Below are 61,863 nucleotides of genomic sequence, written 5' to 3' on the forward strand. Positions count from 1 at the left end.
TGGTTTGTCATTGCCTTCCCCAGTCGTTTACACTTTATCCTGAGCAAGCTGGCTGCTCATTTTACCAAATTTGGAAGACTGAGTAAACCTGGAGCTAGCTACCCGAAGCCGACTCCCATCGCATGGTTTCTTGGCATATGGTCAGGGTATTATGTTCCTGCTATTGTGTTTTCATCTTAATGACAGATAATAGCATATTTTCCTTGCATGGGTGTGGGAAATCCATAGGAGCTCAGCTGCTAAGTTTACTGCAAGACAGCTTTGAGAATACCTTGGTCTCGAGGAGCTTGTAAAGCAGATTAAAACTGGGCTGGGAACTTTATTGCCACTTTATACCATGCCATCGCTGCTTTTTTTTAAAAAAACATAAGGGTCACCGTCTGACTTTTGCCACTGTAGGCTGGTGTGACCACAGCACCTGGAGTTCTGGTCTTTTCCTGCAAGTGTGGAAGGAGGGGAATGTCATAGGGTAGGGAAATAAAAACTTGCTCCCTTTCGGCCACTAGTGGGATGTGCTTCCTTTCAAAGAAAAATGAAAACTACAAAATGTAACATGGTTAAAATAACTAAGAAACTGTATGGAGGGCTGAGCCTTCACTGGCAAAAGAAGAAATAGGCATGGGTGTTTGCATACACACACAACAGTGTCAGAGATGGTCCTTTCAGGAACCAGTAAGAACATTCCAGCAGCAGAAATGACAGCATCAGACCTTTCTCTGAAAACCGCTGCTGTGGCAGAATGTGTGCCCTGGGTGTATGTTACCTATTGCTCTGTGTCATTCCTCTTGGTACAAGAGTGAGCTACTACAGGGCAATTCTGAGAGCTGTATTGGCAGGTGTTCTTAACCTGGAATCAGATAGTTCATACACGTGGATTAGGCATCAGGCACTGGTGAGGTCTAGGTTCCGGCAATGACCTTGCCTTTCAGCATTAGCCTAGGAAATACCTTCAGTTTAAGAAGCTGCAACAGGTGGCCTTTGCAAGATTTTCCTTTCCAAACCTGTGGTTTTCGACAACACCCACAAAGAATAGCACTGGGTCTTTTGCCTAAGATAGTTTATTCACCCACTCTCTCCAGCTGCAGCAGCACAATTTCTAATATTCTGAAATAAGGCTTGATTAGTCTGTTCTCTTGATGAGCATAATTCTCAGCCTTCTGCAGTCATCACATAATTTGACTAGATTACATTGTGTTCAAAGCCTGTGCTTGTATTATGTTTTACATCCTGATCTTATTCAGCATTTGGGGTACCTAAAGCCACATTTCAGTATAAAAGTTTGAGTTGTAAATTGAATCCGGAGTCTGCATTTGGTATACTGTAATGGATGCTTAGCCTCCTGCTTTCCCCAGCAAATAATAGTAATTTTTAGACCATCTTTCCTAAACAATATGCCCACCCTTGACCTTTTAGCTGCAGGCAGGAGTGCTGATGAGTGTGCCAGTGCTCTGTATCAGAGTACTAGTTAATGCTAAACTAACACTTTGAAGTGATAGCGTGCAACTGTGCTGTCTTTTGGGCTGGCTGTATTCTGCTAAAAATAAAAGTCAACATTCTGTACCAAGGAAACTTGCATTTTGCACTTGAACGAGTTACGTCAATCCTGAAGCTAATTAATTTGCATAATATCATTGTACTATTTTGGGTGAATACAGTATTCAGTCTATTTTGGCAAAGGTGGACTTGGCAGGGGAAGGCGAGATGGGAGGGCGATGCTAAACTCAGCTGCCTGGCCAACATTTGTCTTTTCTCTCCCTTTCCAAGGGTTCTTAAGAACCTCCATCGCCTTTTAATTGGTATGGTCTTGGAGGTGCCAGCTTGGCTTGGATGCAGAGAGCAAATTCTTTGTTTCCCCACGACCATGCACGGTTAAAGGTATTCCAGCGCCTTTAAATAACATTCCCTTTGGAAAAGAGGGCGGAGGGTGCTTTTTCCTGTGTTTTTTCCATCCTGCCTGGGAAGAGACGTGTGGTCTCGCTGCGTTTTCTCCAAATGACGTTTCCTAAGCAATAAGATCAAGAAGAGCAAAGCGCTGACTGAGTCAGAGGAGGGCGTACTGGCGGTAGGGGGCGCCCGCCTCTCGTCTGCTGGACTCCAGGTTGAAAGCATTGCTCTGCAGTAGTAGGTTGACTGGGAAATCGCCCCTGAAGGAGGGGGAGGGGGGGACGGACGGACGGACGTATTTGATCTTGCTTGAGATAGAATAATGGGATGCACCACATTATTCTACACGGATATGGGAAATACCTCGGGTTTTTCGAAAGCGGTGCCAGAGTAATGAACCCGAAGCTGTTCTTGCAACACCCAAGCTTTCTCCAGGACCGTACTCTGGCCACACTGCTGTTTTAAAGGAAGATTTAGTCGCAAGATCATTTGTAACGGCCCCTCAGCCGACTTCTGTTTGCTCCACACACACTGGGAAGGCAGAGAGTAACACGATTGAAAATGTGGTTAGACTGGAGCATCTAATTCTTTTTTTTTCACTGCACTATTAGCGTGCACACGCCAAATCCACAGGTCTAGAACGGAATCTCCTAGCTGAGCCATTTGCCCTGAGATAGGATATCCTGTGCTTCATTCTCGCCCCCAAAGCTGCCCTGACCGTGACCGATCTTGGAAATTTCCAAGGCACGTCGCTTCCATTGTTGCAATGCTGCTTTCCTTCCGGAAAATTCCTCCTCGTCTGTGGTTGGAAACCAGTCAGGGTGTCTCGTTTCGCGTTATCGGGCTGGAGTGGAACGGGTTCCCCCCTCCCCCTCCAAGCCCGCCATCTCCGTAACCAACAGGACCTCCTGAGCGGGGAGCAACAGCAGCACTTTGGGATATCAGGTGAACTGAGGCTGGGGAGAGGACAGAAAGTTTGGAAAGGTCGTTTCGACACACCTCTCCCTTCCAGCGCTGAGCAACTCAGCTCGGGAACCTTCTGGGGGTGGCAGCAGCAGGCTGTCTGCTTCAGTTCTGGAACTTCTTGCCCTGACTTCCGATTTGAACGCTGCGGTTGAAAAAGATGGAGAAGGGAGATTTACGAGCGGTTTTGGCACTGCTGCCATTTGGCTGGGTAAAAAGCAGCGCCGTTCCCATGATACTTTACAGATGAGGAAGCGTGTTCATTCCGGGGGAGGGGGCAGGACGATGTTTTCCCTGACAAATGGTTCAAATTAAAACTCTCCCTGCAGCCCAAGAAGTCCATCAGCCATGTCTTTTTCTCATTAGCGACAGCCTGGAAGGTCCCGCTTTGGATGGTAAGATGCTATTTTAAAACTATTGAGGCAAGAATCTCAAAAGGGCAGTGTGGAGGAAACTGACCACGGGGAAAGGTCACCGGCTCCCCTCAGGTTTGCAGAGTGCCAGCCATTTAAGGGGAAATGGTACACTGAACTGCAGCCACTTGTCAGGAAGACCCCAAACCCCTTCTCCATTATAAAGCACCTACAGAAGGGGAAATGTGTGGAGTAAACACATTTCCTACCACCTTCTTGTTCTCCTAAGATCTGTCCTTCAGCAACTTGTAGTTCTTCCAGTCCCATGACCTGATGTTTACCTCAAATGTGAAGCTTAAAAAGAAAAAAATAAAGCAAAAAGTCTCCAGGGTTATCAGAAGCAGGAAAGGGAAATTTTTGCTCCCTGAAAGAATGGCTTCCCTTTGTCTCCATGATCTGGTAAGCCTGGTCTTGCTTATTCAAAGTGTGAAATGCTGAAACACGCAACATGACATTGTTCAACCATAGTGAATGGAGACCATGGTCTGACACCAAATTTCAAAGTTCTGAGTCACCTTGCCCAAGGTTAAGCATAGATCAGTTCTTAAGTTAGGGAAGCTTTGGAGCACCTTCCTCAGGGGAAGAGCCCATCTCTGCCTGAGGTGGCATTGGAGAGAAAGAGTTGTGGCTGAGTGGTAGAGTATGCACTTTAGATTCAGAGGCCTTCAGATTCAGTCAGACTCTCAACATGCACCTGACCAAGTGGAAAGCAATCCACAAAAGATATGCTGGAATAAAGTGTCTTAATGTCTAAAGGCAAGTCAAAATAACAAAGGCTACCTCAAGGCTCCCATACGCGTATGAGTAACTCCCACGGAGAAAGGTAAATGAATGTAACGTGTGTTAGTGCATGTGGCAAAAGATCAAAGAAGGCTAAAGTCCTTCACAAATTGCTATTTGCCACTGTTAATGTTTAAAGGTGCCAGAGAGAGGCTTTTGTTTATTTTTGACGCAGCAGACTTAACATTTGGAATTATTTCCAAATACTAAAGCTCAGAGTCAGCAGTGCCTGGAAAGCTGCTGCCGGTCAGGTGAGACAGATCAGTTGGGAGATGTTAAGCCCACTTCATTCCTTTGGATTGTGCCCACTGATGGATTTCCTGTCATTTGTTCATTCTGCCAGCAGCTGCTCTCCTTTTACCACCTGAGACCTGAACTGGGAGCCTCTTGAGGACAGCAGCCCCATTATCTGACTGTGTGAAATTAGCGTTCCTGAAGGCTCCTTGCTTGACATAAGCAGCCACAGCTCTTCTCTGTGCTTCTCGCTTTAAATGGGCCAATCCTGAGGCTACTGACTGTGTCCCAGCGACATTTTCTGCACTCTCTTGCAGGAGACTGCTGAGTGCAGTTTGTTATCTTGGGAACAGTTGCTATAGAAACAGGCGGAGGTGGGAAGATTTTTCCCCCAGCAGGAAAGGGGGCATTTTAGGCTAAAATCCCTTGGATAATATCTATTGTGAAACTTCAGCAGTCTTTATCTTGGAGACTTGATACCTCAGTCCAGCCTTGGACATTTGCTGTCCTAGAGATGCAGAATGTATTCACAGCAGCAGTGCAAAGGGGGATCTGCCCTTAGGGGTTGAGGCATATAGCATCTTTGGGACTCCACCCAACTCATTGCTGTTCTCCAGAAACTCCTAAGAGAACAGTCATCTCATACCTGCCACAGTTTCAATGCACAGCTCTTGATTGAACGCACGGGGAAAGTTGTTTTGTAAATCCAAACTCCTCCTCCTCCTCCAGTATTGTCAAGCCTAATTGACAACAGCCTTTCCAAGGTCTCCATAACTGATCTTTTAGACCTAAGATCACTTTGGCTGGAGCTTTCAGGAACTAAGCCATGGACCTTGTGCATTCAAACCATATGTGCCACTGAGTTATACTATCCCTGGTTCATCATGCCACTATCTGGTTTTTACATTTTTAGCTAAGTCTTCCTTTAAGGAGCTTAGGGTAGTGTACATTGTTTCCTCCCTTGCAAAGCATCACAACAACCCTGTGAGGTAGGTTAGGCTGAGTGTGACTTCATCATCCTAATGAGAGAGTGTTGATTTGGCTCCAAGCTTCCCCAGTTCTAATCTGCCGCTCTAATCACTACAGTGTATTGGCCATTCTTCTTCTTCTTCTTCTTCTTCTTCTTCTTCTTCTTCTTCTTCTTCTTCTTCTTCTTCTTCTCCTCCTCCTCCTCCTCCTCCTCCTCCTCCTCCTCCTCCTCCTCCTCATTATTATTATTATTATTATTATTATTATTATTATTATTATTATTATTATTATTATTATTATTATTATTATTTATTAGGCTTGATAGACTGCCCAACCCCCGAAGGGCTCTGGACTTACTCTGCCAACAGCTATTCCTTCATCCCTTGTGCAACCATTCACTCAGAATGCCCCACACAGAAATACTTTTTCTGTATAAAAATGTTCACTATAGAAAATAAAAGTGAACTGGAGTTACCTGCTCATCAGTCCTGCACAGAGCTAAATTTTATAGCAAAATACCTGACAACAGTAAATGTACAAAGTCAAGACAGACAAAGGGGCTGAATGAAGCTGAAAAGGAAGGCTGGCACGAATTGCATGAAAAAGTTCATGTGCAACATATGTTGATATCTTTGTATCATTTCTTAGCCTCCTTTCTCCCAACAGTGGACTCCAGGTGAGTTACAGAGTTAATCTAAAACAATAACATGCACACCTTGTACAACAACAGAGTCCAAATCCAGGAACCCAGCACACAAACACCAATCAATCAAAGGGCCTATTCCTTAAATGAAAGGCTGTCTGAACAAATTGGCTTTACATAGCCTTTGAAAAATTAACAAAGCAGAGGACTTCCTGGAAAATACAGGAAAGCTTATAGTGCCTTTGTTATATTGACAAACTAACGCTGGGGTATGTATCTGAGAAGCCAAAGTTAACCAACTGTGAAATGTTACTTTAAGTAGCATCCTGCTGTGTGATTTTTTGGCATTGTGTAATATGTAATTTTAAGGATTGTGCTTTTGTTTCAGTTCCGTTCAGATTTCTGCTTGGTTCTAGATTTCTGTAATCCAGATCCAATTGCATTGTTAATTGAATGCCCCATCCTGTTGATTGGATTTGGCTGGTACTGTGGAATGCACCTTGAATCTCAGAGACAAAGGTGGACTATAAATAAGACAAACACATATACAGTGCAGTCCTGAGCAAAATTACACCCTTGTAAATCCATTGAAGTGACAGGGTTAATAAGGGTGCAACTCTACATAGGACAGCACTGTAAATTACTCTAACATAACCATCTCAATGGGAAATTGCCCTACAAATCTAAAGTTCTCACACTGCATTGGAGTGTAAATTCTGAGGACAAATATTGAAGTCAAAAACCAAACCTTAAAAATGAAATGTGGAGAGATTTCAGAACATTTCAAAGAATTATTTCCGTCTTACTCTGAGCCCTGTTCACAGACTTCTTTGTCTTGAACTGTCTTCTGCAGGGAAGATGCTTCCCCTACAGACATTTCAAGACTATGCCTGCCCTGGCTGTATTTCAACTTTGCCTTTTCTCCCCTCATATCTATTTAGCAACCTGATGTTCTGCTTTCCTGGGATGAGCCGTAGGAGGCTCTTCTGCAGGGGTGAGCGATGCTCTCAGCTGTTGCTAGGAAACAGCTCCTCACCCAGCACAGCACGTGGCTGATGGCTGCAGGTTTTGGGGGGGATATTCCCTCCTTTCTCTCAGTTCCAATCTTGGCCTGTGCTGCTGAGATTCCAACTGCAAACACAGTATTTTAACATTGTTTTTAATTGGAGAAGGTTGCAATCACAGGTTCCCTGTTCTGAGGTGCCCAGGTTCATCCCTTTTCTTTAAAAACAAATCGTAGACACTCTGCCCGTTGGAATCCACCCATCCCGTTTACACTCTTGTGTCATTGGCTGAAATGCAGGTAGCACTGCCAGCTTCTGATAGCTATAGAACTCATCTGGCAAGGAACTACGAGGCAGAGGACAGTAGAGGCCAACAGTTTTGGCAGATGTGCCCTATGAGAGCTATAAGAGAACTATACGAATGTGCTACTCTAATGCACATTACAGTGCCAGCATAGGTTCCCATGTTGTGGTTTGATTTTGCCTTTGCTGAGCTGGGGATTAGGCAGTTGTGTAGAGCAGAACTGGCTGACAGGATCAGAGAGCCCAGTTTGATACCATAAAAGGCCTACAGGGCTTCCATGTTCTGGTATGCCATTAGCCCTACCATCCATGCCCCATATATGGCTGGCCTGCCAAAGGACACAGAACACGAATGCTACTGGGCTCTTGGGAGGCAAATGCCCCTTTTCGTGCAGCAGGAGGTAGAGGTTATTTGTCAGGAGCAAATGGTAAAGAGCTGGAGAGAGAAGTCGTCCACCACAGGAACAGATGCCCTCTTTACAGAGTGTGTTAGTAAAACCAGGAGAACACAATGGAAGGACTGAGCACTGAGGCATTATTTTTGCAAAAGAATAGGCATCCACCAGTGGCCTGTTTCAGTCAGTATGCAGCGTTCCATGTGTGATGCTGAGTAAGCCCCAGTTTCTTCCCACACAAAGGAAGTGCTATTCTGGGTCACATTCCTCAGGGGGCAGTGGCCACAGCACAACTTAGCTGACTCATGACAAGTAACCCTTTGCGCCAACACTTGGAGCATCTTGAAATTCCCAGATAATTCACTCATGGGAAAGAGCATTCAATCTTTCATGGAAAATGTGACAGAAAGGTAACTACTCCCTATTACTGCAGCCAACCACCCATGGCCCATTTCACACTGCATACTTCCTTCCCACAAGGCAGCTGCCACTCAGTGTTTCCCTCTTGATCGCATTCTTCATCCAACTTCTGGATTTCTTGGCTCTGAGGCAGATATCCCATCCCAAATCTCCCTGGTTCGGTTCCACAGGTCAACCAACCTCTCATTTTTAGTATGATGCTTTGGCTTTTCCCACCCTGGGGGGGAGGGGGGAGAGGGACCTATCAGTAAAAGTATCTGCATGTGATCCCATCAGTAGTAGCAAATGAGAAACAATATGGGCCTGTGATGTGACAGCAGAATGAGCTAATGGCATTGGGAACAGGCTTATCAAAAGCAAGTTGGAACTGCTTGTCCCTGTGCTGCTGAAACCTGTTGCTGGTTCAACTGCAGCCCAGAAGGCTTCCAGACGGAGCAGCCTGATGCCACAGCAAAGGAAGTCTCAGGACTGAGCTGGCCCTGAGGTGCCCACCCATGCCCGATGCTTTGCTTTTTCTTTCTGGCCTTCGTGCTGGAACTCAGAGCTCCCATTTCAAAGGAGACCACTGATGTGTGGTTGCTTCTGACTTATGACAACTCATAGATGTGTACGAAAGATTATTGATTATGAGAAGGTAACTTACAATTTTGTAATCAGTCATCAATCATACACATTGAGGGTCTCCTTGGAAACAGGAACTCTGAATTCATGTCACCGCCTACTAAGCCAGTAGTGAATACTGTCCTGTAACTGAACTGTGTTCAGTTCTGGTCGCCACATCTCAAAAAGGATATTGAAGAGATAGAAAAAGTGCAGAAAAGGGCAACGAGGATGATTGAGGGACTGGAGCACCTTCCTTGTGAGGAGAGGCTGCAGCGTTTGGGACTCTTTAGTTTGGAGAGGAGACGGCTGAGGGGGGATATGATTGAAGTCTATAAAATTATGCATGGGATAGAAAATGTTGACAGAGAGAAATTTTTCTCTCTTTCTCACAATACTAGAACCAGGGGCCATACATTGAAAATGCTGGGGGGAAGAATTAGGACTAATAAAAGGAAACACTTCTTCACGCAACGTGTGATTGGTGTTTGGAATATGCTGCCACAGGAGGTGGTGATGGCCACTAACCTGGATAGCTTTAAAAGGGGCTTGGACAGATTTATGGAGGAGAAGTCGATTTATGGCTACCAATCTTGATCCTCTTTGATCTGAGATTGCAAATGCCTTAACAGTCCAGGTGCTCGGGAGCAACAGCCGCAGAAGGCCATTGCTTTCACATCCTGCATGTGAGCTCCCAAAGGCACCTGGTGGGCCACTGCGAGTAGCAGAGAGCTGGACTAGATGGACTCTGGTCTGATCCAGCTGGCTTGTTCTTATGTTCTTATGAGAACTTTATCATACTCAGAAATCTGGGAAAGCAGGAGAGTGCAGTAGAGCCAAGTACTCTCACACAAGTACCTTCCTTTTGATCCCCTCACGATTGGTGCCCCCCTCCCCCCGTACTTATTTGCAGGAAAGGCGCCCTTCACATACCTTCTGTGCTTTTCTGCATTATTGACAGTCAACATTACAAAGCATTCAGTTCTGTTTACTGAAGACAGAACTAGGGTGGGGAAGAAGGCTTTAGATCAGGAAGCTGGTGGCTTCCCTTGCAGGACCTGGCAGTCAGCTCTTCCTGTAGCCTCCTTTCCCTTCCTTGTCAGAAGGATCTGCAGCAACTGCTCCTCATATTTTGTTTTTGCCTCCCTCCTCCTTTTTTTTTTTTTTGGAGGGGAGCAAGCCTTCAGATGCAAACAGGAGGCTTCCATACCAGCCTACACACTTTTGCAACAATTACCCATCCAGCCGGTGAGTGTCTGGGAGACTGGGATTCAGGAGGAATGATTGAGACATTCAGGAGAAGGGGGGGGGGATCATTTTGTGAATATATTGATTGCTTAGATGGGCTTATTGAAATGTTCGTTCTATTTACTGTATTTAGATATGCTGATTTTTATTTGGGGTTTTTGTTAACTGCTTGAGCAGTTTTGGAAAGGTGAAATAGAAATATTCAGATAAACAAATACAGATGGAAATTTTGGCTGCAAGAGCCTCTCACGGAATTTTTAGCAGAATGATGGCTCTGAACTTGTTCTAAGTGCTAAATGCATCTTTGGTGGTAATAACAAATCAGGGGTATATAAATCTTAATCAGGGAACTTTATTTTACAACATGGATTTTGTCAATTTAATAGTCCATAAGCATTTTCCATTTTCATATATATTTCACATGCAAGACTTGCAGTGGTGCCATCCTAAACAGAATTCCCCCTTTGAATTCCATTGGCTTAGAAGGGTGCCACTCGGCTTGTGATTCCACTGAAACTTGAACCAAACCTGAACCCCAAAACTGGTTCAGAGAGAGTTCCCCTTGCTAATGACGCACAACCTAAATTAGATTGGTAACCTGAGCAGAGGCTGAACAAAACAGAAAAAGGGGCAGCTGGTATAGCATAAGTGGTTCAATAGTCAGGTATATCATCTCCTATTTTCTTACTCTCTTGGGAGGATGGGGCCCTTTCCAGATCTTTTTTTCACTTCCTGTCTGCTCTGCCCCTGCCTCCTCCTTCAAAGGCTAAAATGACCTTGGAAAGAGTCCTGCTCCCCCTCCCATCTTTTTATTGCCAGGAACTAAGGCTTGAATGCTGGCAATACTGTTTAGTTGCCTACCAACAGCCCAAAAGAGCATTAATTTATTAAGGCTACAGGTGCTGCTTCTATTATTTGGGGCTTTTAAATCCCCAAATTTATTATTTAAGATTTTGGGGGTACTTCTGGTAGGGGGGGGTTCCTTTATATAAAGATCTTTGTTACCTCTTCATGAATTCAATCTCCATATTTAACTATCAATAGATTGGGTCATGTTAAGGATTAGATTTTGACAAGCAGGGACATGCAATGAACTTGTGGGTGTGGCCATCTTGTTCTGCATGCCTTTGCTTCCTCTCCTCTTCCCCACCCCTTCTCTCAGTTCCTTTTCCCTTCCCCACCTTCTCTTACTCTCACTTCTCTTTTTCCCTATTTCTCCCTTCCCCCTTCTATCACTCTCTTTGTGTCTCCACCACTCCATCATTTACTTGGAACTGGCATCACCACGTCCTCCTCCCTCATGTGGCTGCAGCAAGGGGGGTATGGCATGGCGGGAGGCAGGGGCACAGTGATGTAGGTATAGATTTTTATACGGGAGGGGTTTGGGGTGGGGCCATGCCCCCACCAGCCCCTGGGAGCATGACCATGCCTCTCTAAGCCCCGCCCCCAGCCTCAGTGCTTATAAAAGCATCTCTTCGAGGCCAGGAACAACAGACTCCCTGCCCCCCATCCCCCGCCCACCCCCCTCCCCACCGGCAGCCGGAAGTCCCTTCTGCCCTCCCCTCTGGGCAGAGGTGAAGCTAGGAAAAATGGAGCCCTGTGCAAAATCTGAGTTTTGCGGGGGAGCCACCATGGCCGGCCACTGTGCTGCTGGAATCCATCCCCAAACAGCATCACTTTCAATGCTGTTTCAACTAGGGAACCCAGATTCTCCTTTTAAATCCACCTTAAAGGGAGACTCTGGGGTCTTCAGTTAAAACAACATTGAAAGTGATGCTGTTTTGGGGACCTCAGATTCTCCCTTTAAATCCATGCTGAAGGGGGTGGATTTAAAAGGAGAACCTGGGGAAATTTGGGGTGTGTGTGCATGCTGTCAGGGGTGCAATTGTTAAGCTAGCAGCACCAAACTTTCAGGGTATCTTTGGGAGACTCTCCTGGTGATACCACCCAGGTTTGGTGAAGTTTGGTTCAGGGGGTCCAAAGTTATGGTCCCTCAAAGATGTAGCCCCATCTTCTATTAGCTCCCATTAGAAACAATGGGGGCACTGCTGCCTCAGCCTCAGAGGCTGCTGAAGACAGACCACACTGGGGTTGCTTGAGGTGGTTCCTTCTCCCGCATCTGCAGGGGAGCTGCACCACTGTCAGCTCCCCTGCCCTCATTGTTACTGTTTTTAGTTTTTAGATTCTTCTGCAAACTTTTGTGGGAAAATCTTTCTTCTCTCTGTCTAGCTCCAATGTGAGGATTAGATGGGGCCATGTTAAAAATTAGATATACTGATTTTGGCTTGACAAAAAATATCACAAGAATTGGGAACTTCAGCTGTAGGCTGGATGTCCCATCTGCTCAGTGGCAAGCTTACTGAAAAGCCTTTGGAAACCACTGTCTCTCAGTCCTTTTGTCTGTTGAATGGGATCATGCTAGCCAATCTTACAAGGTTCCTATAAGGGTTACTTAGATTGTATACAAGGAGCTTTCAGCTTTATGAGGAAAAGCACTTATTGTTATCATTATCAGAAGTACCATTATTAGGCATACATAACAATGTGTGTTTGTGTAAAAGTACTGTCAGGTCACAGCCATCTTGTAGTAACTTCATAGACTTTTTCAAGGCAAGAGATGTTCAGAAGTGGTTTGCCACTGTCTGCCTCTATGACCCTGGTATTCCTCAGTGGCCACTCATCCAAATACTAACTGGGGCCAAGCCTGCTTATCTTCCAAGATCTGACAAGACTGCGCTAGCCAGGACCACTAAGGCCTGAGCACATGTAATAAGAGAGATGGTTAAATAGCTTACCCAAATATGTTTTTAACTCTCATTGATTCATGCATCCCTTGAAAAACTAGGGTTAATATAATTCTTGTTTAAGCTTGTGCCTAGGATGAAACCATTCTAAAATTCAGAAAGAAGGCTGCTAACAGATTTGCAGTAATCAGGACCAATGCTTTGCCTCAATTTGCTGTCTCAGAACTTACATTTAGGGTGGGATTGGTGATATAAAATTCAAGGGTTTCTGCTTTCAGAATATTGTGTAGAATCACTCCTTCTCTGAAACGCACTTTGTCCTGTCTCAGTCCCTGTCCATGTGCTATTGGTTGCAGTAAGGCAAAATTTACTTCCCTGCTGAGGTGACTGAATTAACCCAGGTGAGCTTTATCTCCTTGGAGTAACTTGCCTCTCTGTGATGTAGAATGTGTGATAAAACAGTTGTGCAGATATATTCCAGTGGGCTTATGAAGAGGCTTACATTGGCATTCATTGTTTATCTCTATTTCTTCCATTTTGAGGGCATGAACTTTTCATACTCCGTCCTGGTACCTTTCCCCTGCCCCCTGCCCCCTACCAACCCCAACCCCCCCCCCCAAAACCACTCTCTCCTTGGCTCCCCAGCTCCACTCCCCCAAAGCTCTGCCAGGCAAGCATGAGACTTTTCATTAACTACTAATGAATGGGAGCTCCATGTATTTCTCTCAGCTCTGTCACCATGACAGCAGAACGGAAAGGCCTGCAGGCTGCATTATTGCTGCCACCCCCCCCCCCTTTTCTCTGCAGTCGGGAATGGCAACTGTCAGCTCTGCGGAGAGCACATGGCTGAGGGGAGGCGACATGCAGATCTGCCCCAGGCTTCTCCACTCATTCAGCGCCCCATCCCTTATCCAAAAGTTAAGGCCAGGCACGGTCATCTGGATTCTAGTTGGTTTCTGCAGAGAAATGTTGAGGGCGGGCACAAGCATGAGCCCAGTGCTAGAACTCTTCCAGACTGGCATCAAGAAGGAACAGAACGCACAGATGGCAGTGCGCGTTGCTGGTCCCCGTCAGCTCAAAGTGAAGCTATTTATGTCTTTCCATCCTCCCTACATGATGGAGTGAAGCTGGTTAGAAGCCACCCAGAATTTGCTGCAGGAGGGTGGTGGTGGGGAGACCTTTAGCAACTTTTTTTGGGGAAAGGACAAAGCTAAGGAAAGAACAAAAGTATGGGGCCAGCCTCCATCCTTACTCTAGAGTGAAATCCCTGGGGTTTGGCTTTCCATCCTTCCACCCACATTCTTTACCTTCAGCAAGCCAGGGGCCCAGCTTCTGAAGTATGGGGGAGCGTAAATGGGACGTAGCCTTCTACTCCTTGAGTTTGCCCTCTCCTGTGCTCTCTCATAGGAATGCGAACTGGCCACCAACAAGGCAGAAGGCAAGGCCAGGCCTTCAAATCAAATTTACAGTTCCAGATCCTGAGAGTAATAGATGACACAGATCCCCATCCCCATCAGTGAGAATTTGGAGATTTAAACGATTAAGCTTTTTTTTTTTTTTGGGGGGGGGGGGGGGTACTTTTGCTCTGTTATGTTCCGCAACATATGAGTCTAGGAATAGATGCTCCTCTTGCGTGTGCATGTGCGGGGGAAGGCTATGAATCAAGGCCCCAGTCCTAGGGACTATTCTTGGCTCGGAAAATGGGGAGTGAGGAGAGATCACGGATTTTTCTAAAGGGCGGGGGGGTGGGGGAGAGAAGACCTCCTCCTGGGATCTATCGGAGCCTCCCCACCCCTTTCTGCCCTGGCGCGCTGTCCCGTGCAGGAGCTGCCTGCAGGCATCCGTGACGTGTGAAGAAAGAGACCCGCCCGGATCGGAAAGGGCAGCGAGGGAGCCAAGCAAATCCCGGCAGGAAATTCCAACCACGGGAGCAGAAAGGAGCCCCGCCGGGGATCAGCCAGCCCGGTGCGTTCCTCTCCCCACGGCAGCCAGCCCGAGTCCCTTGGCGCTGATCCGGCCTCCCCCCTCTCCACTCCGGAGGGGTGGCGGGCCCGGGAATTTCTCCTCGGAGAGCCCCCTCCCCAGCCCCCGAGCGGGGCAGGAAGAGGCTGGCGGCGGCGGCTGCTGCTGCTGCTGCTGCCGCCGCCGCCGCCACCGGAGGGAGGAGCCGGCGGGCGGGCGGGGCTGGCAGCGGGCGAGGCAGGAGCGGCGGAGAGACGGGGAGCAGAGACGCGTGAGCCGCCGAGGAGACAAAGACAGCGAGTCCCTCCCGGCGGCGGCGCTGCCCGCGTGGAGGCCGCGGCACCGGCAATGGGCAAAGCGAGCGCCGGGCAGCCCGAGCACGCCGGACGGTGCGCCCCGTGATCTCCAACAGGGGGCCTCCCCCCCAGGCTGCTTTCCTGCCCCGACCGACCCACCGACCGAAGGCTGCTGGGGGATGGCTTTGCCGACTCCCCAAGATGGGACTCCTCCGGGCGATCCCTGATCTCGGGGCTGCAGGAGGCGAGGAGAAGAAGGAGGAGAGATCCCCCTGCTGCAGCCTGGTCCCGTTAACGCGAGCCGGGGAAGGCGCCGCCGACCTCCCAGAGCTGCGCGCTCAGGTGCCTGCCCCCCACCCCCAGCGCGCCCCGCCGCCGCCACGCATTTGGCAGAAGGGACGGCCCCTCGGCCGCCCTGTCCCAAGTGCTGCTGCTGTCCCATCTGGGGCTACGATTGGGATGCTGGCCCCTCCCCCCCTCCGCGGAGCGAGGAGGAGGAGGCACCGGCAGGGAAGACGACCTGGCATTGGCGCTTCATTCGTTGCCTCCTGTTGCTTTGGGCGCCGGTGACTTTGCATGGTCAGGGAAGGTGGCATGGTTGCCCGCGGCCCGCGGCTGGCAGTAGACCTGGAAGGAGGCGACTGGCAGTGTGGAGGAGGAAAGAAAGAAACGGGGGGGGGGGGGGGCGAAGCCGAGAGAAGCAGGACTAACGCGCTCTTATGTGCCTGAGTGAACGCGCGCCCGTCTGTGTGTGGTTGAGGTTCCTGAGCAAAACGCCACCTCCGCCGCGCGCACATGGGGGGTGGGGTGGGGTGGGGGGTGGACAGTTCGGCAAAGATCGATGCATGCTGGCAGGCGGGACAATGTCTTAGGGAGGGACTGTCCCTAAGCAGGCTGCGGCCACTGCCACAATAGAAATAGCCATCCCAGAGTTTGACACGACTCTAAGTGTCATACATATATCTACACGAATGGTGGAGAAGACGAGGGGGGGGGGGCGGGATTTCCTACCTAGACCACACTGGCTTCTCTGGAGGCAGAATTGCAAAGCTGGAGGCTGTTAAGGAGTAAAGGGGGTTAATCTGCCCTGTGCGGGGGGTGGGGGGGGGGAGATGAACCAAGTGCCCTCTCCTTTTCATTTTAAATCCTCAGTTGGGGAGTGGGGCAGAGGACAAAGTGTTAAAGCACATATGAGAGAGCAGGGAAAACTCTCTCTCTCTCTCTCTCTCTCTCTCTGTGTGTGTGTGTGTGTGTGTGTGTGTGTGTGTGTGTGTGTGTGTGTGTGTGTGTGTGTGTGTGTGTGTGTGTGTGTGTGTGTGTGTGTTGGGCAGCTTCAATGGCAGGGTGCAGCACCCTGGCCTGGCCTTCTCCAAACCTCATCTGTAAAAGAAGCATCTGTCAGAGGCCAACCCATGTTTTCCACAACTCTCTAAACCCAATTAGGTGGTTAGTTCCTATAAGAGGGGGTTCCTTAGGAGCCATGAAGACCCACTGGAGGCTGCAGCTGTAAGGTGGTGAAGAAGGCTTCAACCCCAGGATGAGCCAGGGTGGCCCTCTGGCAACCTGTGCTTTTTAAGGTGTGCTGCTAAGATGGAGTACTTTGATGCAATGCCCCCTGTCCCCATGCAACATGCTAGCCATTTCTTTCTACTTTCTGTTGCTGCATATGCCTCACACTAGGCCAAATTCATGCCAAGGAGCTATCCTTGCCAAGGAGGCTGAGGCTTCACTTTGACATTTGTGGTCATGATTTTGGGTGGTGGAATCCACGCCCACCACAAGGATTGTTGTTTCCTTTTATCCTAAGGGGGAAGAAGAGGAGGCAGGAGGCCACACTCTGCCCTGTTGGAACTCTCTCTCAACAGCAGGCAAATTGGTGAGCTATGCAAAGACCTCATGCATGTTTTGAGGGAAAGACTCTTTCTCGTCTTAATTATTAGGAGCTTTTTTTAAAAAAAAAACCCTCACAGACATTGAATGTAAAGCATTAGGTTACTGGGACAGTGGGCTGACTTCAGTTCTTGCTGCCTGTATATATAAGAACTGTGCCACTCTTCTCTTTTTGGAAAGGCTACTCGTGTGAACTAGAAATGCTTCCGCATAGAAACTGTCAGTGTTATTTCGGCCTGGCCTTGGTGATGGTATTGAAAAGGGATCCTGTGTAGGGTTTTTCAGTGCAACAAACTTTCAGAGGTGGTTTCCTGTCACCTGCCTCTGTATAGCAACCCTGGTATTCTTTGGTGGTTTCCCATCTTTCCGCTTTTCATGGCTGCATTATTAAGGCTGACCCTGTTAAGATTCCAAAATCTGATGAGATTGGGCTAGCCAGGGTGCCTTAGTGCCATCAGTACTCCATTGCACTGCTGTACTAAGGATTGTGAGTCAGTAAGGATTCTGTTGTTGGCTTCGGAATGACTGTAGTTGGTATTTTCCCTGCTGGTGAGTATGGAGTTCATATTCTTCTAGGCTCTGAGTTGGATTGTGCTGTTCCCCTGTACTGCAGTATATTCAGGAAGATTTAAGGAGCTTTGTGATTTTTTATTCTTGGGTTGCAGCCAACAAACTTACAAAGTCAAGGTTATTCCATATGGAGAACTGGGTTGGCTTTGCCTTAGAGTTCTGTACTCTGCTTCTAGTCCTTCTAGTCCTATTCTGTACTCTGCTGTATGGGTGGGGAGAGTCAAATTATGTGTGAGAAAAACTTATTTGTGTGTGTGGTTTGTAATCTGATTATTATGTGTATGAAGATTATTATGTGTGTGTGGTTTGTATTCTGTGAAGATTATTATGATTGGCCCTGACATTAGGCTGGGTGAAACACGCATCAGATATTGAGGTATCCTTAATGTGCAGCAGGTTATCTATTGCTCAGTTTATTACTATATTTTTGCTATTTGGTAATCTCACATAATTCTGTTTCTTCTTGTTGTACAAAGTGCTGTGCAGGGCTCTGAAGCGTTTCTTCCTGAAAACGTTAATCTGGCATTGTGAGATTGTACTGAGCTTTGGCCACATGCTTGCAGACTGTCTGTCAGGAGGGCTAGAAACTTGTTTTGTTTTTTTTAAGTTGATTCTGTGCCCACCACCAATCCTATGCTCGTGGAGTACTATTGCAGAGGACTTGTGGCCTGTGCTGTAGCATTTGTCTAACGATAGTTGGATGGTGGTCTCTTTCTTTCAGAATCCTTGAAGTTCCTTGGAGGAAAGGGATCTATTTATGAATAGATTTTGCAACATTTTGCTGAAGTCTTGAGTATCTGCAGCAGTGATTTCCCTGTCCCTGTCATATTGGCATCAAATGTTGTTCCTTGTTTTGCTTCAGTGATACTTCTTGGACAGAACCACATGACCCATTTCACACGTAATCTGTTTTTTTCCCCTTTCCATGTAGTTTGTAATTACTATATCTAATGTTCTCTAATTCATTTCTTTAATAGGCCTGTTCATTTTAACCCTAGTACTGACTTAAGTTGAAACACTTTTGCCACATAGATAGTAAAATTCATTTCAAATGTACCACCTTTTAAGGGTAATGGTCCCTGTGAATAGGGTATGGCAGCCATGGGTGACTGACTGCATCTTTCTGAGGTCATGCCAGTCCAGGAAATATTCTCATTTGGACCAGTGGCTGTGGTTGCGTTCTCTCATTGGGTACAGATTGGCTCTTCCTGTGTGTGATTTGTCTCCCTCTTCCCTCCCCCAATGACAGGTGAGCCCATCCTTTGCTTTGTGCCTTCTTTATGAAAAGAATACTGGATTAAACAGACCTTAGTCTGACCCAACAAGACTTTTCTTTTGCATTCTGAAGCAAGGCATACTCAGAATTGCATGGTTTCACAAACTAATTATGCTGTAACTGAGGGTGTGGTTTTGCTTTGTAAATTTAAAATACTCACCAGTGGACCTCAGGGATCCTCGTAGAACACATCCGACCAATGTCTGCCCAGGCAGTTTCAGTGACTGGTTGACACTCTGATGGACGGGCGGTTGCTTAGCCTAAGTAATAATAAAGAGTTCTTAAAGTGGGAGTGCTGCGCTTTAGATATGGTTGATCTCTCAATGAGCCCAAATGTTTTGGAAGTGAGCTGGGTTTGCAGGGGCCATTTTTTTGTATTCTAGTTGTAGAGTTTCTCAGAAGGGGTTTATTAGCATGTGGTGTAATCAGCTATTGTTAAACATTGGATAGCTCAGGCTATGGTACCAAGTGTCTATCAGAGGCAGTCATACATGCAAGACTCATAGCCTGACATTCTGTTTAGGGTATGCTGCTAATTCATGGATCTGCAATAAAATGTCACAGTGAGGTTGTGGCTTGAAATTGGAGGCAGAATAGTTACCACACGCACTGCTCGAGAGGCTGATGGTCAGAAATTTGGTTCCCTGCTTAGGGCTGAGGGAAGTCAAAACATGAGCTGAGCACAGCTTGGCAAGTATCTGATGTGCCATGTGGAAAGCAGACTCAGGAGGGGTGAAGGTGTGAGGTGTGTGGGTAGCGGACTTCTGTGGCAATGGTTGCTGGAGCAGATGAACACAATGGTCCATCTGGGAAGAACGGGAAGGCAGCACTTTGCAACTGTGCTGGCCTCTATTGCCTCAGAACTTTTTTTGCCGGGGGTGGGGGGTGGGTGAGTCTTGATGTTTTATTAGGCCTGCTTTCATGGAAGGACAGTTACTTATCCAGGTTCCTGATATGTTACACCTCTGATATGTTACCCGTCATCAGGGTGGAAACAGCTAGGATTGTGGGGCCCTGAGCATAGCTGGAATCTCTCTGAATTCAGGAAAACCACATGCTGGTTTGTGCTTGGGTATGTGTGCATGTTGAGTACATGTGAACAACCCTGTAGCTATGTGTAATTGGATGCCTGTATACATTCACTCATCTGGTAGGTGGTGGCTGGTATTGCCAAAGAAACTAGGATGCTTGATCAGAGGGCTATATGGACATTGTTCACCCAACTGAGCAATCCCCCCCCCCCCGAGGTTAGCCTGCCCCATGGTGGCTTGTGATAGGCTAGCCTAATGGGACTAGTGAAGGGATGTCAAATTCATTCACTACAAGGGCCGAATTTGACATAAATGTGACTTGCTTGAGCTGAGCCTGGGCAAGGGTGACTACCTCAGCTGTTGACGCTTGCCAGCCCAGAATGTAACTGAGGAGGTGGTCAGCACTGGGGACGGGGATAAACCCTCTCAAGGGCTGGACTCAGCCCCTGGGCAGCATGTTTGACACCCCTGGATTAGTGTTTAAGTTCTAATGTTGGCAGTTAAAGAGTGACTGTGTCCCTCATGAACTCTCACCTTTGCTAGTGTAAACTGAGACAGGAGTTAGAGCATGACTGTGTCCCTCCTACATTGAATGGCCTTATCTGTCTGTTTACAGAGAGAGAATTCCTGTCACTACTGCCATTGGTCCCCGAATGCCCTGACCCAGCGATGGGAAGAAGTTGGGCTGGGTGCTGGTGTTACTGGTCGTGTCACCCCAAGTATCCGAGAACGCTGCCCTTCCAAGAAGAGAGTGCAGGCCGTGCCCCCCAGCCTTCCCAGCACCCTCCTGTCCTCCACTGGGCACCTTTAGGGCCAAGAACTCCCCCCTCTCTGTGAAAGACCTAAGTTTGTTCCTGCATCCATCCAGTGAAGTGATTCCATAGCAACGGCTGCGGAGAGCGTGCAGGAGGCTGCGTGACTGGAAAGGGCTGAGCTGCTGCAGCGCATGGGCCTCGGCTCACAATTCCATTGCCTTGAATAAAAATGCCAAGGATGGTACCTGGATTGCAGTGTGGCTAAGAGTGGGTTCCGTGCCCTGTTTGCAAAACGTGAGACAATACAGTTGAGGAGATCACAGGGAAGGTTTTGGACCTATTCAATGTAACTGGACAGCAAGGGAAATGGAGACAAATCCATCTGCAGGACGAAGCTTTCCCTACCTGCTGCAGAATATCTGAGAGAGGGTCCCTCCCTCCCTCCTTCCCACCCACCCCCCATCCACCCAGCCGGAGCTGAAGATCCCTGCTTGGAAACCTCTAAGGGCCCTTCACCATTTCCCAGGCGTGAAGATGGTGATGTCCCACGGCACCTACACCTTCCTCACCTGCTTTGCTGGCTTCTGGCTGATCTGGGGGCTCATTGTGTTGCTGTGTTGCTTCTGCAGCTACTTGCGAAGGCGCATGAAACGGCGGCAGGAAGAGCGGCTGCGGGAGCAGCACTTGCGCACCCTGGAGATGGAACCTCTGCACTACGAGGGCTATGGAGGCCCTGCTTATGGGGGCCCTGCCTATGGAGGGGGCTACATGAGAAACCCACCGGGCATTGCTGTGCCCCACCGAATCCGCATTGAGCCGCATCGCCCCCACCTCCCACCCCCAAGGCCTTGGAGCTGCAGGCATGGTAAGGGCAAAGGAGATTTTAGCACTCTGTGGTGCAGCGTCCCTAACCAAAAGGCTGTTCTGGGGAGGGGCCTAGACCTGTGGATGTGTTACTGGATAGCGAGGCAGTTCTGCTGAAAGACTGCAGCCATTGAGCCATTATTCATCTAGATCCTATGGAGCTTCAACTTCTTTAGCACTGAGCTGGGAGTAACTGTTAACTGTTCAAAGGGTTATAGCAACTCTTTCATCTAGTGATGGGCAGAGAGTCCACGTGCTTCTCTAAGAAGGTGAGGGAGCTGCTGACTAGATAAAACTGCCCTTCAGACTCCCATTTCAGTTGGGTGGAACCCCAGTACCTCGGCAGGGGTCTGCAACCTGCGGCTCTCCAGATATTCATAGACTACAATCCCATCAGCCAATTGGCCATGCTAGCAGGGGCTGATGGGATTTGTAGTCCATGAACATCTGGAGAGCTGCAGGTTGAAGACCCCTACTCCAGCTCGTGATAGTTTTAGTTTAACCTGCCACATGTGGCTGTCTCGGTGCATCTGGTCCATGGACCAGGATCAGAAAAGGCATGTGAATCCTGTCTCACATGGCTTGGGAGAGGGTAGATCGTATTTCAGATGACAAGATAGAGGTGAATGTTTCCAGGACTCAAAAAGGGCTCATGGCGTAGGAATTCCCGATCTCCCTAATCAACTCCCTCCACTAAATGGCTGTGATTATTTTGCTTGCAGAGCCGGATCCGTCCAAGCCCCCTTGCTATGAGGAAGCAGTGCTGATGGCCGAGCCCCCACCACCTTACAGCGAAGTGCTGACAGACACCCGGGGCTTGTATCGCAAGATCAACGCACCCTTCCTGAGCCACGAGCAGCCGGAGAAACAGGAGCAGCCACCCAGCTATAAGCCCCTCTTTCTGGACCGGGGGTACAGCTCAGCCCTTCACCTGCCCAGCTCAGCCAGCCGGGGCCCAACCTGCACCAATATCTACCTGGAGTCGGAGAATTCGCAGCGCATCTTCCCGAGCTGGACAGACTCAGAACTCAGCACCAGAGACAGCTACGAGCCTGGGCCCTGGCACCTGCCCGTCTCAATGCCTTTATTTGGCAGGACTACTGCGGTCTAGTTATGCCAGGCACGCCACACGCTGTGTGGGACTGTGGCTGCTGGCACAGAAGCAGAATCCTGGTTCCTTTTGGGCTGTAGGAGGACAAGCCCCTTCACCCAAGCCTTCCAGCCCAACCCAGGCCTTCACAGTTGCTCTTGACCTCCCAGCTGGGCTGAGATCGGGGCTGGTCTCCCCATCTTGCCCACTCCCCTTTTTTCTGGGCCCTCGAGAGGCTCTGTTGGTGCTGACTGCAAGGCGGCCTCTGACTTGGCCTAAACTTTGTTTCCTATTTTTTGTTTGTTACATTTTGACAATAATAAAGTTTGTGGAACCTGATTTATTACAAACCTGATACTGGGTGATCGATGAGTTTGTTGTACAAGAAAAATGTGTGTGCCGTTAGAACATAAGAACATGAGAATGAGCCTGCTGGATCAGACCAGAGTCCATCGAGTCCAGCACTCTGCTACTCGCAGTGGCCCACCAGGTGCCTTTGGGAGCTCACATGCAGGATGTGAGACAAGGAGGGTGCTGCTGCTCCTGCGCACCTGGTTTGCTAAAGCATTTGCAATCTGAGATCAAGGAGGATCAAGATTGGTAGCCGTTCTTCCTCTTGTACCGCAGTAGGGAGTGAAGCAATTCCATGTGGAAGGCATCCCCTCCCACAGTCAATGGCTTGTGTTTCCCATCGCCTATTGCAAGACAGCGTGTTCCACGAATGCATTCCTTTGTTCTGATCGCCACCTAGTGTTTCTTTCTCCATCTTGGACTATAGCTTAGTCCAGGGCCCTCAGCTGACTAAATGCTGATGTTCACAACTGTGAGTGTGTGTTCCCTTCTGCTTGCAACACAAAATCTGAAAGCTCAGATTTCATATTCTCCCCATCCCATCCCTCCCCCCTAATGAGGTACATTTCTTAACTGTTTCAGCTGCAGAGCAAAGGCATCTCTGTAAGGGTACTCATTAGGAAGAAAAATGGGGTACAAAGGTGTTTTCCGCACATTTAAAACATTTCAGGAACAATAATGAAACATTTCCTGCACTTCATTCCTCTCCCCCACTGATGCCAGAAATATTTCATTTTTCTTTTAATCCATTATTTCTGAAACCCCATTCACAATTATCTTTTTTCCTGAAATGTTTTTGAGCTGGTTCCCCTTATAGTGCAGTCATATTGAAACGTTTTGAATCTCTGCTGAAAAGCTGGCCCGTTTCCCACACCTCTGTGTTGTTGCTCAACTTCCCCCCCTTGTCTCATTTTATCATTGTTTTTGTTTATTTTTGAACACATCAAGGAAACAACAAAGCAATGCAGAGCATCACTTTGACGAATAGGCCAACAAAAGAAGAAAAAAACCCACTGGCTGTGAAACATTTTGAGGAAATGAGTGCGGACACACACTGTGGTAAAAGATGGGAGCCAAATTGTTTTCAAGATGGGTTAAATTAGATGTGTGGAACAGGCCAAAAAGTAGCAGCAGGCAGAGTATGGGTCTTGCAGAATCTACCCATCACTCCCATGGCCTGGTTTCCAAATTTCAGATTTGATCAGAAAACCAAATGACATTTGTACAGAAGATTCCCACTTGGGAACATCAAAGAAACCCAGGCATTGAGGCTTCACTGGTACCAAATCTGGAATTTTGGTACAAAGCACAAACTCCAGGGCATGGAGCAATTAAAAGATCGCACGTACTTTGCTTTTGGAACACTGTGGGAAAACAACCCACTCGGCCATAACTCAGGAAGAAACGGAACACCCCCCCCTTCCCCCGTGTTCTTTCACTGTTCTCCTCTGAAAAAGCAACCAGTGCTGCAAAACCAGCTGCCCTGCTTGGAATCAATTTATTTATTAACATACATAAGCACATTGCTGTTACAGAATTTGTGCTTTCAAAAAAACAGTTACTGTACGTGAGAGAAAGGAAACCAAGCATGGAATGGAAGAGGAAAGAGGGGTGGGAAAAAAGAGGGGTCCACCCAGAGTCTCCCCTTGTCCCAGGCTCCCAGAGCAAAGAAAGGCCCAAGAGAAGGGTCTGGAATGGGCTTGCTCTCCAGCACAGGGCTGTGCAGCCCAATGGCGATGGGCAAGTTCTTTGCCGCTAACTACTGTCAGAGCCCAGAGCTCTACGGGGCCCTCATGGTGTCCCTGGGCATTGGCTGTGTTTGGGACCAAATGGAGAAGGTCAGGGGATGGGTGCCAGAGCCTTGCCCACAGAGGGCCATTTTATTGCCATATTTTTATTTTAAATTCGTGCAAAACATTCAAAGCTCTGGGCAGACTCTTCTGAGAGGAGGCAGGGCCCCTCCCCATCCATCCCCCAAGAGCAGCACACACAGGAGATGAACCCACGTGGCGTCAATGGCATTGGGGGAGGGGAGGTCAGAGAAAAAACCCAACAGGCAGAGGCAACTGGGAAGTGTTAAGGGGGCTGCGAGGAAACTACCAACAAAGAGGGGACCAGGCAGATTTACACGTTTCCTATTGACAACATTAGAAAAAGAGAGAGAGAGAAAGAGAAGAGAGAGAAAGAGAGCGCGCGCTCGAAAAGTCTACCCCGGAGCACCACGGAGAACATCCTATCTGGCTATCTGGGGTACAATCTGAAGCCTTGGACCGCAGGGCTACAATACAGAGCAAGCAGGCACCAGGCCCTCACTGCGGTTGCCCCAGGCTTGCACACGCTGGGCTTGCGAGGTGCAGGATACGGGAGCTGGACAGGGGAGCAGTTCTTAAATGTTGCCCCCAAAGCTCTCCTCCTCTTCTGGCACTGGATCAGCATCCCAACAGGTGATATCGATCTCTGAGGAGGAGACCAAAAACATTAGTTTTGAGTCAGCATGGGGCAAGCATGGTCAGTTTGGATGGGGACATCGGAGAGGTTTCCTGTTGAAACCCAGGGCAATTAGAGTCCCCCAGAAATGCTGAGTGCCAACGTGGCAGCACTGTTGCTGCCAGCATGGCAAGTGTGGCACCGTCTATTGTTCCTCTACCCGCCAATCCCCAGCCTCACCTGGGGGCTTGTTGTAGAACACTGGCGGAGGAGCTTTAGCAGAGGGTTCTTCCGGCTGGGTGAAGTCTTCATCTTGTGATTGGCTGAAATAACCCTCGCTGGTCTGGGAAAGAGGACAAAAGGCAATAGTACGGCAAATGCTGCTTTGGAAATGGCTCACTTCCTTCAGTTTCCCATCAGTTAATCTGGAGTAGTGGTCACCCCACTTGCTAATGCCATTTAGCCAGCTTAAGCCACCCACCCACAAACACATCAAAACAGAACAGAGGGGGAAGTTCTTGTCCCTTTCATACCCGCAACTGTATTACAAGATAGTCAATGTATAATTAATTAATCCACATAAATTATGGATAGCCTTAGAAGGCAGTTTGGGAGCCTTCATGGCTACACCAAGTCTTTTGGACCAGGGAAGAAAGGAGATCCGTTTGGCCATTGCTATTCTAATGGTACTGTAAGGAAGGGAAAGGAATTTTATCTGCCCAGTGAGATGACAAGATGGGGTTGACTCTGCTACTCAAAGTAGGAGCAAGGGGCCACGGTTAAACATTCTGGAGCATCCTCACCTGCGTGCTTTCCTTCTGGGCTGTCTCTCCATTGGTGAGCAGCTGGGGCTCCTGGGGCACCGCTGAGGCTTCCTGCAGGGCATGCTGGTAGCTGAGTGTCATCTGGTGCAGCCCTTCGATGGCAATGATGCTTGCTGGCTCTTCATCCTGCTCAGCATCGCAAAAGGTGGCTGGAGGCTCAGGCAGGTCATTGAAGTTCAGCAGGTTATCATCAGTGAGGCCTGCGGAAGAGGGGGGCTCCAGTGCCCCTGGGGGGGCATCCACCTCAACCAGCATGGGAGCAGCTGTGGGAGGCCCATCATGAAGGTCCCACGGGGCAGGAGTGGGAGGCCCACCCTGGATCTGCCAGGCATCAGGCTGGGAGGGCTCTGGGACAGCGCTGTCATTCTGCCACAGGTCAAGGAGGTTTTCTGACAGGGGAGCCGGAGGTTGGGAAAATCCAAATGCCTCTCCCAGATCCAGCGCCCCATCATTCTGCATCGGCAGTGGGGCTGCGGGGAAGAGAGGCTCTTCTTTGGGTGGAGGGGCTTCAGGGAACAGAGGCTCCTCTTTGGGTTCTGGGAACACCAGGTCCTCTGAGGGGGCTGTCCCATCATGCTGAGGCTCTGTCCAATCAGCTTCCGGCCAGGTTGACATCCCAGGAGGTTCTTCTGCTTTCTCCACTGGTTGTTCCACACTTGGAGGAGCCCAGCTTGTAGCAGGTGCTACTGCTATCTCCTCACTGCTTGGGCTAGAGGAATCTGCAACAGGGAGGAAGAGAACTGTGGGTGTTTGGCTGCACACACCGTCAAAGAAAACCAAGTACTGGCACGAAGAACCAGCTTGATTATCCAGCCATGACGTATCAGCAGGAAAAGAACAACAAAAGGTTTGAGAAGTGGTCAGTGAGGGCTGCCGTACCTACCTTTCAAAACATCCTGCTGCGTTACCTCATCCAGGGCACGCTCGATCTGCTCGCCCACAGGCGTTGAGGCTGTACTGGAGTCGCAGGGGCTGCTGGTGGAGGCAGATACTTTTCTGTGTGTGTCCGTCTGGCTGCCTGTGAACGAGTCAGGCAGACACTCAAGAGGGAGCCAAGAAGCCCAATGCCACACCCTCACAGACTGTACACAAAAGACACAGTAGCTTCATCAGAAAACAGCAGCTGTTCTTTTCGCCTGAGATCTGCTGACTTATCTGCACATCCGTATCAAACCAGTCTACAGACAGTAGCAGGACGCGCCACACAGGTTACCTTCCCTTGTTTTCATCAACAGCCATGCTGGAAAATGGAACAAATTCAACCCCCCTCCGCTGCCTCTGGAGAGAGAGGTCTAACATCATGTTGTGCTATTTGGGGCAAACATCCCCCCCCAAAACCAGAGGCAGCAAATGCAGATGAGTGGCTGCACTTCTCCCTTACACCAAACAACTCTTGAAATTATTGGATAGTAGCCCCCCCCCCCCCCCCCGGCCCCCCGGTGCTACCCCTCCACTGCCTGAGCGAACAACCCCCACATTTGGATAGAGGAAAACTTTACCCAGTCAGACCTGCCCCTGCCCCAGACCTGTTTCCCACCCTTTTTAGAGCTACACCCCACTCTTACTGCTGCTGCACACCTGGCTGAGCACAGACACAAGGCCAGCCACCTGGTGCATTTGGATGTCATCCACCTTCTGTGCCCAGTCCCCCTTTTCTAATAAGGAGCAATATATGCGGTGCTCAGGAGATTAAGCACCCTGTGATTTTTAGTGAAGGTTCTACTCCCTTGAATCATCCATAGCTGGGCTTCAATCCGGTGCTCAGATTTGGGGTCTGGCTGCTAATGCAGAGATGTTCCTAGAGCAGCCCACCTGTCAAGATGTTTTTGAGTGAGTGGGGCAAGGGAGGGAAGGAAGAGAAGCATCCTTATTAGACAAAGTCAGCCCTCCTGAAGATCGTAGCTGCTGATGGATAATGAGAGGTGCCCAGTTCCACTGTTCTCAGTTGGGCTACGCTCTGTCCTGCATGGAGCCATGCAATAGGCATGAAAGAGCATCAGAGCCCTGAGTCTTCCCTGTTCCAGTCTCTGGGGCCAGCTTCTTAGGCTCCAGTTCCTTCTTTCAGAGGGGTCTGCAGTGTGAGGTTGAGTGGGGCGTGGCCAAAAGGCACAGGGGTGGGGCAATGCCCCTTGAACAGCTGCCTCCCCAAACCAACTCCCCCAAGCCCGGCCTGGGCTGGGCTACCTACATGGGAAAAAAGAGGAGAGGTTTGGTGTACGGTGGCAAGTGATATAGGGGAAGGGAGTCCGTGGAGGGGAGGAAGAGGAAGAGGAGGAGGAAGGCCCACTGTCAGGTGTCTTTATGAAAGGACAGTGCAGACGACCTGCTGAGAGAAAGACAGACAGACGGACGGAGACAGAAAAAGCAGAAGAGAATGGTCAGTCTCCCCTCCAGCTGCCCACTCCATCACCCGCCCCCCTCTCATGCCACTGGGCATTCATTGCCACTTTGGGGGCTGGGGAGGCAGGGAAAGAATGTGAGGGATGCAGGTCACTAGGAAGATCAGGATAACTGGAGGAAGCCGCAGCAGCGAGGCCAGTGCGGGAGAGTCACAGGTGCAGAATCTAGGGGCTGTGAGGGACAGAGTAGATCGGTGCCAAGGGCTCAGGTGGCATAAAAAAGGCTGGGGAGTGCAAGAGAGTTAAGGGAAAAGAGGAAGCTAAGAGGCAGGAGGAGACAGAAGTGGTGCTGGGAAATGGGCTCATGCCGGACATTTGTAAGATATTGACAATCTGGTCCCCAAGCTATACCAAAAGAACCCAAACGCCACCATGCACAGTCCTCATCCCAGGAAGAGACAGAAGTGGCAAACAGCCCAAAACACCAGAATAAGCAAGAAGAGAAATGCTAAGGAGTTCTCCAGCATGTGGGCACCCTGTGCTGCCCCCCAGCCCGTCAGTCTGTAACATGCCTCATTCTTCTCACACAGACAGTGGTCGGATGGGCTGCATCAAAACTCTGCACTTCGCATCCCATAACATCTGCAGCGCAGGAGGATCTCGCTGCCTCGTGCTGCCTCTATTTTCCCTGTGAATTTGGTTTGAAACCTTCCACACAGTCGCAGGTCCACTGGACATTATTTAGGCCCCAGCAGTATGTCTGAATTCCCTGCCCTTCTTTTACTGGCCAGTTCCTGCTGTCCTTTTCCACACCTCTCCACTCTTGCCAAGGGGGCCAGGTCAGCTTGACTGCACCCTTTCTTAAAAAGCTGTGTGTGCATCCCATGGTTAGAAGCGGACTGTTACTACATCATTTCCTTCCGAAGACTGGCCAAAGGGAGGGGGGACAGCAGGCTGCCACTGAAAAGGTCACAGAACTGCCTACATACTGAAATGTAGATGATAGAAAAAATGAACAACCCCTTGCCATGGGGCCACCATTAGAGTACCTTTCACCTGGGGAGCCAATGATCTGTAAACTCCAGCTCCAAGAAAAGAGGGAGGGAACCCAATTCTAAAATGGATTTGGTAACCAGGATGTTGAAAAAAAACCACCCCAAAACAAAACAAATACATAGCAAAATAAATATTAAAATTAAAAACAATGCATCAATTTTAATCAAATAGAAAATAATAAAACAAGCATTATTAAAACTGATGCATTATTTTTTTTTAATTGTCAGCTCCAGCTGATAGGAAGCGGCTCGTGGAGAAGACTCCAGAATAGTTTTAACCAAGACAGGAACATTTTCAACCAATGACTATATGATAAATGGCCACTGGCTTGCCCCTATATCCTCAGATGATGAAATGGCAGGGCAGGCTGATGCACCACCTTTGAAAACCAGACATGATAGCACAGGCACCTAATTCTCCTGCAGCAGAAGCAGCATCCAGTGCCCAAGAACTGCACCATGACCCTGTTCATGAGAAAGGAAAAATAATCTGCCTCCTTTTTCTGATCAACACTAGCTAGAAATCACCTTAGTGGAAACACAAAGGTAACAGCTGTACTCTTCACCAGAATTTGGTAGCATGGTCATTATTTTGGATAGTCTAATTACAAAAATTGATTCCAAAAATCATTATAGGAAATCTCCAAATTAAATTCCAGGCCACATCCGGCTGCAATGGGTTCCAAAAGTTGGTTATGAAATAGACGAAACACAGGCATAGGCAGTCAAGCACATCCTGTGCTTAAGGACTTTTTGTTGTTTTATTTATGCTAAAATAAATAGTAAAATAAACTACTGATTAGCCTTTTCTTACCACTTTCCTATTCTAAGAGAACCAGGCCCAGTCTGTCCACACTGCCCTTATAGTAGAAGTTGTGGATACCATCTCCTTGCTCCCAAATTGTCAACTCTCACCTCAAGACTAGGCCTGGTTCTATGTAGCCTAGCAATTGCTCCCTGTGACCCTTCCCTCTTTCCCTGCCCTCAGTGAAAAATGCGCATTCCTCCTCCTCCCCCTGCCCCACCCTGTGATGATGTGTGCTCCCCTACCTGTTCTGTTGAAGGGTGGGGGTGTCTCTGAACTGGCCGAAGCCACTCGCTCTTGCTGCCTGAAGAACTCACGGGGGTTGTCGGGCCGCTGGGCAATGATGGCAGCTGCCTCCTGACAGGATACAGGGAGGGTGGGGGAGAAAGTGAGGGAGCAACGTCAAGTGCTGCACAGCCACTCCGTGTACAGAGACCCAGTCAGAAACAGAGTCCAAACCCTCCCCATGCAGTTCCCAGGACAATAGTGACAAAATATGGTACTCGCAACACACATAAATGGTGTGCCCCTCCCCGTCCACCACTCGCAATGGCACACAGCGATACAAAATGGCAACAACAGCACAAAACTGGCTTCTGACAAACACACACACACACACACACACACACACACACACACACACACACACAGCAAAGAAGATACAAACACAGCCCAGACTCCATCTTGTTTCCGAGCTTTCCTTTAAGCACGGACTTCCTTCTTGACACCACACGCCAGCTCATTCACAGGACAACAGTGACCAAACTGAAGCCTTTCCCCTCCCCCTGTCCCCCATCAAAACTCTGCACAACAACAACAACAATTTTCATGCAGCAATAGCCCTGTAGGGTGCATGGTGGTCGGCTGCCTACACAACGCATGCTGTGCCCCGGGGCCGCACTCACCTCTACCTCCGACTCAGACTTTTTGGGCTGCTGCCTGTCTTCGTCGTCCTCTTGCTCCCCCTAGGGAGAGAGGTCAGCGTCAGCCCCAGGGCACCTTGACCACACCAGAAGGCCCTACTTCTTCCTGACCTAGCACACAGCTGCAGCAAGGAAGAGCTCTTTGGGAAGCTGCGGGACGGGCTCACAGTGTCACCAGCCAGCCTTGGTGCTTCATTCCTACCTGCCACAATCATCCTGGAAGAGCCAGCAGCACAGCTGGGCCACCCTCCCCCAGCTCCTGAAGCATCACTTACAAAGATGGACTGCTCCTTCAACCGCTGCTTGGCTTCCTCCGCTTCCAGGCTCTGCTGCCTTCTCCTGAGAGGGAGCAAAGAAGAGGACTTGAGACATCCCTGCTCGAATCTCTTGGGGCTTAGGCAGACCTGCAGGCTGGCTTGGCTGCCTTGTGCTACATTTTTAGTTTTATTCACTTGTTTGTTTCGCTGTACTTCAGTCAGGAACAACTTGACCTCTGACTTCTTTACTCTGAATGTTTCTGTACTTGGACATTGTTTTTGCTTCGTCTCCCAGTGTTTTGTTTTTAAATAAAGTCTTGGGGTGTTTTGCTCCATTTTCCTACTGTTCTTAACCTGAAAATCACTTTTATGGGTCTCTAGAATAGCTTTCATGGATCTCCTTTAACCCCTCTCTAAAGTTTGCTCCACGCCCCTTTTTACAGGGGTCCCAAACTGAACAACAAGCCCACTACAACCTAACCAGCGATCCAAAAACCTGGGTTTGAGAAGCTAGTCTTTCCAAATGTCCCAAAAATCTCTTGTGCATTTTTGTAAGCACATCACGTTTTGAATTGTATTTCATTTCTATCTCAGGTTTGCAAATTGTTACATTTGATTTTCCTTTCCACGGTGCAACACTTCAAATGCCAATCTTTATTACATTTTTACTTTGTATGTTTGCAGTCAAAGTTATGTCTGGTTCACTGAGGCTATTCTCATTTTTAACCCTGGCATTCAATACTGGCATCCTGTCCTGACACAGTGCTCACTTCAAATTCAGCCAGAATCCTCTATTGCATCCAAAAATGACTCCTTTAGATATCTACCAGAAAACGAGAAAGCAGGTAGGTGTATGTTCAAATGCACCATATGGGGCAGGTTCTGCCCACTACATTTTTTTACAAGCACTCCTGCTTGCTGTAAATGGTTCACTTAATAAACAATGTCATCTTTTAATAACTACCACTAGCCATCCTGCACACAAGTAGACAAATACATGCACACATAGAACCCCTGTGATCTACAAAAGCCCCTTTAATCTTAAAAAGTAACAAAAATAGGCTAAATTACACAAAACAAATTCAAAAATCATGAAAGCTTCAGTGGCTACTGCCAAATATTTACACATGCACATCGATCTGCATATGTGCAAATAAATACGAAGCAAACGGCACAGCACCTATCAGGTCTATCCTTCTGATAGCCCTTCAAACCATCTTTAAAGGGTACTTGAAACTACTGCTTCTTTGATCAAAGGAGCCAACACTCCCTTTATTAAAACAAAAACAGAAACCTCAATGTAAATCACAGCATTGCATTGGCAATGTCCCAGAAAATGAAACAGAATCTTTTGACTAGGACAACAAATCTAAATGGGAAAGGATGTTAAAACTAAGCCAAGTCACACCACTGACCCAGAAAGTCTTCAAACTTTGTAGCTACAGGGAATCCTTTTTAAACAAACTTCTCTGTCCAGGAACACTGCCCATCTGCTACAAAGCCTCTGTACATTGCAGAAGATTATAGGAAGTATTCTAGCATGTGCATAGTTTGCACAGGGCATTTATCAAGCCTTGGGGTCTTAGTATTGCTCTGTGTGAAGCAAGAGTGCACCATAGAATGTACCAGTCCCTATTATCTACACACTGCAGGAGATATGCAGCAGCCAGGCTGGAGTTTCAGGAGACCTGGGTTGGAATCCCCACTTTGCCATGGATGCTTGCTGGGTGACCTTGGTCCTAGAGACACAATATTCTATAGCAGGGGTCTGCAACCTGCAGCTCTCCAGATGTTCATGGACTACAAATCCCATCAGCCCCTGCCAGCATGGCCATGAACATCTGGAGAGCTGAAGGTTGCAGACCCCTGTTCTATAGTAACAGAACAGCCCTTTGCACAGGCTAGATAGCAAGGAGCACTGTGTTGTCAATAAGGTAACTTACTCCCCCAATGCTTTTCTAATACAGAAATGCATCCTGGTATCAATCAGTAGTGTCATGGCACCTTTTTAATACATCGTCGGGGTCCTAGGGCACGCCTGACACAAGGAAATCAGGAAACATCTTGTTAAGGCAAAACAACCAGTAAACAAAAGCTGACACAGAACAAACAAACCCCCTAATTCTTTGTCGTCCCTGACTAAGTAACAGGACACAGGAGATCATCATATTTCAGATTTAGAACAGGACACCATAAGAGAGCAGTAGGCCCGCAACTGCCACTGATCTATGAAATGATGCCACATTTGTCTCTCTTGGCTTGTCCATAACCTCAAGCCTGAATTCCACTAAATTCTGACAATGGTTCCCCATCTCCCCTTCGCCCCGCCCCCTCACTACTAAACGCCCAAGCTGCCCCCTTGCCTGTGTTCCTCAATCTGTTCCTCACGCTCCCGGTAGCGCTTCTCACGCTCCTCCTGCTCCTGCCTCTCTTGCTCCATGCGCTCCTGCTCAAAGCGCAGCCGCTCATCCAGGGCCTTTTTCCGTTCTTCCTCTTTGCGCAACTCCTCCTCTTTCTGTGAGAGACAAAGAGACACTGTCAATGCCAACCCCACCTGGTAGCATGCCACCACAGTGCAGAGCACAAGGACAAAGAAAGCAAGGATCCTCCAGGTATTTTTATATCCAGACATTGTGCTATAACAATAATTCACAACCAGATTTTCTGATGGGGCAAAATGATTCAGTTGCAAATGATTGCTATAGCTTGGCCATGGGGATGTGTGGTTACAGCTTAACAGTGTCTTGTGCCTGAATGTCTTGCCGCCATGTGATGCTTTCCACAGTTCACCTACCTTAGCTTGCTCCCAGAATTGTTCCCGGTTGAGTCGTTTCATCTCCACAGCTGCATCAGTTTTCTGATAAGTTGTACCCTGGAATGATGATGCCAAGTCAGGGAGTGGGCAGGTGTACATATTATAGACATCAGATCTTTATTGATCCTATTGAATGGCCTTGTTTCTTGTTCTCAGTGGGGTTCTCAGCCAGTGGAGTGGCTGGGCTGTCGGACTAGCATCTGGGAAACCAAAGTTCAGATTCCCACCCAGCCACAAAAGCTTGCTGGGTGACTTTTGGCCAATCACATCTTATAGCAAGGTGACCTTGCAGCGACATGTGCAATGTCACACTGCCCTCCTTATTCAAAATCAAAAACTGGCTTATCCAAAAGCTCGCAAGCTGCTGGCCTCCTGCTCTTTCTGTTAGTTCTCCAAGTAGGGCAAAGGGTATACAAGGGTGGCATGAAGAGGAAGCAGAGAGCATTACCACAGGCTGGAGGTTTTCATCCTCGCGCAAGCGAAGGCGGTGCAGCACCGGGCTGGCGATGCGGGCCAGGCCGTTGGAGAGCCGCTGCCCAATAGCTCCTGGATCGATGTCTTCCACGCTGCTAGCATTGACAATTACATCCACGCCCTGTTGGGTCAGACGTTCAGATCACAGAAATTGAGGCTCATGTTTTCTGGCACAAGGAACTTAGTTAGCAACCCATGAAGACTGGCACAGATCCCAAGCGCTCCTCATCAATATGCCAGTCATGAAACAGTTTGTCTTCTTTCACAAAGCCCAAAGCACCCTTTCCAAACGATGTCACTCAACCGCTGCTCTGACATTTGTATGCAGCAGCAGCAGCCTCCCTCATTTGCATCTACATCTCTTCTCCCACAGAGTCTGTCACTGACCTGGAAGAACTCGGCAACCTTGGCCACATGGCTGGCACAGGCACACTTGCGGGCATCAGCTACATCTTCTCCTACCTATCAGTTTAAGGTTAATGAGAGACAGGAATTAGTGTTTTGCAACAGCAGCAGGAAGCGTTGCAATGCAATCACAGACGTCACCAGCACCCAAACAATCTAGGACTGAAGGTAAACGCAACAAAATGTGTGGTGGTTTTGGACCAAGGCACTCCTCTTTTGATTTGCACTGGTAGAGATTTTGTGAATTTGTATCCAGTTAAGGACAGATCATTGGTCTTTCATTGCCACCCATAATATGAGCTCCTAAATGAATAGCGACTGCTATCCTGCAGTAATTTTATGACCTGCATTTGATTGGAGACTCAAAATCAACCTTTCTACTGGATTCTTTGTGACTATTGTACTATGTTGTACTAAATGATGAGTACTGTTTGTGTGTCTCTGCACTTTAACCTCTGAAGAAGACCTATCAGGTTGAAACACATCAGGTCAATCCATATAACAAGTTATGTGTAATCAATCTGACATTTTGATGTCACTGGAGATGTAATCTTTTGAGCCACATTCCCATTGAATTATTATAATCTAAAGCATTTAACATTGGTTTTAACATTATTTCTTTATGCAATGTGCAATAAAGATATACTGTATATATTATTAATTTTAATTATTCTTTTTCCTTTTCTCAACCCTTTTTGATTCTTGGATTTTGGACCAACTGCAACAAAACAGCCACAGCATTATGTCAGCCAAGAGAGATACACCTCCCAGCTCCTGGCCACTGCTTTACCCCAAGCTCCAAAACATTAATACCCAGTCTTTTCCTGGAAGAAATAGGAACCAGCACTCAGAGTTCACTTTCAACTCCTCCACAGCAGGTCCTTCTTTCTAGGGGCACCCCCTTCCTTGAGCAGAGATTCATACATCTATGGAACTATAGCCCTTTGCAAACTCACTTCCCTTCTCTGTCACATCAAGGCTAATGTTATCCTACACTCCTCAACCAAACAGAAGTATGTGACAGCATGGGCAAGTGTGACCAACAGTTCATTCTCCATGTTGTTGTAGCCCCTCTGAATCTAATTTATAGGTGGCCACCACAATGCAAATTCATTGAAATCCATCTCTGGATTAGCACTCTGGAATCACTTATAGTGTCCAGGCCCCTCCTAAATTCTTAGATATCTCACCTGCACTTTTATTTAGTATTTTTAATGTATCCATCTTCTTAAATTTCTGCTCCTTATTTTGCTTTTACTGTGTAGTACAGGGGTAGGGAACCTGCGGCTCTCCAGATGTTCAGGAACTACAATTCCCATCAGCCCCTACCAGCATGGCCAATTGGCCATGCTGACAGAGGCTGATGGGAATTGTAGTTCCTGAACATCTGGAGAGCCGCAGGTTCCCTACCCCTGGTGTAGTACTTTGGTGCATTCTTTTATAGTGTAAAGCTTTTCAGCACACTTCCACAATGCAATTGAAAGAAAGAAAGAAAGAAAGAAAGAAAGAAAGAAAGAAAGAAAGAAAGAAAGAAAGAAAGAAAGAAAGAAAGAAAGAAAGAAAGAAAGAAAGAAAGAAAGAAAGAAAGAAAGAAAGAAAGAAAGAAAACTCCTTGGAAAAGAGTTTCTTTTAAAAAAAAGAAATGTTTAAAGCTTAGCACTAGCAAAGATGGGGGTCAGACCACGCCAAAACAAAGAAATTACTGGTGGGGCAAATTGTTAAACTGAATTGTTAAACTGTCTGAAATGAACACAATGACTAAACAAAACTAATTCCACTAGAGGGCAGTAGAATCAAACAAATGGAGGTCCAGAAAAAGTTTGTGTAAAAGGGTGACTATAATGCCCCCATCCCCACATTTTATGTACACCGTGTCATCATAACAAAATAAATAATCATGCCGTCCTTCACAAATAAAGAGGCTCATAGATATCTTTCCCCACACTGAGATTATCTTCAGGTGAGAAAAAAGTTGTGTCTGATTTGACCTTCAAGTTGAGACACAACCTCCAGCCGTTCACGTCATGTCACAGTCTTAACCCGATTTAACCTGAGCAGACCCTGTAACTGTAAGAACTGCCCAGAAGAGAACATTTCCTTAAGGGTGGCTCCCCAACCCCACCCAGTCACAGACCTGCAGGAACAAGAAAAGTTACTTCTGCAAAAATATTTTTCAAAACCCCTTCTGTAAAAGTCCTGTGCCCGGTTTCCTTTGGAAACAGCCTTACCCAGTTGACAAGAACATATTTCGGTAGGGTGGCCTGTGGGTCCTTGACACTGCAGAATCCGTACATCACTTTCTGATTCTCAAAGTGGCTGGAGAGCTCTTGCAGGCCACCAGCTGGGGAAAAACAGAAACACACAAGTGGGACACATTCAAGTCCCTGACCCTTTTTCTTTTCTGGATGGGGAAGGAACACTATAAGGTTGAAAATGCTCCCTCAGTTTTCTGGGCATGGCCGTAAGGCACGGCTGCCCAATTCCCCATTGAAACCCCATGCTAGGTTTGTTTCCACCTTTATGAAGAAAGGAGGGTTGGGCTATGGGGGATATGAGTTGACGAGATGCTGAAAACCAGCAGGACTGAAGACTCAAAAGAGCATTTGATTCCGCAGCAGCAGGAAGGTGAGGAAAGATCAGAATGTGAGTGTGAGTGTGTATGTGTGGATTTAATACTCACTTCCTGAGGCAGCCAGTTTCAGGTTGTCAGTATCATCCTCATAGGTGTATATAGCCCTGGAAAATACATTTATGGAAAATAGTCAAGGCTATACATTATGTATGCTAAAAAAATGCACTTGTGCACAAAAGGAAGCAGGGTTATGTGGTAAGAAAGGCCTACATACACACACAATTTTTCACAATTTATTAGTTTCTGCAGCCACATGAGAAACCCCCACCTCCAATTGCTAGAAATCCCACTCCCCTATCCCTACTTTAGAGATCTCTGCTTCACATGTGCGTGACAAAGGTGGGAAAAGCCCCGGCACATACCCAGGGCACCACTTGACTTCCAAGGCAGCCACAATGCCTCCTCCTCCTGCCTGGTCAGACTGCAGTGCTGCTGCCAGGCCAGTTGCTGAGGCAGTGCCATTGTGGGAGCTGCATAAAGTCTTGTGGACAGTGCTAGCCAGGTTTCAAGGTCAGCTGATGGGAGGCATGTTCTGCAGGGGCACAGAGGTCTGGCAGTGGCGCAGGGGACTCCCTTGCTCTGCCCTTCACAACCACTTGCAGCCCAAAGAGGCAGTGAGGGAGGGAATCAGGTGGGCTCCACAGGGGCCAGGGTATCCGTTGGGCAGGGTGAAGGCTACAGGGTGGCATTCTGACCTGCCCCCTCCACAGCCCAAACGAGACAAGCTCCTGCGCCCTGCTTCAGTGCAGACCCCAGGGGGAGAATTCTGTCCGTCCACAGTTCTGCTTGGGAAGAGTGCGGGGAGGGTGCCCCCCACACATCTAAGGTTCTGGCCCTTTTGAGGACTGGTGGGAACAGCCGGAGAGTCCTGCTACCTGGGACACGAGGCAACTGCTCAAACAGACAAGTGGCAGCTTTGCTCCAGACGATAAAGTCTTGGAGGCCGCTCCTGCAGAAGAGCCCCATTAGCAGACATGACAGACAACACTGAGGCCAGGCAGAGCCAGCAGGAAGAAGGGGTTGGCAGTGTAGGGTATGTAAGTGAGGGTCCATCAGTGTCTCTCCGCTCTGCCTGGCACAGGAAATATGGCAGTACAGCTATGCCCCCAGCCCTGCAACAGCTGCAGACCCAGGGCAGGAGTCCAGTGTTGCCTTCGCCCGCTGGAAAGGCCTTCAAGCCTTCCATGTCTGTGCTGGCGGAGGGAGACTGGTGGTGCCCTGTTGGGCCTCGCAAGGCAAGGGAAGGTCAAGGAAAAGGGCAGCATGAAGGGGCGGGCAGGCAAAGGCATTTTGAGCTTCATGAGGGCACAGTGTTGGGGGAGGGGGCGGGCAATTTGATTGATTTCCCTGGGTGTCGTTTTCTTTAGACACACACCTGTTCAAGCCTTATTCTGGCAGTCCACAAGTCCTCAAAAATTCTGCAACAGTACCAAATTCTGTGCTTGTGTGGTGCTTGCACAGAATGCAGAATATTCATCCAAAGGCCCTTTATGTTAATTTAAAGGCAACAATGCATCGTTAAAAGAATGCTACGTATTTCGGAACACATTAGTGTCATTATCTCTGTCACGTAAGCCAATTCCAAGTTTCCACCTCTTTTCCCCATTCTAAATGGAACACAAGGCACGCTAAACATTTGGAGCCAGTTCAATTTCCAGTGGCCCCAACAGAGTTTTATGACAAGTAGCCATTCAGAATCAAATGGAGAAAGGTAAAACCTGCCCTCCCTGCCTCCAAACATATTACAAAGTCCTCATACCTCCCACTGGTACTTTTGACAGACATGTTTGAGACTTAATTCTCAGCCATGGGGTGGCCCAATTCAGGCTGGGACTTCAGGAAGAGGGGGCTTAGGCTTCTCCCATTCCACTTTTCTGACTCGAAATAACCTGAAAGAACTGTTACTTACTCTCTTGGGTAAACTTACCCAATGTATTCATCAGGTATACTTAGATTTCCCAAGTGAGGCAGATGAAGTCTCTCTGGGGCCATTGTAGGGTTACCAGGTCCACCCTTGCTATTGACGGTGGATGCAGGGGGAGTAGGGTTGCCAGACCCAGGTTGGGGAGCTCCTGGACATTTGGGGAAGGAGCCAGGGGAGGACAGTTGCCTCAGCAGGGAACAGTACTATAGAGCCCACCCTCCAAACATCCATCTTCTCCAGGGGAACTGATCTCTGTAGTCTGAGAATAAGCTGTAAGTCCCACCTGGAGTCTGGCATCCCTAAGCCATTGTAGGTTGGGAAAATAATGCATACAGGGGAGGGGGGAGATTGAGTCCCCTCTCCCCTGGGTCACACTGCAAATCAGGCCCACTCAGGCCTAGGAATTAAGTTCTGAGCGTTGAGTGCCTAGGCCTCAGGAGATACAAAGCTGCTGCAATGTGTGAGAAGCACTCCCTCTCCAAGTCTCCAGTGCCAGGTGTGCTCCAAGAGGGTCTTGTGCCCCTCCGATTGTGGGCACATGGTCACGAAGACTGCTCTAATATTTCAGAATACCGCCACCGTTCTCTGGATTTCCCATGTCCTTTATATCAGGAGGGAGAGAGAGATTCCTCATTGTTCTAGAGACCACAACCCAACTGACACGTCTCAACTCTGTTTTCTGGCAAGCAACCAATTTGGGGAAGGGGTATAAAAATGTCGGCTTTCTACACTTCCTGCATGTCTTCTCCAACATTGAAAGGAACCATCGTTTACAAGGTAGTGAATCCAGTCCCACATTGGCCCTGTTACCACCACCACTTTATTAGCAATGCTGTTCAACAGATCATATATGTAAAGAAGAAGCCTGTAGAGGCGGGGAGAGGATTTCCATTGAACAGGGACAAATTAATGAAGGGGAAAGGCATTTCCCCTTTGAGATACTGTAATGGTTGCCTGCCTAGGGAGCAAGACCCACGCTTGTTTCCAGCACTGAAGTGCCTGCCCAACAGGCCTGGGGTAGACAGGGGGGGCCGGGCACGAGGGAGAAAGTGAAATTAAAGCAGCAGTAGCAGCATATCAATGAGCCATCAGGGTTTGTGTGATGGGGTTTCCATGGAGACAGTCTCTAAGATACCACCCTCTCTTCCATATCGGCTCAGGGAAGACCCCTCCCTCCCACTTTACCACTCAGCCAACAGGGATCCGAATGCTTTCACACCAGGCTCAAGTGCATAAGATTCTGTTCTCTCTGCTACCTCATTCTGAGACCTCATGTGAAGGGGGAGGAAGGAGCATGGAGAATTGGTCCAGGATGTGTGGGTGGAGAGACTGAAATTTCAGCTTATCGAGGCAACCAGCATCCCTCTGTCACCATAGCAACCACACTGCCATCCAGCTGGGACACGGTTTATATGATGATGAGGTGATTTGCAGGGGAGGCAGCAGTGTGTGTGAGGCAGTGTTCACTGGCATATGGCCTTACGCTGTTCCTACCATGTGCTCTGCAATCACATCACAGGTCGGGAGGCACCCTCCCCATTGTGCCTTTTTGGGGCACTAGTGGGAGTTTGCTGAGCTGTGTCTCTTTATGGCCATCATGTGCTCTGCTTGCTGAGTTGCTAAATTCTTCTGCAGTTCACACACTAGTACAGACTGAGGCTCCATGTGCCCTCAGATCTGGGCCAGAGCCCTGCTGGAATCAGAGGAAGGACTCCAACACAGAGGGGATGTTTCCTCCACGACTCCCTCCGCTGAATGGACCTTGTCTCTTGAACATATTGGCTTTACTACAACTTGCTTGAATAACCTTATCCACAACCAACCCTTTACCTTCTCAATCAGAGAAATTTCTAGTATTTTGTTAGTGGGAGAGGAGGCAGCATGAGCCTGAAAACTGGACAACACCCATGTTCACAAATTCTGTTCTAGCCACAATACCCAACACAAGTAGGCACAAGGAACTCAAACTCTGTTTAGCCAGGGCAACATTAAGGCCCAGAAGGAAAGAGAATTTTTATTTGGCACCTGGAACCGTTGGCGCGCTTAATTTCTGTTACATCTGCCTGTAGAATATAGGTTGGCCTGCCAGTAGTGTCATGTGTCCTACTAGCCCACTGGGCTATGTTTGAAGCCTCCCTCCAACTTCAGTATCTCCGTGTATGGTAGAAGAGCCACTTAATTTGGAGGAACACTAGTGAGGCTAAAAACATTTGATAAATGCCAGCAACCCAGTTTCAATCACTAGTGCCTGGGCCTCTTGGTGCAAGACTGTTCTCTCCACAGAAATACAAACAGGAGATGAGTGAACTCTTTCTCCATCTCTTCAACTAAAATTTGTGTGTATATTGAGTGCCAGCTATAGCCCAGGCACTTTCCTCCTAGTCACCACAAACAGCTTGATGTCTTCCCACTGATATTTAACTGATGGTGGCCAAAGGTAAAGTTTTGTAATTTGGGCTCCTTAGGATCCCTGGCTTTGTGCCCAGTTTTCTTCCATTCATTTACCTCACCCTGTGCCTGGAATGACAATGTCAGTTGGTTTTTCTTTTGTCATAATAACACTTAGGAATGTTTGGCACATTTGTTTGTTGTCACAAGGAGGCTGGTTATGAGAACCAGTGTGGTGTAATGGTTAGACTAGGAGCTGAGAGACCCATGTTCAAATCCCCCCCTACCACGGCAGCTTGCTGGGTGGCCTTGGGCTAGTCTCTCTCTTTCAGCCTAACCTACCTGTCAGAAGAATAACATGAAAAAGGGGAGAATGATGTTACTCTGGGCACAGTTAGATAGAAAACAATATCAATAAATAAATAAAAAATTGAGAACTGCTAGGTCAATTGGATACTTCTTCAGCACCATGGATGGGGGAATCTGTTACATTAAGTCTTCGTATGTTGCAGGATATTTTAAATGGTTAACAGGTAATTAATTATTGCATTGTTCCTGCAAATGGTGTCCAACACAAAGAGTGCAGGATCTGGAAACACTGGGAAAATAAAACATGTCACTTTTAAGTTTTCCAAGTTCCAACAGCAATTCCTAGCATCAGAGAACCCATCCAAATCATAGTCTGTCCCACAGTCTTCTAGTGCAACTAGCTCCACAGGTAATCTACGTGCTGAAAGCATTTTTTCCCTTCAGCTGGAAGCTAGCTGCCAGTTGGTTCTTAGAACAGCATATTTTTATTCAAACAACCTGGAGGGACACTCCAATGTTTATTTGACATAAACAAGAATGATGTTAAAGCAATATTGTGTTCCTTTTGCCAGAGGAAAAATTTAAATAACAGTGTGCAGGGGGAAGGGAGACTCAAGTACTGTAGCATCAATATTATGGTGTTCAACAGAGCTGTGATGTTCTGAACTAAAGGTCATTCTTTGAAACAAAGGACATTTGGTAGGCATGAAAGCTCATAGACCACAGACTGAATTCATTTATCTATCACATTTGTATCCTACTTTTTCCCTGAGCAGAGGCAGCACAAAAGGGTTTTATTCCATTTTATTCTCCCAATAATAAAGAAGGGTGAGAAGTTATGTCAGAGGGGAAGGTCTCCTAATGAACTTTGTAGGTGAACCCACATCTTTTAAGATTTTATTTTATCAGTTTTATCTTAGAGTTCAATTTTATACGTACAATTTTATATGTCTGTAAGCTGCCCCAAACCTATCTGTGGTCAGGCATGGGTGGGATAGCAATGTAATTAAAAAATTAAATTTCTACCCCTTAAACAACGCTTCTTCCCAATACAAAGCTTCAGATAACTGGGATTTTAGAAACTGGAAGATGACCTTGGACCAGTTGTCCACTATCACTCAGGTCAATGTATTCAAAGGATTGTTGCCAAGGGTTATTACTCTGATACACACTAAATTCCTGAGGATAGGACAAAAATGTGATAAACAAAATGCATAGCTATCAGTAACATCTCTTTCCCATTTATTGTCTAAACAGAAAGTGCCCTAAAGTTGCCGTGTTCCTTTCTATAGAATTTATTTTGTAATTGCATTAATAGTATGGAATTTTCTTATTCCCAGAAATGCCTTTTAACTTCTCTGATGGAAACATGAAGAGCAGCAAGTCCCAGTTCACTTTCTGCAGCTCGTTAGTTACTTCAAATGTGTTTGCTAATGCCTCTCCTGTTTTTCTCTTCCTTGAGACTGACGCCAATCCTGGAGCAACAGTTCTGAGGCTTGATCCTCATCATACACACATACATACAACCAGAGGTGATATTGTGACACATGAAGAGTGGGACTGAGGGCTGCTATGTGTTCTACCCAGGCAGAATGTGCACCTACCACAGAATTTGGCCTCTTGAGAATCACAGCTGTTTTCTGGGTTTTTTAAAAAAAGACTCTAGTCCTCTTTGTTATAATCAGGAATCTGCACACACATTGGCAGAGTCTGAGGATGGCTGAGGTTCGTGGTCTGGAAGGACACTGGTGACTGATGAAATCTATTTATCCAGTACCCATACCATTATCACCCCCATGGCTGCTTTCCCTGATCTCCACCCCCCTATTATCAACCCCTTCCTTTTCCCTCAGTTTCCTTCCACTCTTTGTTCACTACCACAGTTTGTGCCCAAGGACTCCAATTTCTTTTGATAATAGTAAAGAGCCTTAAGAGACTCTACCAAAATAAGTGAAGGTACAAATGTTGAGCATTTTATGTTTATTCCAAACACATAATTGGTACTTCTTTCGTATTAAAGACACACAGCCCTTGGCATCGCAAGACATTGTATGGAACCACCAACATGTACAGAGGGCAATAACTTAGGGGAGAACTTCTCAGGGCCCCAATCCCGTCTCTGCTTCATTATGTTGAAGTGGGAGTGGGGTCAGTTTCCAGGGAAAACTGGGGGAGGTGAGGAACACACATCCCTTTCGACACTTGACAGCAGGAATTTTGGTGGCTCACTGACAACTTTTAACTTGTTCTCTCTTTCCCACAGGCTTCACAGGGATGCATCAGTTACGCAGGAAATGATGTATACCTACCTGCTGATTCACACCTACAAATGCCTGCTACACAAACCCCTTCCTACATTACTTCAGCAAATGCAGATTAGGAAATAGGCATTTGTTGAGATGCTCTGCAGTTCCACCTTTAAAATCATTTACTCGGATCTATTCTTGCTGCTGCCCAGATTGAACAAAGTATCCAACTATTGAATACTCCGCTGAGAGCGGTATATAGAAAATCCCACTCAAAGCTTTAAACACCCAGACTTTCCCCAAAAAGCAGACAGAGAACCCTTCGCCCAGCACCCACCCTCAAAGAATTATGGTCTGGTGGCTTCGTCTTTTTCACGGAGCTTTGCTCTCTTCCTCTTTTTCTATCCAGGCACTAGATACAGTGGTGGCGAACCTTTGGCACTCCAGATGTTATGGGCTACAATTCCCATTAGCCCCTGCCAGCATGGGGCTGATGGGAATTGTAGTCCATAACATCTGGAGTGCCAAAGGTTCGCCACCACGGCACTAGAACATCCTGCTTGAGCAGCAGGCCTCATGCTCTGCTCCCCAGCTACACTAAACACTCCAGAAAAGTCACAGCAGCAGCACCAACAGGCTCAGAGAATAGGGAATGTGCCAAGCATGTTTGTGGAGGTGGGCACTGCACTCAGCCCAGCCAGGATAGCAGAAACACTAGCCAGGGCATTCACTTCTGAGGTCTCATGTGAAAACAGAAAGATTTAAGATGGGGGGCTTTGTTGCCCATAGATGGAGGACACTCCTTGTTCTCTACCATATTCAGCCTCTGCAAACTCATGGATACTAAGAAAGACTTCAGAGAGAGAATTGAGGGTGGAAAAGCAAATGCAAGGATTGGATCTACAAGTTGACAACAAAATTGTCAGGGAGACTGAAGCAGAAATATTAAAGGTAGTAGCATAAAGGTAGGATGCAAAGCTTTTGGTCCATACAGCACCTGACTGTCACTGCAAAGCCCCTGTCTATGCCCATCTTTCCCCCACACCAAACTCTCCATGCTAGGTTGGTTGTGCCATTCCCTAGGCAGAGAAGGGCGGGGTAGCAGCCACACTGCAGGGAGCCAGACAGAGATAATGGCACAAACAAGATTGACTCTAATCCAAAAAGCCAAATCCCCTAATTGGAAGCTCAGGACAAGGCTCTTTCCTAGAATACAGCTGCAGCTGGTCTCGGAAAAGAAGAAAATCAGATGCACCTCTGGGCCCAGCAACAAGGGCAGCAGTGAGGGGAAAGGAGGGAGGGCAAGAAGTCCAATGTCTTGAACAGGCATCTAGCACAGAAGCTTAGACAGAGCTGGTAAATATGCCAGGACATTTACAGCCAGCTCCAGAGGACAGCAAGGTGGGACACATGCCAGGGCTCTGAGAGTCTGATGATGCTGGAGAACACTTTGAACAGGGGCACCACATGCTCTCCAAATTGCACACAGCTGTTTTCTAGTAACAACTTGCTGGCAAAAGAGCATCACTGATGGTCCCAAGCACAGGAGCCCCCCATCAAATCCTAATGCTGCTCCTTTGTGGCATTCCTCATACCAAGAAGAGACCTCCTTGAGCCACTGCCCTTCCAGAGAGTCTCTGCTGCCCAAAGCTAACAGAAACCCAATACTGACCAATGTCAGTGAATGCCTACGGCCATCCTAGAATCCTTCTCCAACTCTTTCGCACACACACTCTTAGAGAACTGCATCACTCTCATCTTAGTCCATCTGTGTTGCTGATTTTTACCGCTGAAGTCTAACATGGTTTGGGACCAGCTCTCCTTAAGGACTGCATATCCCTGCACAAACCTACCTGACAGTTATTGTCATCTTTGGAGGCCCTGTTTCAGGTGCACTTGTTTTCTGAGCCTAGACAGGGTGACTGCCTGAGAAAGGGTGTTATGGTCACATTGTCAATATTATGCAGTTGTCTCCCCAGGGATATCTGTCTGTCCGCGTCCATCAATACCTTCTGCCAACAGGTGACTGTTGTTGTCAGGGATTCCCTCCTCTTGTCTTACATTTTGTTTGCTCTATTTTGGTTTATATACCTATTTTAATAGCTATGGTTTTTAATTGGGTTTATGATGTATTTTATTATGCAGTTTCAATTATTAGCTGCCGAGGTGACCCAGGTTAGCAGAAATAATTAAAATAAATTAAAAAACACAGACATCAGTAGGATAGTGTTGCTACAGTCACTGGAATTTTGGCCTAATAAGGTTGCTCAACTAACACATACACTGCCATAGACCATACCACAGTGTTTTCCACAATGGAGAGAACACAGGCTATGGTCTGGCAAAGTAACTATGAATATGAGTACATCAGGGGCTTTCCAGACTGAGACAATGCATTTGGGTAGAGGCAGTTTAGAAAGGAAATGAGCTCTACTCATTAACTCACTGAGCACTTTCCAAATGATATCCCACCCAAGCAAATGTCTCTCTATCTTGTTGAGGAGGAATACTCAGCCTGCTAATTTTGTGAGTACTACACAGAGGTAGAAGTAATAGAGGAGGAGGCCACTGCAGTGGTGGGATTCAGCCGGTTCGCACCACTTTGGCAGAACCGGTTGTTAAAATGGTGCTTGTAAACAACCAGTTGTTAAATTGTTTGAATCCAACCACCAGAACCAGTTGTTAAATTATTTGAATCCCACCACTGGGCTACTGCCTAGGATCTCCGCTATGACACTCTTTGTCACAGACCTCAAGACATGTCCACTTCCTCACCATGCATCTGCCGTACAAAAAGCAAACATGGCCTATAGCTGGGATCTTTCTTGATCTCAAATCCCTCCATTCCAGCACAGCCATTCATGACCAGAAGCTAGGCTAACAGCCTTGTGTGGTTTGGTCGAGAAATCATGTACTGGAATTGAAGCAGGAAGAAGAAATAATGCAACTCATTTCAGAGCTGAGGTTTATTGGAAGAATAGATGCCTCATATGGGAATGGATAAAAACTGTCGGCTTCCACTGGAATAAAACAGGAAAAGGCTTTGGGCTTTGCTGGTTTCAGAGCATCTTGAAAAAGGCTGTACAAAAGGAAGACATCAGCTTTCCATGACTGGGTACATCAGTAGAATTGACTTTCTAGTCCAGTGTAATCTAGAAGCAGCCTGTGATTTAATTTGGTTTTCTCTTGCTCCTTCTATATGGAATGGTTTTTTTAAAAAAACAGCTTTCTTTTGATGACAAATGGGCTGTAGATAAGGAATAATGTAGACAGGTGAACTTTAGGGGATCCCTACTAAGGCTATATTCTGATTATTCTTCTGCTCTTGTTCTAGATTTTGGGAAGACTATCATGCTATGCTTCCTCTGGGAATAAAGGCCTAAGAGAAAGCTGCTTGACCTCCAGGCACTGACAGTGAGGTGTAGACCCTTGAAGGAGAGCAAACAGAAACTCTTTAGTGGGAATCTGGAGAGAAACAGAGATCAATTCAATCCAGGCAGGCAAAGGGCCAGGTGACGTGCTTGAACCCTGGGGTTACACCATTCTGCGCTACCTTTTTTTTAAAAAAATTACTTTTTATATTATCTTTTATAGATGTCAAGTGTCCTGCTAAGCCAACACAGCAAGAAAGATTGCTAATCTTTTGCAATTAGGTGACAAAGAACAGGAAGTCTACGCTCCTCTCCCCCATCCACTGCAGAAGTCACCCACCATTTTCCGTCAACTACTTTGTCTTTCTTTCCCCACTTTTAAGCTAGAACTGTGGGCTACCCTTTCCCTAGAGAAACAACATATACACACTCCTCCTAAATTGGGGAAATTAAAAGTCACAAGCCCATATACCCACAAGCCCATATACCCACTCAGCATCATGTGCTGTGGCCCATAAATCGGGGAAATTAAAAGTCACAAGCCCATATACCCACTCAGCATCATGTGCTGTGGCTGAAAAGTCCCCAGGACTTAGTACAAAAACAAGATGGGAGTGGGGGGGGGGGGTTATAATGGTTCATCTCCAATTTTGGTGGTTGTATTTAACAAAAAATTATATTTTGAAGTACTGGAGCTCTAATTTTGAGCCTGAAGGTACAAACCTGCCTTAACAACCAGAGAGCAGTTCATGAGAGGTATTGTGTTATTGCCCTGCTATCCCCTTAGGTGAATGAATGAGATGAGTGGCACCGGGAACTTAGCCGTCTGTGAATCCAGAGAGGTGTCCTTTTTGCAGGTGACCTGAAGTGGTCCAGCCTAGCACAGTCACAGCCGCCCACACTTCCCTGAGCAAACAACGGGCAGCTAATTTAAGCCATCCTAAACTGCATTTCAATGCAAGGATATGAACCTGAGTGGAAGGAACAGACAGGAAGGAGGCAGCCCCCTCAGCTGAAGCGAGATGTCAGGCAGCATCACCCTGTGATGTCACAAATGCCATCCCCTCCGGCCTTCCAGCAATTAGGCTGCTGGCAGGGGCAATATGTCAATCCACCCTGGAACAGAATTGGTCCCTGTGGGTAGAAATGGAAGCAAACCAGCAGCAGCTGCTCTCCAGTCAGCAGGGTCTCATCAAGGTCTTCCCAGCCATACAACAGCGACCAGCTCCAGTAGCAGGCAATTCTGTGAGTGTGCTGCATACAAGGGAATCCCCGCCCGGGACCAGTTGTCCTCATTCTCACACTGAGGCTGCCCCTCCTATCCTGTGTGGTTTCATACATGCCATGTTCATCATCTTCTTTGAATCTCTGAGGTAAACCCGTTGTAGCATTTGGTGAGGCCTCAAGGCCTAGGCATGGATTCTGGTTTTCCCAATGGGAATGCCCAAAAAAAGGAAGAAAATGGCACCCTGCCCTGCAGCCAGAACATCCATAGAGAGGAGGGAAAGCCCTTACCATGACCCCACCCAAGTGCAGCTGGATTCTTGCTGACTCCGAGTTTTGCATTCATGCCTGCATTTAAGAGAGTCTCCTAATAGGAAATAATGCCCTTCTAAAGCTGGGCTCTTTCCCTCTATCAACCCCACATCCCTCCTATACATCCTTTCAACCATTCTCCATTTCTCCTTAAAACACCCAGTGGACATAACGCATTGCTGAACCTTTGCCAGCGGACCAGACCCACATTCAAAAAGGTGCACAGACCTGCCCACCTTCCTTAAAAAGGGTGAGGAGTGGGAGCCTGAGCTACCTTGAAAGATTTCCAGTGCCCACTGTCTAGTATTCTGCAACCAGAGTCACTGAAGGCAAGCATATGTTACACAGAAGAGCTGAGCACCAGGTTTCTGCAGCCAGATCAAAAACACAGTCCCTGCCCCCACAGTGGGAAAGAGGAGGGGCAGGCTCCCCCCCCCTCCACACACACACAATCACCATTGTGCAGCCCCTACTACATCCACATGTGTTTCTAATGCGCCGTGAGCCCCAGGGAGCCGTGTGCGGAAAAACGGCACCAAATTCCTTTCTGATCAAGTAATGGGCCCCAGCAGCCTCTGCAAGGGGGGTGGAGGGAGGGCAGCTTGGACTGCCAGACCTTATGCGAGGAGGAGACATCGAAAACTAAAACTCCCCTTCAGTGGGAGCTTAGCCTTGAGATAGGGAAAGGAGTGAATGGGACAGGGAGTTTCAGGTGTCTTAAAAAATTAACATAACACTAATGCCATGACTTATCCACAGCCCACAGCTGTTTCACCTTCCAACAAACTGCTTTGCTTTGTGTGTGCTGCCTTGTAGCCTTCTGTGACCCAACAGAGTCCAATGGGTAGCCATGTTAGTCGGCTGCAGAAAACACACCCCAGATTACATTTATATTTTGGCAAAGAGCCATTCCATCCCCACATATTTGACTGCACAGGGTTAGGGGCGGAGGTGGAGGTCTACCATAATCCCCAGATAATCAAAGTGTCAGACAGTCAGCACCATCCTCACACAGAACTTCCCCCCTCCCTAATTCGAGATCCCTTTTACAACTTGTGCGTGGCTTTGACTGTTGCAAGCACAGTTCCAGCTGAGCCCCTCCAAGGTCACCAGTCCTCCAGGACCCAAGGACCACCCAGAGGGATTATCACTGTAGGATGCCAAAAGGGATGGGGGGGGGGGAATATCACCCAAGGTGAGCCAATACATCCCCCCACCACCACACATTCCAGGAGCACAGATGCCGAGTCTTTGTCTCTTCTCTCTCAGGCAACAGCAGTTTCTGTCACACTCAGCATTTTTGTGGCCTCTCAATCAGGAGACGCTCTCACCAGGTAATTGAATTGATGCCCCAAAGCCCAGCAAGCACTGTCTGGAGATTTACAACAGCCCCCCCTCAAGATAGGCAATTTCCCCCCCCCCCAATAACCTTGATCTATAAAAGCTGATCAGATGCCCTCCCCTCCTTTCCCCACTCCATTGTAGGATGGAATTACTCAGTCCACATGCTTTGGTGCATTGACAGCTGCTGGGCTGCTAGGGTGGGGCTCACTGCACAAAGAGGTTATTGTTCAGTCCCACCACACACACACCCCCAGCTGGTTTGTGCTGCATCTTCCAAAGAACTTGTCCCAAAAGAAGAATTCAAGTGCAGAATTCCCTAGTCTTGTTTCCTGGAATTCCAGCAAGGAGTTAATTTTTGTTATGCTTTCAGAACAAAGGCTAAATCCCAGAACATGCCTCTGAGCATGTGCAAGTGCTTTTACTTCAGCAGCAGGTTACCACAATCTGCCCCACCATGTTTGAGATCAGGCAACATGGCTTCCTGGCAATGTCTGAATCACTAGAAATAAAGCACTGGCTACTGGGTGCTCATAAAGCCTTCTGGGAGGGTCTATTGCATCTTGAAGCTAAGTCTTCATGGTGTTTTATCTTTCATTTGCTATCTCAAAAACAGGGAGAAGCAGCTAAAATGCTTTCAAATCAATAAAGCGCCTTTTTTTTTACGTTGTGCTCTGAGCCTACCCACATGATGGGAGATGCAGGATCCAGCCTTGGTAACTGAAAAATCCAGTAAAATAGGAAAACCCTTTTAGAAAAAGATTCAGTAAAAGAAGCAGGGAAACACTGATACTTGCAGGAGAATGATAGTGTACGGGTATTAGGAACTTTATAGCAGCCTCTACTTTAGTACAGCAAAGGGAACATCCTGGAAATGCAAATTCTACTTTTGATATTTTTTTTGGTTATCTTTGAACCCCCTTTTCCCAGTGCCCCTGCAGCTTCTACCACAGTCTTGGAGCTATGTGGCTCTCACTGCAGCCACTAACCCCAGCTATTTCAAAGGCCCTCTTCGGCCTCCAGAATTCCACTTTCTACCACTTCATGTGTCTCTCAGGCTGCTTCTACACTGAGGCTTTTTTCCCAGCCTGGCATGCAAACTGGAGCTTTTTTTTTCCTAAGGAGCCACATGACATCATACTCTAATCATGCTCCAAAAGCCCCTTTTCCCATCTCCAATATGCTCTTTCCCAATCCGACTGTGCTACAATCTTTACAGCAGAGTGCAGTTTAACTGTATTATTACACCATCTGGACAAGGAAATAACATTTTCCAAGATCCGGTTCCTAACATTTTTCTTATACCAGCCTGTTGCTGACACCATTTTTGTTGCTGTGCCACCATTGCAATCAGAATGCCAGAACAATTGCTGCCCTGCGCTCCAAAATCCCTCCAGCAGCATGGGGCGGGGTGGGGGAGGGGGAAATGGCAGCTGAAGGAAGTACAGATAACTCCCACGTGGAAGCTCACTGGCCAATGCCAAAACAGAGCAATAATGGATGCAGAATGGAGTCCTCAACATACAGACTCAACCTCTGTCTTCATGGCTACCCTCAAACCTTGCCGGCTGCCTTGGGTGGCTCCGTTCTTCTCTTTCCTCTGTTGACTGATCGAAAGATTTGTCCTGAGCTAACAGCAGGTGATGAGCCCAAAATTAAGAAGGCTCTTAGCACTGGGTATCCTGAGGCAGCTGGCAAGCATGTTGCAGGAAGAAACTCTTTGCAGCAGCTGCAAGGAACTCCTATTCCAAAGGACAGCTTGGTTCAATCACTTCTACTTTTCAGGAAACAGGAAGCGACAAAGGAAGACCAGAGATTCTAATGCAATTGGGAGCCAAAGAAATGCCATCCAACAGACAAGAGATCTTACAGCCAAAGGAATAGAACAAGCAACCCAGGTGCTGGAACCGAAAAACACATGCAAGGAAGAGAGAGAGAGACGGGGGTAGGGCTATACTGGTAAAGAGGGCTGGCACATCAAAGGAAATGGACATGATGATGAAAGCTGGGAGGAACAATGGGGACTGTTTTAGAAGCTCAGAGATTTTAATAATTTTGCCAATAGGCTCAGAATGTGCAAGGCCAGCCATTCCAGTAAGAATGGACAAGAGAAACCGGGATAGACTCTCTATCCAGATTTGAACCAGATTACAGGGAAGTGTCATAGCAATTTTCACCCTGCAGCTGGAAGGAGGATGCTAACCTTCTTCCTCTTCAAACTGCCATAGGGCAGAGCCCAGCAATAACATCAGAGTGCTGCCACAGCCCTCATTAGACTGATGTCAGGGTAGGAATTTCTGTCCTGATCTATGATATGCTAAACAAAGTCATTGCCTCGCCTCCTTATTTGGAAGACCCAGACATCTCCTGCACAAGCCACTTACAAATTGCTCACTCTAAATATGACATAATAGAGCCACTAGAACAAGCACAAACCACCAGGGACATCTACTCCCTGACATCTTACTGGCTACAAATTGTATGACATCTTGGCAAGCACCAGACAAGAACCATATTCTGGATGCATCAGAATCAGCTGAGGTACAGGCAGGCCTGATCACTGAAAGCAGTTCACTAAGGGGGCACTCAGCTCTACCAAAGCAGGATTCCCCCCTGAGCATCGCCTTGGAAACAAATCCATCAGCATACCCAGAGTGTTCAACGCATCTCCAGTTGCAGATGACCCTCCAACTTGACCTCGTTTTCTACAGAGATATTTTTTTCTGCATTGGCCTTTTCCTCCTCTGTTCTTTGGAGACTTTTGAAGGCAACACTGATTCTTCATGGGCCAGCCCTGCAGGTACCTGGTCCCCTTCCATAACACGCTATTGCCGCAGAGGTTCCACTGTCTTAGACTAGGTCCTCAGGAAGTGTGCTTGGCTGCTCCTTCTACTCTTCCCAGTCATTGTTATTTATAAGAATATTTACTATTATTTACCTTTGATGTGTAAGTTAAACATTCCATAGTATAAGCCAAACATTAAAAAAGACAGGTTGCTGTGAAAAGAGCTTAATTCCCTGCTTAATTCCCTGCTCTGCCAGAACTGAGGGAAAGAGAAAAGAAGTGACAAGACAGTGATCTTCAATCTATGGGATGAGACTGTCAGGAGGGTCACAGAGCCTTAACAGGTGGGTCATGGCCCTTTAAACAGCTGACCTTTTTTGTTATTACATGGAAAGTTTGCTGTTAGTGCGGGTGGGCAGTAAAGCTGAGGTCACTCAGCAGTGGAGAGAACTTTTTAGTACAGACAGATTTGGAGACATCCCTGCGCTCCCCCCTTTCTTACAAAAGCTCTTCCTTGCCTTTTCTGTTGCCTCCCTCCCAACACAGTGTAGCCCAGCCACCCTGCCCACATTTCAACCAGCCAGTGAGCCCTCCAATGTTCCATGTCTGTTTTATGCACCCCGCCATATAGGATAATTACTCAGGCCCCGCCTTTTCCTGTCATGGGTCCAGTGCTGCCACCTAGAGGCTAAAAGTCTGGAACAACTGGAGACCACTGGGATCAGACATTTACCTGACCTTCATTTACATGAAATGACCTTATATATCTCCAAGACCAAAACTGAACTCCACCCAATGCTGGCTTCATTTCTTGTTTGCTCCCCCCCCCTCCACCCTTCTTATCATATTCCCCACTGCAAATTGCTCATACATTATGTGCTTTAACCACACCCTCTCTTTACTGATGCCACGTACATGTGAGAGAGATTCGTAGGATGCCTCTCAGGGGGAATCAAACTTGTTTTCTGCCTGGGCCTTGAAAGGAGCCAGCAAACAGGAGCAGCTGGAGACCTTCTGCTTTGGACAGAAGAGGAGGAGGGAAGAAGTCTACAAAGAGGCCAGGGAACTCCTCTGTGCTATGAAGCTGGGCGTCAGCATGGGTGTGGGGGAGAAACTAGATAGCAGCACTCCATTTGTGCTGGCAAAAGAACAAAAGGTGGGCGGGGGCAGAGCACTGATTAAACTTTCTAGTAACCAGCCAAAGAGAAACCCTGCCACTTGAATGCCTTACTACCAGCTGATGTGGTGTGTGGCACAGCTGTAGTTGACAAGAACCAGGAGTTTTCTGTCCCTCAAGATCCATGAACCGCTGACATAGGCAGTTTCAGAGACAATGTGGCAGCAGAGGGGAAGGGGCGGTTCATCAGGTCAGGAAAAAAACGACTCCTAAGAATTAAGAGATCTACCCAGCCAACAGAGCCACTAGCATGTGAAAGCCCTCATCTGGAATGAGGCCATATTGGTCAAGAAGCAGTAGTGTGAAATGGCCCCTGAAGTGAGGCACTGCTGAGCATGCTGCACTTTCACAGGGATCTGGCCTTCCGGAGACAAAGAGCTTGCAATGGAAAGAGAAAACCACAACAGAGATACAGAAAGCAGAGCTCCTGGCAGACGGCAAGAGGTAATATCAAGGGCAGGGTGTGGTAAGGAAAGTATGAAGGGAACTCAGGAGACTCAAGTAAATAGTTGCAAGACAGAAAATCCCTGCATTTCACTTAAGAGTGAGAGCAAGAGTCATTAACGCAGGATAAAACATTGCTACAAGTGATAAAATACTGACTTAGCAACTCTTCCAAAAAATCTCAGTACAATATTTCTTGGAAAGGGATCCCAGCAACCTTCTCCATTGTATAAGTATTTTCTCACTCCTATTCCAATTGTATATTTTCCGTTGTATAAGTATTTTTTCATTCCTATTCCAATGAATCAAGGTTCCTAACAATATAAAAAAAATACCAGTCCAGCAAGGTTTCCTAATTGTATTGTATTGTTGACTTATTAAATATTGCCAGCCATTTAAATAGCTCCCTTCCCCTCCATTTCTATTTAAGGCAGCCAAACCAAACTTCGCAGGGAATCCAGAAAGGCGCCTGGGGCTCAGACTTCGCCATCTGAAGAAGGGAGACTCAGAAAAGTGGCACAGCCCCTGAAACCTTCCTTTTACATCACTGGTGCTTCCACATGGAGGCAACTGTTTGTGTGGCTCTCACGATGAATACATTTGTAGTGGCCACTTAATATCCACTCAGCAGTTTCCCTCACACTCTCCTTATTCAGCCCCCCAACTCACAGCCAGTGTTTCTTCCCCCTATGGTGGTTCTAACCTCAGACAATAAACAGGGTAGGTCTTGGGGAAATCAGCAAGGAAGACCAGGATTGTTACACAGAGGTAGGCAATAGCAAACCACTTCTGAACATCTCTTGCCTTGAAGCCCCTATGGAAATGCCATAAGTTGACTGTGATTTGAGATAACGTTCCTCCACCACAGTTTTAGGATGTCACAACAATCTATTGCAACATTCTCAGCTTTCACGTGAAGCCTACCTCCTTTTCCTTATAACTCTTCAACGAAAAGGGCTACAGGCTTATTTTATTAAAAAGTAAAAGCTGAGAACGAGTACATTGTTTCAGGAGATTGTTTTAACAAAAGACACTACAGTATCTTGTGACGTCTGATTTTTAAAGCCTGAAAAAAGTAATGTAGAATTGGGGAAGGGGGAAATAATGGCTTAAGGTGATAAGAAAAAAGGCACCAAGAACACAATTGATTATCGTGGGGTCTATTATAGCAGAAGAGCTCTTTAAGACATTCCAGTCAATTCAGAGTTTTAAAAATTAAAATCAAACCAGAAATGTGCAAATGCAGAGTATAATTATAACCAGTCATTTATGTAGCACAGCAAGAAAGCATTTTTATAGTATTATTCCTCTTCAACTCACTGATCCACAGAACAAAGTTAGTGTGGTCACTATTTTTAAAATGGGGAAGTGATCCTGAAAAGCAAGCAACTTCATTCAAGGCCACAAGCAAACATGGATTTGCACTCAGGCTAAACTCCTTTTTCTCCTTGTATTGCATAGTAGGTACCTCATTAACAGCTCTGCAGCAGGTCAGTGAATTAATCTGATTTAAAACAGGGTGGCAAATCAGGTGCTCTTCCCTTGCTTTAGGTCATTACTTGAACCTCCCTATAATTCTCCTTCAAAAACAGTAGATAGGTGAGACCATCAGACCAAGCCCCTGGGCTGCCTGAGTGAGCCATCCTTAAAAGTGGATGGCTCCATCCCTTCCCATAAATCTCCTGCTGTTATCAAAGCAAAAGGAGAACCTGGTAACGGATGTGGCTCCAAGTATAAAGCTCTCTTGGCTGCAAATGGGAACATGGAGGCCTTATTCAGCCTTTCAGGCGATTGCAAAAATGGAGCACATGCCTATTGTTTGGGAAAGCTTCACAGACACGTCTATTTCCCGCCTTAGGCAGCCTGCAAATCAAGGTTTCTCTATATAGGCAGGCCAAGAATGTAAAGAAAATGAGGTGGGGGCCAGTCGTCAGGCTGAAACATCCGAAGTCGTTTCTGCCAAGCTACTAAACTCGAGAGCCCGTGAAAAGGACGAGAAAGGAGATGCACGCAGCAGCAGCCCCTTGCACAACCAGGCCCCGGCCGCTACAATGGAAGGATGCGGCAGGCAGCGATGGGCCCTACCCACCCTAAGCGAGCTGGGAGGGCTGCCGGCGGAAGGGGCCCCTCGCCTTTTTTACCCCGCAAACCCCTCCTCCCCATCCTCCTCAAAGACCCGCGGCCCCTCCCCTCAAGCCTTCAGCCCCTCGCCCCCCCTCCCCCAGCCCCACCTTCCTTTGTGTAGCGGTGTCTCTCTATCAGATAACTTTCGCCTGGAAAGGGAGGCAGGGAGAGGAAGCCCCGGGCCAGGGTTAGACAGCGCCGCGGAACCCGCGCTTATTGGGCCCAAGTTGCAAGATCCGGGCTGGCTCGGGAGCCGCGGGGGCTCGGGACAGCTCTGCAGGCAAGAGCAGGTGGAGGCACTTTGGGGACCCGCCCCCACCGCATCCGAAACAATGTGCCGGGGGTGGGGTGGGGAGAGAAGGAAATAGGGCGTCTCGGCCGTGTGGAAGCCTCTAACTGTGCCAAGGCGCGTCTTCCAACCCCAAAAGGGAAGGGGGGAAGAGAAAAGGATGCTACGGGGGCCTCCATAAACTGCTCCCTCCTAGAAGGACGACACGGGCTTCGGGGCAGAATGTCGTCCTCAATGTCTTCCCTGCCTTCCTCCCCCGAACGACCCAGAAGGCTGCCCGTGCACCCTCAGCCGGTGTCCTCTGTGCGCCCCGCACAAGGGGCCTCGCCCTGGCTCCCGGTCTGGCCGCGCTGCCAATGCACCATTTTGGGTGGGTAATGGCTTCTCCCTCCCCACCCCGCCCCGGGTCTGGGGGCATCTTGCCAGTGAGAAGCGCGGAATCCCCACCGTGCATTATTATTATACGGTGGGGGAGGGGGGCTTATTTACGATTCTCCCGGGGAGGGGGGCAGCAGGAGCCGCCGCCCACGCCCCCCTGCACAAAGCGACTGGAGCCACCGCCCCCCGTCCCCACCGCGGGGACAAAGAGCCGGCTCGCCGGGCCGCTTACCAGTCGGTGGGGCTGTCTTCGGCGATCACCTCCTGATACGAGGCCAGCAGCTCCAGGCGGTTGGCGCCGAAGCTCACGCCAGCCATGCCGCCGGCGACGATGGGGATGCTGCTGCTGCTGCTGCTGCTACTGCGAGGACTGGTCGGGGGCCAGCGAAGGAGGAGACGGATGAAGACAGGCCGCCAGCCCGCCTCGGAGACACTGCAGCAGCAGCAGCGGCAGCAGCGAGTCAGCGAGCCGGGCGGGCTAGTAGCGAAGGCTCCGCCTGCCAACACGCCCGGTCCTAGCGCCGGCCCACCCTTCCCACCCTTGGCCATCTCCTCTCTCTCCAGCAGCCCCAGTCACTCGCCTCCCCCACCCCGCTTAAACACAGGTGGGCCCCGGCTTCAGCCATCTTGAGCGAGCCCCTCTGCTAAGCAGTCTGATGGAGCCATGTTCGCAGAGAGCAGGAGATACACATTTCAAAGAAGCCACGTGTGGGGCAAACAGATGCCTTAGAAGGGCTGATGGCGGATGTCAAGGATGCTCTCTCTCATCCCCAGCTAGGTGAGAAAGGCACTCTGCAGACGCTGAACTGTGTTCATATGTGGATGAGCTCTGGCTGCTACCCTGATGTAAAGGGGTAAGTCTGGAAATAAATGGCAAATCTTTCGCTGTCCCAAAGCAGACTCCTTCACCTGTCAGTTCGACAATATAGGGCACACCACAGTGTGCCACACAGAAAATATGAGGAAGCACAAGATCTGATCTGGGAAATGCAGCCTCACGATCACTGAATTACACCAATGATCCCAGACAGACAAGTTTTCAGCTGTAGCTTCGGTCAGAAATTTCTCATGAGTACATCCAGCAACATTTTATAGACGCTTACTTGGAACCAAGTCCTAACACATCCACTAGAATTTCATTCCAGACAACACCAAGCATTGTATTCTAACTCTTTTCTTTCTAGCATCTGAAACAATTGATTTAGTGCCTAGTGGGATGTGATGGGCAACTCAGCTTGACACTCAAGATCGTGCCGCCTCCTGTCTCAGCCTCCTCAGCCGGAAGCAAGGAGGGGGAGGGAGGGGTCATCCTGCATGCTGGACTGAGCTAACTCCCAACAAACAAGAGTGTGTTGCCTCCTAGAACAAGGCAGGCACTAGAACCCTCATGGACCATTGGTAACTAAGAAATAAGGTCCAGGAAGAGGTGGCAGATAAATCCACAAAGCTCCTGCAATCTTTTGGTGAGTAAGGGTGTAGGGGCCATTCCATTTAGTTGGTATTTTAATATACATTTCTACACAACTTCTCTTCTCAAAAGGACTGGCTGTTGTGGGCTTTCCTGGCTGTGTAGCCGTGGTCTGCTAGTTTTTGCTCAAAAAATCTTCACCAAAAAAAAGCAACCTATTTTAATAATAACTTAAATAAAGAAAACCACCACATCCTAGGTGGGCCCTGATTCAGTGGGCTGGGTAATGGAGGCCCCAGGCTGCAAGTCATCAGCTAACAGCCAAGAACCCTTTGACTCTTGCCCTTCAGCATCTGCCATAGGGCACACCCAGGCTTAACTATCTGCAAGGAGAGGGAAAAAACACATTTAGTACATTTCGTATTCATCCGGTGATAGCAAGGCTAGCAGGATTTGCCCAACTTCCTCACCTACCTAGGAAGGCAAATACATATCAATGAGGTGGATTCATGTCAACAAGGAGAAGGCTGAGGAGCACACAACACCCAGTCACAACATCACTGATTCAGGCGTGCCTACTAATCTTTCTACCAAGTATCCTATGTGTCAGCAAAAAGACAGGCATGTTATATTTCAGAATCATGCTTAGCATAAGCCCCAGTACCAGTTGCTGGAAGCCCTCCAGAACATGTTCAGAGAAGACCCAGAAGTCAGACACTGCCTCATTCCCACACAGTGAGAACTGTAGCTGGGCTGTCATGGCACCTTAAGAAGTAGGTGCCAGCAGGCAGCTTCTAAAAGTGTGAGGTTTTTTCTTAGCACTGTGTTCCTTTTGCTCAGTCACCTGGCTCCTCCTGCTAAAGCCTATGCAGTTTCTAGCTAAAATGCATTCTACATTTGAGCCGCTGTGGAGGTGACCTCCTCTCAGGGAGAAGAGAAGCCTCACTGAGTGGCATGGCAGGCCCTACTGCTTCCAAAAATGTCCACCATGTCCGTTCAGGGCTTCCAAAATGGTCAAGCCCTAACAAAGAATTAGTAATCTACCAGGGCAGGCCTATGCAAAAGTATCCACCGTATCATCCTTTTACATAGGAGAAGTCCTGGTTGTGAGCTGCCATAAGGCCTCCCTACTCTGAAGGAGGAATTTATGAATGAGTCTGGCTGGGGCTTCCATCTGCCTTGAGGTCTGCTTATAGATTACCAACTAATTACTTTCCTTGTGATTATGGCCTCAAAATTCATCTTGTCTGTGGTCTTGATGATGCATTACCTCCTTGGAAAAATCTGTCTTCCCCCTTAATCCTTTGCAGAAGGAAATTTGTTCCTGCCAAACAGAACAAGCAAACAGCCCCAAAGATGGGTTCAACAGCCGCCCTGCCCCCACAGCAACATTTGCAAGACACAATCAAAGCCAGCAAGCTTTGTAAGATGCTCATTACTGCACAAACCAACCAGCTCACTACAGTGAAAAATGCAATCAGCAAGGAAAGCTCTCACCAAACCCAAGAAAATAAGTCTACACCAGAGACAGAAATGAATCACAGCAAGTACACTACTGCAAACATCCTTGCTCACTAGAAGAAAGTGCAATGAAAACATCTCCACGTTATCAGGAATTGCACAATGTTTTGTTAAAGGACACAATGGAGAGGAAATGTCTGAATCTAATTGGGGGAGAACAGAAAAAAAGAAGGACTGTCTTTATGACAACTGCTGGACAAGAAAATTGTGTTGCTGAATTTACAGCAGGGTCAGGCAGACATTTTCAACAGATCTTGGGTATGCTTCTCTAGCAGGTGGCTTTGTCCTTAATAAATCCTGCCAGAACTTTGCCAGAACACTAGTTCATTTTTTTCATGCCTTTAGCCCAATTGTGGCTAACCCCACCCCCTACATTTTTGAGAGCTAAATGTTACATTATGCTTTTTAACCAGTTGGACATGAGTTCTCTAGAATCAAGCAGCTTCCTCCACCACCATGCAGCAGCTGCAGGGGACGGCTTTTGGAAGGACCACCGAGCCCCACTTCAGCTCCTGCTGTGGGGCGACATATGCACTGGGGCAAGTGACAGCTGGAAAGTGGGGGAAGGTAGGCACCCCCCTCCTTCCCACTGCAGCTGCAGCTCTATGTTAAATCTAACCTGTTGTTCTTTTAAAAGCCCTGCAGGTGTTGTCTGTCTGCAGCGGAAGCAAGTTGTTGGGTCCCAGCCACCCTTACCTGCCTTGTCAAATAGCGTAACATCTAGTTCAGCTAGGCATTATCATAAAAAGCTTCCACTTTTCATTCATGCTGACCACAGCTCCCTCCACTCCATTTGCTTCTCTTTCATCATTCCCAGTACCGATAAGAGATATGAAGTCTTCAACTGCTGGCCATGTCTGACAGCAAAAATATCCAAGAACATGCCCAGCAATTCAAGTTTGATTCACTTTATTTCCAGGATTTTATGAACTGAAGCACCTCTACCCAAGGACATTCTGCAGCTGTCACTTTCCAGCATGA

At 47.8% G+C, this 61,863-nt stretch overlaps 2 protein-coding genes across 8 annotated transcripts; one reads left to right on the forward strand and one right to left on the reverse strand.

Moving 5' to 3' along the window:
- Nucleotides 1–3,093: 3,093 nt before the first annotated feature.
- Nucleotides 3,094–22,689, forward strand: PRR7 (proline rich 7, synaptic). 6 transcript variants are annotated; one of them, XM_048490947.1, is made up of 4 exons: nucleotides 14,601–15,200; nucleotides 16,666–16,734; nucleotides 20,242–21,245; nucleotides 21,967–22,689. In XM_048490947.1, exons 3-4 carry the CDS (start codon nucleotides 20,915–20,917, stop codon nucleotides 22,353–22,355), a joined length of 720 nt encoding a protein of 239 aa, XP_048346904.1. In that variant the 5' UTR covers nucleotides 14,601–15,200; nucleotides 16,666–16,734; nucleotides 20,242–20,914; the 3' UTR covers nucleotides 22,356–22,689. The 6 variants fall into 6 exon arrangements, with proteins under 6 accessions (XP_048346906.1, XP_048346905.1, XP_048346904.1 ...); XM_048490944.1 differs by lacking the exon at nucleotides 14,601–15,200 and adding an exon at nucleotides 15,215–16,435; XM_048490949.1 differs by lacking the exons at nucleotides 14,601–15,200; nucleotides 16,666–16,734 and adding an exon at nucleotides 3,094–3,242.
- Nucleotides 22,690–24,164: 1,475 nt separating this feature from the next.
- DBN1 (drebrin 1) lies at nucleotides 24,165–58,406 on the reverse strand. Of its 2 annotated transcripts, XM_048490941.1 has the most exons (14): nucleotides 58,186–58,406; nucleotides 37,690–37,745; nucleotides 37,238–37,350; nucleotides 34,992–35,066; nucleotides 34,579–34,725; nucleotides 34,110–34,187; nucleotides 33,679–33,830; nucleotides 31,334–31,397; nucleotides 31,041–31,100; nucleotides 30,381–30,492; nucleotides 26,820–26,954; nucleotides 25,916–26,655; nucleotides 25,353–25,455; nucleotides 24,165–25,142 (listed from the first exon to the last, which is right to left on the reverse strand). In XM_048490941.1, the coding sequence occupies exons 1-14, from the start codon at nucleotides 58,269–58,271 to the stop codon at nucleotides 25,072–25,074; spliced, it is 1,992 nt and encodes a 663-aa protein (XP_048346898.1). In that variant the 5' UTR covers nucleotides 58,272–58,406; the 3' UTR covers nucleotides 24,165–25,071. The 2 variants fall into 2 exon arrangements, with proteins under 2 accessions (XP_048346898.1, XP_048346899.1); XM_048490942.1 differs by lacking the exon at nucleotides 31,041–31,100.
- Between the last annotated feature and the right edge of the window lie 3,457 nt (nucleotides 58,407–61,863).

This window comes from Sphaerodactylus townsendi, linkage group LG03, assembly GCF_021028975.2.
Source record: "Sphaerodactylus townsendi isolate TG3544 linkage group LG03, MPM_Stown_v2.3, whole genome shotgun sequence".
NCBI classification, from domain to species: Eukaryota; Metazoa; Chordata; class Lepidosauria; order Squamata; family Sphaerodactylidae; genus Sphaerodactylus; species Sphaerodactylus townsendi.

Excerpts from the sequence above, each read along its gene's own strand:
- PRR7 (XM_048490949.1), top strand. The coding sequence starts at position 20,915 with ATGGTGATGTCCCACGGCACCTACACCTTCCTCACCTGCTTTGCTGGC. Across the intron at positions 21,246-21,966 it reads GCCTTGGAGCTGCAGGCATG|AGCCGGATCCGTCCAAGCCC; the intron begins GTAAGGGCAAAG and ends TTTTGCTTGCAG.
- DBN1 (XM_048490941.1), bottom strand. The coding sequence starts at position 58,271 with ATGGCTGGCGTGAGCTTCGGCGCCAACCGCCTGGAGCTGCTGGCCTCG. Across the intron at positions 37,746-58,185 it reads GAAGACAGCCCCACCGACTG|GGCTATATACACCTATGAGG; the intron begins GTAAGCGGCCCG and ends TGTATTTTCCAG. Across the intron at positions 31,101-31,333 it reads TGAAGGAGCAGTCCATCTTT|GGGGAGCAAGAGGACGACGA; the intron begins GTAAGTGATGCT and ends CTCTCTCCCTAG.